This window comes from Brassica napus, chromosome C3 (assembly GCF_020379485.1).
Source record: "Brassica napus cultivar Da-Ae chromosome C3, Da-Ae, whole genome shotgun sequence".
Taxonomy (NCBI): Eukaryota; Viridiplantae; Streptophyta; class Magnoliopsida; order Brassicales; family Brassicaceae; genus Brassica; species Brassica napus.
In genome coordinates, this window is record NC_063446.1 from 69266283 (window position 1) to 69317384 (window position 51102).

General features: G+C 37.0%; 4 protein-coding genes and 1 non-coding gene across 6 annotated transcripts; 4 read left to right on the forward strand and 1 right to left on the reverse strand.

The window, feature by feature from the left end:
- The first annotated feature begins 7123 nt into the window (after positions 1 to 7123).
- On the forward strand, positions 7124 to 7230 carry LOC125584742. The gene has a single exon (XR_007321651.1). It is a non-coding gene; the product is annotated as a small nucleolar RNA R71 (small nucleolar RNA).
- Positions 7231 to 11280: 4050 nt separating this feature from the next.
- Positions 11281 to 11785, forward strand: LOC106386228. Its single transcript, XM_013826104.3, has one exon. The coding sequence runs from the start codon at positions 11337 to 11339 to the stop codon at positions 11637 to 11639; it is 303 nt and encodes a 100-aa protein (XP_013681558.2). The 5' UTR covers positions 11281 to 11336; the 3' UTR covers positions 11640 to 11785.
- Positions 11786 to 21265: 9480 nt separating this feature from the next.
- On the forward strand, positions 21266 to 24262 carry LOC106390014 (3-hydroxyisobutyryl-CoA hydrolase-like protein 2, mitochondrial). Its single transcript, XM_013830385.3, has 14 exons — positions 21266 to 21524; positions 21759 to 21839; positions 21911 to 21979; positions 22074 to 22137; positions 22263 to 22342; positions 22504 to 22587; positions 22674 to 22758; positions 22895 to 22980; positions 23063 to 23184; positions 23271 to 23331; positions 23407 to 23505; positions 23585 to 23686; positions 23769 to 23810; positions 23916 to 24262. The coding sequence occupies exons 1-14, from the start codon at positions 21396 to 21398 to the stop codon at positions 24042 to 24044; spliced, it is 1233 nt and encodes a 410-aa protein (XP_013685839.2). The 5' UTR covers positions 21266 to 21395; the 3' UTR covers positions 24045 to 24262.
- Positions 24263 to 25472: 1210 nt separating this feature from the next.
- On the reverse strand, positions 25473 to 27668 carry LOC106390015 (WRKY transcription factor 18-like). 2 transcript variants are annotated; one of them, XM_048750444.1, is made up of 5 exons: positions 27433 to 27668; positions 27273 to 27335; positions 26463 to 26831; positions 26345 to 26386; positions 25473 to 25975 (listed from the first exon to the last, which is right to left on the reverse strand). In XM_048750444.1, exons 1-5 carry the CDS (start codon positions 27511 to 27513, stop codon positions 25682 to 25684), a joined length of 849 nt encoding a protein of 282 aa, XP_048606401.1. In that variant the 5' UTR covers positions 27514 to 27668; the 3' UTR covers positions 25473 to 25681. The 2 variants fall into 2 exon arrangements, with proteins under 2 accessions (XP_048606401.1, XP_048606400.1); XM_048750443.1 differs by having other exon boundaries at positions 26270 to 26386; positions 27433 to 27658.
- A 16383-nt stretch (positions 27669 to 44051) lies between these two features.
- On the forward strand, positions 44052 to 46855 carry LOC125583301. The gene is made up of 4 exons (XM_048749952.1): positions 44052 to 44394; positions 44478 to 45070; positions 45359 to 46115; positions 46563 to 46855. The coding sequence occupies exons 1-4, from the start codon at positions 44052 to 44054 to the stop codon at positions 46853 to 46855; spliced, it is 1986 nt and encodes a 661-aa protein (XP_048605909.1).
- The last annotated feature ends 4247 nt before the right edge of the window (positions 46856 to 51102 follow it).

A 51102-nucleotide genomic window follows, 5' to 3' on the forward strand; every position in this document is an offset into this window, starting at 1 on the left:
GCGTGAGGTCGCTCTGGCTTCAGCGCGGGTACGCCACCTCGCTGCGTGAGGTCGCTCTGGTAAGGTACTCGCCCAATGATCACTTTTAACACTTCTTTTGGACTCCAATTGCACTCAAAATCCCACCAATGGTCCTCTAACTCATCCATGGTGCTCTCCAACACCTGATATGTACAAATGCAATGATATGCAACCTAAATGTGCCTAAATGATGCTCTAAATGACCAAACCATGCAAGAATAAGAAGTTAAAAACATGTAAATTCACAAGATATCAACTCCCCCACACTAGTCCTTTACTTGTCCTCAAGTAAACTTTCAAGTCCTAAGAAGGAAGAAGTTTGAAAAAGGGAGTTCATAGCCAAAAGACACACATCCTAGCTCTTCTACAACATTCCAAATGATCATAGCAAACAATCATTGGTCATTCTTTTATCAGTCTAGCTTCTCAATGCCTATCAACCTCTTTTTATTTCTTTATACAAAGTGCAATGCTCATCAATCAACAAGTAACTTCAACCAATTCTCACATTCACTCACACACACACACAAGGTGGATTCTCACAAATGGGCACATGATCTCAATCACTTGGCTTGGTAGATTAATGGTCTTTTATGAATAAAATGAAAGGTTCAAATACAATCTTTTTAATGGTGGCAATCACTCAAGAACAAGGAGCATGATCATTATGCAAAATTTATCTAAGACTAGGAGCAATTCATGCATACATAGCTCATTCTCATCATTCTAGTCTTCTTCCTAAGTGATTACAAATTCTACCCATCTTTTATATTTCAAAACCCAAGTATATACACTTCACTCACATTTCTCACCAAGTGAACTCTCTCCTTTTTTTTTTATTTACATGATCAACCAACTAAGAACTTGACACTCTTTTTCTTTCCCCATTATGATCTTTCATTCGTTTTTTTTTTTTTTACTTTGGGGAATTCTAATTGACACACTTAAGAGTTTTTATTCTTTTATTTTCTTGGTTCCTATTGGTTTTCTTTTCTTATTGACACTCTTTGATCTTTTTCTCTTCTCTCAAACCCAAGATATAACAACTTAAAAACACACAAACTCACTCACCATCCAAGATGCTAGTTCAAATGAGGATCTTATGCTAGCAATAGATGAGAACAAACATATGTCGCTCCCAATACTCTCAAGATTTTGCACATGACAAGCTATCAATAAGAGACCTCACTCAACAAATCAATATTGGTTTCAAAAAATGGCAAGGGTTCAAGGGTAGGGGAGTGCTATTTGGGTTAATGAAAGGATAAGACATGGAATAAGATAACCCAAATGTGTATGAAATCCATGATCAAGTATGCAAGTGCCCATATGCAAGAGAGATTAAATTCATTATGCTCAAGTTCAGTTTGTAATTGGTTTCAAGAACAATGTCAATATCATATAAGCAACATGTTTCAAAAAGGGTTTTCAAGGCTCAAGAGATGCTTGTAGATATGTTCTTTTCATGGCAATTTCAATCATGGCTCCCTATGCATAATTCAAAACTCACAACTCTTTTTAAATTTTTTTTTTATTATTATTTTTTTATTTTTTATTTTAGAAATCACAAGAAAATCCAAAATGCAAATCATTAAAATCCACACAGATGCAAAGTGCTAGATATGTCAAATGCAAATCATCCAAATAAAAACAAGCAAAATGATCAGTTTTTATAGTACCCCCACCACACTCGAATCACACAGTCTCTTGTGTGACTTTGAATTTGGAGTGGTTTACATGATAAGTAAAATAAAAATTACTAGAGATGTGGAGAGATTTTAAACCGGATTAGAGTACTTACCTTGTGACTGTAGCGACATGAGCATGTCACTATGGATATGTCGCGACGCACGTCGCTAAGGTTGTCCGTAAAGGGTTATAGCGACATGTGTGGGTCGCTATTCGCTTGTCTCCACAGCACTTGTGTTTCTTTCCTAGCCTCTTTTGAATCCTTTCCTTTTCCTGAGCACCTTCCAAACTGAAATCACACACAATTCACACAAACAAACACACAAACAAGGATAGTTCACACAATTTATTAAAAACATTCACACATATATACAAAGGATACTCTTGAGATTTCCTCCCAAGTGAGCTTGTTTTAAGTCTCTAGCTTGACTTTGCCTCCTTTAGGTTAGACTGTGGTTGGATCGGAAAGTGGAACTGAAGTTCCCAGGTCTTCCGATTTGGTTCCCAATTAAAGCTTCGCCCTTTGTCCATTGATGGTGAACTCTCTTCCATCAGAACTCCACAAAACTATTGCTCCATAAGGTTTAACCTCTTTAATCTTGAAAGGACCAGACCACCTTGACTTGAGCTTGCCTGGAAACAACTTTAGTCTGGAGTTGTAGAGAAGAACTTGATCTCCTTCTTTAAAGTCTTTTTTCAGGATATGTTTGTCATGGAGAGCCTTTGTTTTCTCTTTGTAGATCTTTGAACTTTCAAAAGCTTCAAGTCTTATCTCATCAAGTTCATTCAGCTGGATCAATCTCTTCTCCTTGGCACTCTTGATGTCAAAGTTCAGCAATTTGACTGCCCATAGTGCCTTGTACTCAAGCTCAACTGGTAGATGGCAAGATTTTCCATAGAGAAGGTTGAAAGGTGTAGTTCGCAAAGGTGTCTTGTAAGCTGTCCTATAAGCCCACAATGCATCATCAAGCTTGATGGACCAATCTTTCCTTGTAACCCCCACAATCTTCTCCAGAATGGACTTGATCTCCCTGTTGGAAATCTCAACTTGACCACTTGTTTGGGGGTGGTAAGGAGTTGCAACCTTGTGCTTCACACCATTCTTCTTAAGGAGGTTTGCAAACAGTTTGTTGATGAAGTGAGACCCTCCATCACTGATCACAACTCTTGGAATCCCAAACCTTGGAAAGATTATGCTCTTGAACATTTTTAGAACCACCTTTGCATCATTGGTTGGACTTGCAATTGCTTCCACCCACTTAGAGACATAATCTACAGCCACCAGTATGTACTTGTTGCTATAAGATGAAGGAAAAGGCCCCATGAAGTCAATACCCCAGACATCAAACACTTCAACTTCTAGGATGGGGTTTTGAGGCATTTCATTCCTCTTGGTGATGTTTCCTCTTCTTTGACAAGAGTCACACCTTGAGACAAAGTCTTGGGTGTCTTTAAACATGTGAGGCCACCAAAATCCAGCTTGTAGCACCTTTGCAACCGTCTTAAATGTAGCAAAGTGGCCTCAATAGGATGATCCATGACAATGTGTAAGGATCCCATCAATTTCTTCTTCAGCCACTGCCCTTCTATAGAGTTGATCTCTACAAAGTATGTAGAGGTAAGGCTCATCCCAATAATATCTCTTCACATCCTTATAGAACTTTTTCTTGGCATAACCTTCAAGGTTCAATGGTTCTTTTCCAGTAGCTAAGTAGTTGACTATATCAGCATACCAAGGACCCTTCTCATCAGCTGCCTTCACCTCTTCAAGTTTCTTTCCCGTCTCACAAACAGCTACCACTGCATGAATAGCCATCATTTGCTCTTCTGGAAGTCTGTCATCAATAGGGATTCCACACTCCACCTTCAACCTGGACAGGTGATCAGCTACTCCATTCTCAACTCCAGGCCTGTCCTTGATCTCAAGATCAAACTCTTGTAGCAGCAGAATCCATCTCAACAGTCTTGGTTTTGCATCTTTCTTGGCTAAGAGGTGTCTTAATGCAGCATGATCAGTGTAGACAGTCACCTTTGACCCAACCAAGTAGCTTCTGAACTTCTCAAATGCAAAGACAATGGCCAATAGCTCCTTTTCAGTTGTAGAGTATTTAGCTTGAGCTTCATCAAGTGTTCTACTTGCATAGTAGATCACATGTGACTTCTTGTCTCTCTTCTGGCCTAGGACTGCTCCTACAGCAAAGTCACTTGCATCACACATGATCTCAAAGGGGAGATCCCAATCTGGCGGTTGAACTATGGGTGCACTGATGAGTGCATTCTTCAGGTTTTTGAAAGCTTCCATACACTCCTCATCGAAGTGAAATGCAGCTTCTTTGCATAACAGCCTGGTCAATGGTCTAGCTATCTTTGAGAAATCCATAATGAATCTTCTATAGAAACCGGCATGACCCAGAAAGCTTCTTATATCCTTCACCGTTCTTGGTGGCGCTAGACCAACCATGACATCTATCTTGGCTTTGTCCACTTCAATTCCTTTCTCAGAAACTTTGTGTCCAAGAACAATCCCTTCCTTGACCATGAAGTGACACTTCTCCCAATTGAGCACCAGGTTAGTGTCCTCACATCTCCGTAATACCCTGCAAAGATTTGACAAACAAGTAGCAAACGAAGAACCATATACAGAAAAATCATCCATAAACACCTCCATTACATCCTCAATAAAATCAGAGAAGATTGACATCATTGCTCTTTGGAATGTTCTGGTGCATTGCACAGTCCAAATGGCATCCTTCGATATGCAAAGGTACCATAAGGACAAGTGAATGTCGTTTTCTCTTGGTCATTTGGGTGTATAGGGATTTGGAAAAATCCAGAGTATCCATCAAGGAAACAATAATAAGGATGGTTAGCTAGCCTCTCTAACATCTGATCAATGAATGGTAAAGGGAAATGATCCTTTCTAGAGGCTGCATTCAGTTTTCGATAGTCAATGCACATCCTATGTCCAGTTATTGTTCTTGTTGGTATTAACTCATCATTTTCGTTCTTAACAACTGTTATGCCACCTTTTTTAGGAACTACATGCACAGGTGAAACCCAATTGCTATCAGAGATAGGATAGATCACACCAGCATCTAACAATTTGATTATCTCTTTTTTAACAACATCTTTCAAATTAGGATTTAATCTTCTTTGGTGTTCAATTGAAGTTTTAGATTCATCCTCTAGATGTATCCTATGCATGCACAAAGATGGTGAGATTCCTTTAATGTCATCAAGTGAGTATCCTAGTGCTTTTCTATACTTTTTAAGTTCATTTAAAAGCATAGACAATTCATTCTCAGTCAGCTCACTACTCACAATGACAGGATATGTCTCATTAGGTCCAAGGAAAGCGTACCTTACACCATGGGGAAGAGGTTTAAGCTCCACTTTTGGTGCCTTGAGCTCACTCCAATCAGCTTCATGGAGGTTCTCTTGAATGTCTGCTGAGGCAGCATGTTGAGTCATTTGTGGCAACTCCATGAACTCATCTTCTCCATCCTCCTCAAGGTGAACATCTAGCCTTCTTACTAGCTCATCACTCTCTTTGTTTTCAATCATTTGGGTCTCTCTTTCAATGGTCAGGGCATGTTGAAGAGAGTCCTCAATCGCTAACTCCTCAAGGAAATTATCAGCCAAGGCATCCATCTCATCAATGTAGAATATTTCTCCTTGAGTTGTGGGCTTCTTCATCATCTCCTTGATATCAAAATGGAGAATGTGATCTTTTCCAAGGTGGAGATCAATTGTGCCATCTCTCACATTCACCATTGCTCCGGCAGTTGCCAAGAAAGGTCTTCCAAAGATCAAAGGATCTCTAGGCTCTTCATCCATCTCAAGCACTACAAAGTCAGTAGGCACTTCACAATTTCCTATCTTGACAGGAAGATCTTCTAGGATGCCAATGGGGAGCTTGACAGATCGATCAGCTAGCACCAAAGAGATCTTGCACTTTTTATATTGTGTAAACCCAAGCTTCTTGGCAATGGATAGTGGCATGAGGCTGACACTTGCTCCCAAATCACATAGACATTTCTCAAATGTCAAAGGTCCAATGGCGCATGGCAGGGTGAAACTACCAGGGTCTTCTAGCTTCCTTGGGACAGTCAGTCTCTGAATAATGGCACTGCACTCGTGAGTAAGAATCACCATCCCTTCCATCTTTTCTTCTTTTGTTCTACAGCATCTTTCAAGAACTTGCTGTATTGTGGAACCAGCATAAATGCATCAATTATGGGCATGGTGAGCTGAACTTCACTGATTGTTTGTCAAACAAGGCTTTGTACTTCTCTAGGAGTTGCTTCTTGAATCTTCCAGGAAAGGGAAGCTTTGGCTCATAGGGAGGAGGAGTGAACAATTTCTCCTTTGTTGATGTAGCCTCCTCATTTTTGTTCTCAACTTTCTCCTCTCCAATCTTTCTCTTGCCCTTAGCTTCAACTATCTTCTCCAATATTTCCTCATTAGTTTTCTCATCCACAATCACCACATCATCATCTACATTGATGACCACCTCCCCACCTTGTTTCTCATTATCCTTAATGAGGACTTTAGGAGGCAACTCTCTTCCACTCCTCAGGGTGATTGCCTTCATTGTCTCCTTTGGGTTTTGTTCAGCCTTTCCAGGTAGTGTACCTTGTTGGCGACTTGAACTGGCTGTCATAGAGACAAACTGGTTCTCCAAGTTTTTGAACTTGTTGTTTAGATCATGGTAATTCCCATCAATCTTGTTGTGGAGATTTTTCAGCTCATACCCTAATTGTTTCTCACTTCTTGCTTGTCCCTCCAATAATTGTTTCAGCATCGCTTCAGTACTACTCTCTTGTGGAGGTTGTGTTGATGATCCAGCTTGTTCTTGTGCAGGTTGATTTGGTTTTGGTGAGAATCCAGGAGGGAAGTTCTGTTTTGTTGGTAACCACCTTGGTTGTTGTTGTAGAATGGCTTAGGCTGATTGTTGTAGAATGGTTTTGGCTGGTAGTTGTTGAATGGCTTCTGTTGGTTGTTGTAGAAGGGTTTCTGTTGGTAGTTGTTCTGGTTTTGATAGTCATGTTCCTTCTTGTACCATGTACCCTGAGCGTTGACATAGTACATATCTTCTTGGCATTCTACTCCATCAGCTTCAGAAACCATATGTAACTCCTCCTTCTTGTTCTTTTCTGATAGTAGCATGTCAATCTTTTCTTGTATTGCTTTCAGTTCTCTTTTTGTGGTCATATCTTCTCCTCCCCCACTTCTGTCTCTTCTGTCATATTCGTCATTGTAGACAGAATCACTCTGTGCCATGTTCTCCAAGAGTTCTAATGCATCTTCGACAGTCCTCCCCAAGTAGTTTCCATTGCTTGCAGTGTCAAGCTGGCTTTTGAATTTAGGCAAGACTCCTCTGTAGAATGTGCTTAGCAAGCTCTCATTGTTGAAGCCATGGTGGGGACATTGAGACAAGTAGGTTCTGAATCTCTCCCATGCCTCTGAAAATCCTTCAAGTCCTTTTTGTTGAAAACAAGAGATCTGATTTCTAAGGTTTGCAGTCCTTGTAGCAGAGAAGAACTTGTTGAGGAAGGCCTTCTTGCATTCATCCCAAGTGGTGATAGTATCAGTTGAGATGTTTTTCTCCCACGTGTGAGCCTTGTCTCCCAAAGAGAAATGAAACAATCTGAGCTTGAAAGCATCTTCTGAAACTCCATTTTTTTTTGACAAGCCACAGTATTTATCAAATCTGTCAAGGTGATCTAGTGGGTCTTCCAAGGCAAGTCCATGGTACTTGTAGTTTTCAATCATGTTGATGAGGCTGGACTTGATCTCGAAATTGTTGTTGGCAACTGGCGGTCCCCTAATGCCCAACCTATTCCCATTTATGTTAGGTTGATCATATGTACCGATGGCCCTAGCTTGGCGTTGTGGTTGTCTAGGTCGAAGGTTGGCAGCTCCTTGACCATTGCCCTCTTGAGCAGCTTCAGGAGGAACTTCTTGGACATTTTCTCTATGATCATCCACTTCATAGACACCTTCCGGTTGATTCGGGTTTCTCTCCATCTCAAGCCCCAATCTATGTAAGTGTGCTTGCTTTTCTCTTTCTCTTCTCTGTTTTCCCAACTCTCTTTCTAAGGCTTTGATGTTGTCCACTCTTGGTGCAAGATTTGTTGATCCTTTGCTTCTCAAGTTCATGCACCTGTCATCCAAATATATATGAAGATAGATAATTAGTAACTTAAAAACAAAGTAAAACTCAGTCTCAAGCAAAGACTCAAACGCAATGTCACAATCAGACTAGGATTGGCAACGGCGCCAATTTGGTAATAGGTTTTTCTGCCTATTGCAAATGTTGTGGTATAGGGGGTGAATGTCGAACCAGTCCTAGTGATGTGAATCAGTGAGAATACAAGTCATTTCTTAAGCTAAGCAGATTCAATAGTTGTGAGTGTGTGACAAGTAACAATAGCAAACAGAGCAATACAACAAGGTTTTAATCAATTTAGACAAGTGAATCCATGGGTATTGGGAATTGACTTCAAGTAACTAAGATCCAATCTAGGTGACAAGCTTTCAATCAAAATAATCTCTTAAGTCTAAACACAATCTTAGACAAGTTCTATGTCTAGGTAAATACCCATTTGCTTAGAAATCATTAAACATCAAATGTCTTTGGCTTAATTCAATCAAGCAATCTTTAAGTTCAAGTTCAATAACTATCTAGCAATTTTAACATCAAGTGTCCTTGGCTAATCTCACTAGAGCTTAGTTGAGTTGATTCAAACACTTCATCTAATCATGTCTGATGAGAAGTGTTTAGAAATCAGGTTTAGAGTGATCAAGACTAAACAAGCATTAAAAATACTCAACAAGCAAGTTCATACAAGGATCTAATACAATAACACCATAGATCTTCACTAAGTTACTCTAATCTCCCTAACCCATGAATTCTTAAGGAAACTACTCACTAATCTTCATGAAAACACTTAATCTCATAACAGATTGAAGCATATTCAAGTAGATACAACAAAGAATAAAGATAAACAAGGATTAAATAAGCAAAACGAAATTAAAACTCAAGAACAGATGATGAACAATTGAAGAACAGCTCAAGAACACTAAGAACAATGATATTTCAAAGAGAGAGAGTTTTGACAAGTTAAATTATTACAAAGTTGGATAATGATGTTTCTTGCCCCCTCTTTTGATAAAAAGAAAGCAGATATTATACAGAAAAGTAGGAAAAATCGTGCAAAGGAAAGGTGGGTGGAAGAAAGTGGGAAGTTGGTTAATCCCATCAACTTTCCAGTGGTCCCCGGCAAGGGTTGATACACATATAGTAAATCGATTATAACTTATCCAATACAGCTCCAAATGACTTGAAACCACTTCTATTGGAAATCTAACTCAATTTCCAGTGTCTCCACAAATTTTGAGCTTCAGAAAAGATATTTAAGGCTTTCATCCGTGTTCATCTTTCACTCTCTGAAATTCCATGATTCGGGAGCGACCTCGCCACCTCGCTGCCAAACCCCGCTCCAAATGTTTTGCTTCGTTTCTTCATAACTCGCGCGAGCTACAGACCTTGCTCCACCAGGTCGCTCTACATATGGAGCGGGTTGCTCACACCGCTGCGTGAGGTCGCTCTGGCTTCAGCGAGGGTACGCCACCTCGCTGCGTGAGGTCGCTCTGGATTCGTCTCGTCTAGAGCGGGTGTCGCTCCCAGCTGGTCGCTCGCTGCGTGAGGTCGCTCTGGCTTCAGCGCGGGTACGCCACCTCGCTGCGTGAGGTCGCTCTGGTAAGGTACTCGCCCAATGATCACTTTTAACACTTCTTTTGGACTCCAATTGCACTCAAAATCCCACCAATGGTCCTCTAACTCATCCATGGTGCTCTCCAACACCTGATATGTACAAATGCAATGATATGCAACCTAAATGTGCCTAAATGATGCTCTAAATGACCAAACCATGCAAGAATAAGAAGTTAAAAACATGTAAATTCACAAGATATCAGTTTTACAATCAATTCAGACAATCAACATCTAGAAGATCGAAGGTAGAAGCTGTACCTGTATTGCAGTTGTAGTCCTCTCCTTTGAACAAGATTCATATGACTTGAACCGTCCATATAAAGAGACCTTCACATCTCTCTTGATCCGTTCATCTCACAAGAAAATACAAGAGACAAAATCAGCACATGAAAGATTCAGACGCGAGCAAGATTATCACTATAGATTCAAGCATTTCCCACTAATCTAATCAGATCACCATCAAAAGCATAAAGGTTTACACTAGACATTGGCAGAGAACAAGCATCAAGCTTTACCGCAGATATAAAAGATAAAACATCACTCAACTCAACATCTAAACTAATCTGATCAGTATCAAAATGATCGAACTCTACCAAGGACATACCAGAGATAACATCACCCAACTAAGCACCTCATCGGAACTAATCTGATCACTATCAAAAGGCATCAAGCTTCATCTCAGACATGACACATAAAACATTTGTGAACTCAACATCTAAAAGGCCTAAAGCTTTACCGTGAGATTTGATTTCCTCGAGGAGAGCTACGGGCCGGAGAGGAGAGCGAGAGAGTCACAGAGTCGCGGCGTCGCCGAGGAGAATAAGAGAGAGGCGGAGTCGTCGAGGAGACAGAGAGAGACTCGGAGTTGTCGAGGAGAGAGACGGAGACGGCGATTCCACCGAGACAGACGCCGGATGATTGCCTCGAAGAGAGATTCTTTGACGAGGTGAGCCATCGAGGAGAGCGACGGAGTCACAGAGTCGCGGAGTCGCCGAGGAGAATAAGAGAGCCGCGGAGTCGTCGAGGAGACAGAGAGAGACTCTTGCATGTCGAGGAGAGAGACAGAGACGGCGATTAAACCGACACAGACGCCGGATGATTGCCTCGAAGAGATCTCACCGATCGAATCTCGAGGAGAAGCCATGGTCCACGAGAGATCATCGATGGAAGACGGAGTCGTCGAGGAGTCACGGGAGAAGAGAGAAACGAACCGCTTCGAGAGAGAGAAAGAAACGCGAGGTTTTGACACGCGTCCCACAAGATACGTATGCTATGTTCCTAAAACAAGGGACATCCCTTGTTTAATTAGGTAATTTTTTTTAATTAAATCAAAAAATACTAAAAACGGGGGTTAAGATCCCCGGTTAATGCTGCTCTTAGACCATCTTTTTCCCAAGTTTTTAAAAAGGTTTTACAAAGAAAATATAGTGATGAACCCCACAATTAAGCTAAAGTCGGTAACAAAAGTAACCAAATAAGGACCGATTTTTGTTGGTTTCATGTACTGTTCACGGGCCCACTGACACGTGGCGACCCGTGATTGGTCCCCTTTTAATTTTTTTTTTTCGGACTATAAAACAAAAAAAAAAAAATTTAAGAAACTCTAAAACTTACTGTAGCGATGATCATGCTCTTACTATTCTTATGGCATGACACCTGCCTGATGCCGTGATACGTTTATTACAGGAAACAAACAGAATCAGCTAGGTGTCACTTAGCGAGACACATTATCAAACTCAACTATACTACGTGTCTTCATGACTCATACTATCTCCAAAACCGATTACTAAAACAAACCCATTTCTTCTTTGGTTACTACATTCCTACGAAGAACTTGTAGACACAAATGGCCGGAGAAAATGACTGGAGGAAAACGGCGGATACGACGAAGATGAGCTCGGAGGGAGTGAAAGCCGCAGGGGTTGAATCATCGAAGAGGCCCCCAGGGAGTAATCCTGGTGGTGTTCTCCACCAACGCCGTAATTTGCCATACAGTTACACCACCATGGCTCTAGCTGGATTAGCTATCTCAGGTGCTATCATGTACACTGTTATGTACGTTAAGAAGAAACCGGAAGCTAGTGCCACTGATGTAGCTAAAGCAGCGACAGGTACGGCTAAACCGGAGGATACCCATCCAAGAAAGTAAAAGCCTCTAAGAATCTTATTTTGTTTACCTTTGTATTTGTGTTCTAGATTCTGGTAATGTTCTTGTCCGAACTTTTATATTTTTGTGTAATCTAATGACATAACGAGTTCAACACTAAGTAGTAACCTATTGATTTTTATCTAGTACTTGTAGCTTTTACAATAAAATGTCACATATATGATGATTAATGAACAACTACAAAATTGTGGCAAGTTTAATATATGCGATTATATATTGGTGATTCACATGTTTGATACAAAGTCCAGGGGATAAGCATTAAATAAGATCGTAACATTAGAAGATGAAAAAAAAAAACATTAGAAGATGAAAATTAGGCGAGTCCACTTAATGTCCCCAAAAAAGAAAGTGTATAGAATAGGCTGTTACGTAGAAACAACTGTTGATTTACGAGCATAAAAACATGGACGACAATATAAATCTGATCCGAAAATCCAAACTAGTACTTGAAAAAACTCAAAATCATGATAATCCAATAAATCTGATCCGAAAAACTAATAAATATGATTTGTGTTGAAGTCGAAATCGGTTGCGACGAAGTTAACGTCCAAATCCCCGAAGAAGAAACGTAGAAACCTTCTTCGACAAATATTTTTTCGAAATAGATTCTTCTTCATGAAAAAACTTTGCGGAGGAAACGCGAATCATCGAACAAGAACTCGAAAAGGGTCGCTACGCAGCGACCGAACGCGTGTTCCGCTCGTTCGCTCGCGACCGAGCTTTTCCGAAACGTCGATACGACATTAGTCCATGCATTCTCGTCTACCCTTCGATGCTATCTCTCGAAGACTGTAGCGAACCCATTTCACGTTCCCCGCCATTCTAAGTTATCGATCAAACTTTACCGTAAAAACCGCAGAAAGTTCTTTCTTTATCGAAAGAGGCCGTAATATACGCTTCGAGTCAGAAGACGGCCCAAAGCGGCCTAAGACATGACTCGAGGCTCAACTTACGATTTCTTAACCAACAACCCGTAAGCCGTATGATGGTTTACGCTTGGTTCGCGATGAAAGATAAATGTCAAGTTTCCGCGGATAAATACGAAATTTTGAAGATAATTACGAAGATCGGAAAAAATGGAATATCTCCATTTTTATGCTATGGCGGCTTAAGGGCATAAGGGGAAAAGCGTAAACCGACCTAGGAGCCAATATATAAGGAGTTCTAGGCGAGAGGCATGAGGAGGACTTTTTCACAGCAAACTTAGCACTTAGAGCGATTTTAGGCAATTTTCTGTTTTTGTTATTCGAGTTGCGACTCAATTAGGTTTTTGCCGTCTTAGGGTTTTAGAACTAGGAATCTCCCCGACAGTTCTCGTAGCCCAGACACTTACCTTGTTGTAAACGCTCAAACGCAGATTCGGAATAAGAACTATCTTGCTCTCTCTTTCGATTTTCTTATTTTATTACCGTTCTCGTTTCGTATTCTGATTGCTTGGCGTGCGGTATTAGCAGATATCCGGAACCTCTGGGAAATTGGGGTTCTCCTACTTTCCTAATTTAAGGAAATCGACAGTGCGAATTTCGGTTCCCACAGTTTGACGCTAGAAAGAGGGGGGGGGGTACGGATCAATCTAACTCTCAACCACATCACGCTCAACCAAACATGTCAACTGACGACACGGATAACGTGCAGACTCCTTTTAAAGGAGGCAGTGGCACTGATCTCCATACTCCCGCAGCGGACGTATCCGCGGCCAACGCACTAGCCGACGCTGCGGTGCTCGAGGAGTTTAAAAAGATGTTCGCCACCTACGAAAAAAGGTCGGAAGAACAGGATAAGCTCGTGAGGACCTTGACCAAACAAGTTGAAATTTTAACAGCAAGGACTCGAGCAATCCGCCCCCGCGGAACCACTAAAGTCCGCGGGAAAAGACTCGACTTTGCAACCTCACTCAACAGGCCTGGAGCCGCGCAGGAACGACCTTCGGGTTAAAACCCTAGCGAGAAATCTCCCATTGAAAAGGGAAACTCTGAAACCCTCCGCCTCCCGCTAAGGCTTCGGAGGACAACGGAGTCGAGCAAGTCGACCAGGATCCTAGCGATGTCTCCAACGATACTGATGAGGACGTCGACAGCCATCCAAGGAGGACCAGAAGCCGATTTACTCGGGAAAGCTCTCCGTTCGACAAACCAATGACAAAAGAGGAGGAAATCCTCTATTGGAACAAACAAGAAGAGCTGGCTGAAAAGCAAACCGAGCTCACTCGCAGTAAATGCCGACAAGCACGGAAATCTACTGGCGAGACGTCGGATATACGCGATCTTCGCGACTATATCACCAAGACTGCGGCAGAAGTAAGAGCCGTAAAATCCCAAATCCATCACGCTACCAGCATGGCCCCCGAGATCGACAGGCTGCTGGAAGGGGCTCGGGAGACCCCTTTCACCACTCGCATCTCAGATACGAGGGTATCCGATCCAGGAAAAATCAAAGTACCGAAGTATGATGGCACAACCGATCCGAGAGCACACCTTCAGGCTTTCCACATCACGATGGGAAGAGCGAGGCTGAAGGACGGCGAAAGAGACACCAGCTACTGCTGCCTATTCGTCGAGAATCTAGAAGGAGCAGCCATCAAATGGTTCGCACGCCTCAAGCGAAACTCTATCGGAAGTTTCCGACAGCTCGCATCGGAATTTCTCAAGCAATACTCTATGTTCATAGATAGAGAAACTTCTTATGTCGACCTCTGGAGTCTGTGCCAGAGGGAAGACGAACCCCTCCGTGAGTTCATCAGCCGATTCAAGTTGGTAATGTCCAGGGTCAGCGGGATAAGCGACAAGGTGGTCATCGATGCGCTCAGAAAGGCGCTCTGGTACAAGTCGAGATTCAGAAAATAGATATCCCGCGACATGATGTAGTCTGTTGCCTTGTGGATATCCCTCCACAAAGCAACAGACTACATCATGATCGAGGAAGAAACAAATGTCTTATCGCAAAAACATAAGTCGGCGAGACAATCCTCGAAAGATGTAGATCCAAAATCAAAGAAGAAGAACCCTCGTAACGACAAGTATGTCCATCACGAGGGGGAAGATCTCCAAGGAGCGCATAATTACGCTATCGGCTCGGACCAGGGCCGAACCACGGGTAATAAGTGGACTCGCAATCAAGGATATGATGAAAACACCTTCTGCGAGTTCCACCAGTCCCGAGGACACTCCACGACTAACTGCAAAGTCTTGGGAACAAGGCTGGCCGCGAAGCTACTAGCCGGAGAGCTCTCGGAAGTGACCAGCGTGAAAGATCTCTTCCTCGAGACCGATCGCCCCCCGAAGCCGGACAGAAATCTTCCCGCGGAGAGATCTCCTCAAAGAAACCAATCTGGGATAAACGCGGCAGTAGGCCAGACGACAAAGGGAACAATAACAATCGTCGCAGAGTCAACATGATCATAGGAGGATCGCAATTCTGCAACGATACGGTTTCTGCCATCAAGGCTTACCAGCGGAAGGCGGAGTCAAGCGCAAACTGGTCTACATGGTCGCCTACCCGAGATGATCAGAACTGCTCAATCACCTTCACAAAGGAGGAAGCCGTCAGGATCGATCTAGAAGTAGGAAGAGTACTCATTGACACGGGAAGCACAGTCAATGTAATCTTCCGTGACACTCTCAATCGAATGAGCATCGAACTCGGAGAAGTAACTCCAACTCCGAAACCGCTCACAGGCTTTTCAGGCGAAGTATCGATGACCCTCGAGTCGATTCAGCTACCAGTCATGGCCAAAGAGATCACAAAAATCGTCGAATTCGCGGTAGTCGATCATCCTGCCACCTACAACATGATCATGGGAACCCCATGGCTCAACGCTATGCAAGCTGTTCCATCGACATACCACCTGGGTGTCAAATTCCCGACCCCAAACGGAGTCGCAGCTATCTGGGGATGTCAGAAACAGTCGCGACTGTGCTTCCTCGCGGAGCACAAGTTAAGGAAGATGACAACCTCTGCAATGGCAAATCACAAACGCACGAAGATTGATAAATCTTCGACCAAAAACGTTTCAAGAAAAGACGATTTAACATCGTCTGTTGACGCAAACGCTCCGGGTGTCGAAACTCAACATGAGTCCGAAGCCGACACTACAACTCAACCAGAGCATCCGGAAGAGAACACTGACCCAACCACGATCATCCCGATCAAGGCAGTCAGCACGGCGACAACCGCCAAGTGAAAACGCTCGCGGCATAAAACAGAACTACGAGATAGCCTGATCCTCGAAAGAGGTACATAGGCATCTCGTCGAAAGACGAGTTCAGCTATCCCCCTCTCTAAAAGGGGGGGGGGAGTGGGTGCGTATACTCGTATACTCCCACATAGTAAAATATGCGTTATTGTAATCGAGTTCTTTAGAGATTTCGAAAATTTTTACGATCAATATGCGTCGCTCCTTTTTAAGACACTTGCAAAAGTCTCAGAACACGCCTAGAAAATTTACAAACGTTAATACTCTTGCCAACAGCCTCGTACAGCCCAAAATTGCAAAACAATCTCACTTCAGCACCGAAAATATACGTATAGTCTTCAAAATAACTGCGAGACGTCGCCAAGTTAAAAATCGAGATGATACGAAGAAATTGTCCGAACGCGACCACTACAAATCTTAAACTCCGTTCGTCGATTGGCCCTGACGAACACATTAGCCGTCTTAAACAAACGCAACTTGATCACTTTTTTGATCTTCGAACGTGCAACACACGGACGAAAGCGCGCTACAAAAAAAAATCTGAAATTTTGGTCTACCACTTCCAGTTGGCTTAAAAATTATCTCTGGAAAGATGCTCGATTCGTACCATACAAGTCGTATAAGCCGAGAACCTATCGCGGACTTTAAATCGGTACGAATCAGGTAGAAATCGCAACAGAAAAACCAATAGCCGGCTAGTCACCGCACAAACCTTAAAACCGAGAGTAAACCTAGGTCTTGCCCCAAACTCATCGCATTGGTCTCAGACATCTTAAAGACATGATATCTAAACGATACGAGATCCTAAAACATGTCTCTCCGTTCATATCTCAACGTTCCCGAAAGATCGTAAATAATTTTTACGAAAACTCACGTCTCGAACAAACCAACAGATTGAACGCCTCAACGAAGTTAAATATGCGACGACAACTCATGTTTACTTCAAACCCACTCGAAACAAAGTAAATCAAATAAACATCCATTATATAAACCGCATAGCGGTAGGGGTTCAAAGCCACCAACGGCCAGTCCCGATAAAAACGGCCAAAACAGGCCCATACAAAGTTCGAAGGCCACACTTGGCCAAACATATATGAACAAAGGCCACACTCGGCCGCTAAATACTAGATAAGGGAAAAACTTCTTCCCTTCAAAACACTCACAGATCAAAGTTAAAATTCCCGCACAAGGAAGCTCCGAATGCATACGCGGGATAGTTCACTTCCTCATCGTCACCGGCAAAATCAGTCGTGGTTTTTACTATCAGGAGAAACCGGGATGGGATCCTAGAATCCCTGAATCTTCCATCGATCGGAGGAATGAGCGTCTCAGCGTGAGCATGATCCTTCATGCCACCCTTCATTAACTCCATCTCCCTCTCGAAAACGTAGTCATCCGCCTGCGTCTTCCAAAGGCTCCCGACAGAGCCGCGACACTCACGGAAGTCGCCCAGCGAGTTGAAAGCGTCCTTAAGATTCCCGTACTCAAACTGGAATTGAGAAGCGCGAGTCTTCATCACCTCGACAATTTCCCTTTTGCCCTTCCGTTCCGCCCTACGAACAGCTCTGGCATGATCACGAGCGAATTGAGCGTCTCGCGCCAACATCTCGTCTCGCATGCGAGCAAGATCCTTTTCCGCCTTCTCCGCTTTAAAGCGATAGATCATGGCCTCTCTATGGCTCGCCTCAATGGCCGATCCAAGCATGTTCAAGCCCTATAAAACCGATTGACAGGTTATACGCAAAAAAAAAGAGTAATAACGACCGTCAAAATTCTTAAAGTTTATACCCCGTTGATGATACGAGATCCTTCCGCGACGACTTTCGGCCTCCCCGACTCGCTCGTGGCCGGAGGAGCATCAAAGCCCGACGGAAGACCAGCGAAGAAATCATCAATGTCTAGAATAGGGACCTCGCTCGTACCGCTTCCATCGCCGAAAGCAAGGTCCAGATCCCATCCTGGAAGCATGCAATCGTCCACCGAAAACTCCAGCTCACCGAGGTCAATATCTTTCCCCTTCGAAGAGTTCAGCCCCGTCGCAATCGTGGGAGCGGCGTCGGGACCTTGGTCATCAGGCTCGAAATCACTCCTTGTTTCTCCGCCCAAAGCAGGACTAGGATGCACAAACCTCAGCGTCTTTTGAACTCTCTTCAGCGTAAAGGAAGTCCAGAAAAAAAGACCGTTCCTGAACAGATCTTTCACCACAATAATGTCTTCAGGAAATGGAGCGAGAGGATTGATGAAGGGACGATCGTTCAGCAACCTCCGGAACAATGGGATACAACTCTCCTCAACGGATGCGGCGTCTACACGAACGAAGATGAAAAACTTCTTCCACGAGTTGAAGTTAGAAGTAAACCCCTTTACCACTGACATGAAGTTCTGAGGAACCAGCCTGTACGTGTCCGTATCCTTGATGATCTGTAACCAAAGAAGCGCTTCGAAGTGATCAACGGTGAGGGAGAGACCATGCTCGTAGCTCAGGATCAGGACTTCAATGAGGTGCTGGATGCCAAGAGGATTCAGTTGGCTTATCGCCACCCCGAAACGATCCAACACACGGACGATAATCTCGGGGATCGGGAACCACAAACGGCAGCGCACTACGAATGCTTCGTAACAAGTAAAGTAACCCTCCGGGGGACTACTAGCGCATTCTCCTTGACGAGGAACCCTGAATTCCACCGCGTCCGAAATATGGTAGAACGACCGCATGACCTCGAGGAATTCACTAGTACTCCTACTTGGTGCACCTACCTCCACCGGGCGATGGTTCATGACCGGGAATGATTTTTCTTTGGGAGGCGTGATCGAACCGTAACACGCCACCCACCATGCCTCATTTTCGGCCGGGTCTACCGGATGAGGAACGAATTCCATCTTCGGCTCTCGGAGCTCTTCAGAAACGTTCGCGGGCAAGGACCCTTTCTTCGAACTCCTCTTCTTTCTCGACATCTCGTGTTTTTCCATTTTTTTTATCAAGAAGGAAATGATAGAGAGAAAGAGAAAGAAGAAAGAACTTTTCAAGAAACCTCTTTATGAGAATGAGTAAGTGTAAAGATTGTGAAGAAATTACCTCCCTTCTTATAGGCATGAGAAATTACTATTTACTTGCGGATTTTTGGACACGAACTTTGCCCAAATACACCAATCTCGTCCGAACTCGCCATACCGCGCATTGGGATCTCACTAGAAATCCACGCTCCCAACGAGCTGGGGGGCTAACTGTTGGGGTCGAAAATGGTTGCGACGAAGTTAACGTCCAAATCCCCAAAGAAGAAAACGTAGAAACCTTCTTCGACAAATATTTTTTCGAAATAGATTCTTCTTGACGAAAAGCTTTACGGAGGAAACGCGAGTCATCGGACAAGAACTCGAAATGGGTCGCTACGCAGCGACCGAACGCGTGTTCCGCTCGGTCACTACGTAGCGACCGAGCATTCGAACGGTCGCTACATAGCGACCGAGCTCGAGCCGAAGCTCGGTCGCTACGTAGCGACCGAGCTCTTCTGAAACGTCGATACAACATTAGTCCATGCATTCTCGTCTACCCTTCGATGCTATCTCCCGAAGACCATAGCGAACTCATTTCACGTTCCCCGCCATTCTAAGTTATCGATCAAACTTTACCGTAAAAAACACGGAAAGTTCGTTCTTTATCGAAAGAAGCCGTAATAAACGCTTCGAGTCAGAAGACGGCACAAAGGGACCTAAGACATGACTCAAGGCCCAACTTACGATTTCTTAACCAACAGCCCGTAAGCCGCATGACGGTTTACGCTTGGTTCGCGAGGAAAGATAAATGTCAAGTTTTCGCGGATAAATACGAAATTTTGAAGATAATTACGAAGATCGAAAAAAATGGAATATCTCCATTTTTATGCTATGACGGCTTAAGGGCATAAGGGGAAAAGCGTAGCCCGACCTAGGAGCCAGTATATAAGGAGTCCTAGGCGAGAGGCATGAGGATGACTTTTTCACAGCAAACTTAGCACTTAGAGCGATTTTAGGCAATTTTTCGTTTTTGTTATTCGAGCTGCGACTCAATTAGGTTTTTGCCGTCTTAGGGTTTTAGAACTAGGAATCTCGCCGACAGCTCACGTAGCCCAGACACTTACCTTGTTGTAAACGCTCAAACGCATATTCGGAATAAGAACTATCTTGCTCTCTTTCGATTTTTTATTTATTATTGTTCTCGTTTCGTGTTCTGATTGCTTGGCGTGTGGTATTAGCAGATATCCGGGACTTCTGGGAAATTAAGGTTCTCCTACTTTTCTAATTTAAACGGAAATCGAAAATGCGAATTTTGGTTCCCACAATTTGAAATGATAATTTAAACTAGAAATAAGTACTTCAAATATTTTATTTATGTTTATTTTGGTCAAAATATACGAATTAGAAATTTTGTTCACTGAAATTTTTAAATAAGTTCGAATAAAAAATGCTTTTAAACAGTTCATAATCTTTAAATATGTTCTAGTTATAAATATTATTAGTTGAATCCCATCTAAACATGTATAAAATCCGAATAAAGTTTACTAGGTTGAACTTTCAAAAATCCTAAAATTCAATCATGTAAAATATTTGAAGCAACTCGGGTACGAGATCTAAGGGCAACCACAATGGTGGGATTGTGTTTCAAGTCCCTTAGCATTTTTAATTAAACTTTTATCTTAAAGGACCTAAGCTAAGGGACTAAGTGGATTATTAGTGGGACTTTGATTGTCCTTTAGTTTATTATTTAATTAATTTTTTTATTTGAATAAGTGATAACATATGTAATGAAGTTTTAAATAAAACTTATATGATAGAAGTTTAACATTAAAATTGAAATATTAAGAAAATTACAAAAAAATTTTTAAAAAAATATCAATCGAACGGAAGTGGATTGAGATTTCGAAGCTGCAACCTCTCGATTGGAAGCTGCAAAGACACGCCGACGGAGATTCCAGTGGAAGAGAGAAGACGCAGGTGGCGTGAGGAGATCAGGTCGTCGCTTTCGTTTGGAGAGGATAGATCTTCGATTCGATGCTTCAGTTCGTCGCCATCGAGCTCTCCTTTTTCGATTTTCGATTTCAATTTTCCGAATGCAAATGAGCCGAAACCACCGCCCCTTCTTCGTTTCCATCGTCCAATAACGTGATGCCACGTCTCCTTCGGGACGAGCCCAATTGTCCCTTACTTACGGCCCGTCCCACCCATTTTAATTTCATTTTGAATTATTTTCGACCCAATAAAGAAGAGGGACGGGCCAAGGCACCCCCGATGCAGATGACCTAAGTACAAATTCAAAGATTACGTCTGTAATGAACGTGCCAAAGTGAGAGATTAGTGAGCTGTGAACTATTGGGCCTTGTGCGGGCTCAATATAGGGCCATAAACCGAATCCATAGTTTAGATTCATTTCATAGTGTCAAATGATCTGACGGCTAGGAATCGAATCACCGTCCGCCGCAACATCCCAACTTCAGAGCAAAAAAACCTCAAAACGCCAAAAAACCCTCCTCCTTCCGTAACCAGAGCCGTCTTCTCGACGGAAGACAAAGATGCAAACAGTGAGAGCTTTGAGGAGAGTCACTAAACCCTCACAATGGGTTCGGTCTGTTTCCCAAGGAAAAAGAAGCTTCTCCGCCCTACCAAACTACTCCGCTTCAGATGCCGATGTCCAAGACCAGGTTTTGTCTTCTACTTAGTCCTTAAATGTAATTGATCTGATGTTAAATTTTCATAAATGGGATCTCTCGTGGTTTCATTTTTGAGAAAGATGCTTACTTTATGTATTTTTTATTTTGGTTCTTTGAACATTGCTATGTGATTGGTTTGATGCTATAATGCTAGGTTGATCGTTAGTGTTTTGAGTATTTGTCTCTCTGAAATGAAAATCTACTTCCTTTCTGTATATGTTGAAGGTTTCGGTTGAAGGGAAAGCTAAATCAAGAGCCGCCCTTCTCGATAGACCCTCTTCACTCAATGCTCTTTCTGCTCCCATGGTATAGTTTTGGAGCAATATGGTGTCTTGAAGCTTATTTGTTTCTTTTAAAATGTTTGGTGTTTTTTCTAGGTTGGTCGGTTGAAGAGGCTATACGAGTCATGGGAAGAGAACCCTGCTATTTCGTTTGTTTTGATGAAGGTATGGATGGGTACTCTCTAGCTTCTCACTGGATCATGTGTCCTTTTGTATCCCTTGATTAAGCTACCGTTTTTTATTTTGTTTTTCCCTGAAGGCTAGCGGAAAAACGTTCTGTTCTGGTGCAGATGTCTTGCCTCTTTATCACTCGATCAATGAAGGTCCATCTCTTGTTTTAGTTCTCATTGTTAAATACTTGTAAAGGTTTTGTGAAGTTGACCAGAGTTAATCTTGTGATGTTAGTGTGAAGAGCTGCTGATGTGTATTGTCTCTTTCCTTTTTACAGGGAATACTGAAGAATGTAAACACTTTTTCGGGAGCTTGTACAATTTTGTATACCTCCAAGGAACATATTTGAAACCAAATGTGAGCCTCTTTTGACTTTCCCTCGATGCTCGTATGACCATGATTGACTAAAAAAAGGCTTGACTTGCTTAATTGGTTCAGCTACTCAATAATACATGAAGCTGATTTTGTAGATATGATGCAAATAGTGACATGATTTAAGCTTTATTGACGTAATGCAGATAGCTATAATGGATGGTGTAACAATGGGTTGTGGTGGTGGCATTTCAATTCCAGGGATGTTTCGTGTGGCAACAGATAAAACTGTATGTGGCCTTATACTTAAAAGCTCCCTTCTTGTGGTTTTTGACCCCATTTTTTTCTCTTTTATCTTAGATATTGTCTAATGCAGGTGTTGGCACATCCAGAGGTTCAAATTGGTTTTCATCCTGATGCTGGAGCTTCTTATTACCTTTCACGGCTTCCTGGCTATTTAGGTGAACTTCACCTTTAACTGATCTCTTCGCTAGATTCATACTCTTCATAGCTGTAAATTAAAGATAATTTCAAAAACTACATCTGATTGACATACAAATACTCTCAACTGCAATGTTTTTGTACTTTCTTGTTCAGGGGAATACTTGGCTCTAACAGGGCAGAAACTTGATGGAGTCGAAATGATAGCGTGTGGCCTTGCTACCCACTTTTGCCTACACTCGGTTTGTTGCATTTTCCTTACCTTGTCCCCATGTTTTGTTCTTTCCTCTTAAGCGCATTTTCTTATCTTGGCTGTTGTGGCAGAGACTTGGAATGGTCGAAGAGAGGATTGGTAAGCTGTTGACAGATGATCCAACTGTCATTGAGGCTTCTCTTGCTCAATACAGTGATCTAGTTTATCCTGACAATACCAGTGTACTTCACAAGTAAACCTTTTTAACTTGTCTCCATGTCTTAAAATCTATTTGAACTATATCACAGGAATGTGTAACCAGAAAATTCTTTTTCTCAGGATCGAGATGATTGATAGATACTTTGGGCTTGACACGGTTGAAGAAATCATTGAGGCTATGGTGAGAGATCTTTGTCTAAGATTAGATTTTTTTCTTTCTCATACTGTAAGCTTTAACGTCTATCTGTTGCTTCAGGAAAACGAGGTTGCTGATTCTGGCAATGAATGGTGCAAGAAAACTCTCAAACAAGTCAAAGAAGCTTCTCCTTTGAGCTTAAAGATTACTTTACAATCTGTGAGTCCTTTTCTTCCTTTGCTTTGTCAAAATGCATTTCATTTTTTTTCTGACTCTAGCGGTTACTTTCTCCTCTTAGATACGAGAAGGTAGATTTCAAACTCTTGATCAGTGTCTCACGCGTGAGTACCGTATCTCTCTCTGTGGAGTCTCAAAGACTGTCTCTGGTGACTTCTGCGAGGTAAATTCAGTCACTAACTTCTCAGTTCTCAGAACAAAGAATCATTATTCTTCATTTATTGAATTTTTACTGTTGTTGATAGGGTATTCGAGCCCGTTTGGTGGATAAAGACTTTGCTCCAAAGGTGCATAGACCATAACCTATCTACACTTGCATCTCCTTTTGGTAATGGATGTTTCATGTTTAACGTTATGAAAATGTATGGTTTGTTTCCCTCCAAAATATGCAGTGGGATCCTCCGCGCCTAGAAGATGTAAGCAAAGACATGGTGGACTGCTACTTCTCGCCAGCCACAGATGCCGATGATTCAGAATCTGAGCTGAAGCTTCCAACAGCTCAACGAGAGCCTTACTTCTGAGGAAACTACTGTTACTCATTGCCTGCAATAAAGTATTTCTACAGGTCTACAACACTCCAATGAGATCCCTGCAATGGCCTTTCTTTTGTTGTCGAACTCTCTTTTTTCTTCTCGCTGGAGCAAACAATGTATCTTCTTAATTAGAAGTGACAAGTTTGTAACTGTCTTGTGATAGTTTTTGTTCGTCTTTTGTGAGAGAGATCCATTTCAAGTCTCAAGCTTCAGTAACTCGACTTGTTTCCTTGTCTCTAGTCGCTCCTGCAGCTTTCTCACTAATTCTTACGGACACACTCCATATCTTTCATCTCTCACCACCATCTCTGGTTTATGAGGCAATCCTCTGGTATAGACCTTACATTCTGAGTTCTCCTCGTGAAGAACACTCGTTGATGACCCTTGAAAAATGTATAATGCCAAATTTGAAATGACTTGAGAAGAAAGGTAACCCACCACTTGGTTCTTCTCCATAGGTAACTCTTTCTTCTGCACTTTTTCTTTTGCATTTAGAAGAAACATCTCCATTTGAATTCGCAGGTTTTTGCCATTTTATCAAGTTCAGTTTTACTTGCAACAACAAGATACAACAAGAAAGAGCCAATGCCCACTTCCAAAGGTGCTTCTCTGCTTTGTGATTCTGCACAAAGATCAAGAAAAAACTTCATAAATTATATCACCAAGTATAAGTGTACAGCATAGCCCACCAAATACAAGCTCTCATGAAAAATCAAATCCTTTCAAGAACCTGGAGCACAGATTAGACAGAGTTTTCATGTTGATAGCAAAACTTTTTACCTTTATGAGAGAAAGTAAACACGTTTTTTAAGTGTTAAAGATGCAAACTTCTCGCCGAATCTATGAGTCTCCCGCTTTGCATACAACGGTCTACTCTCGTTGAGGGGCTTCGTTGAACTTAATTTTATGTTTATTTTGATATAATATTCAAAGATATCAGAATCCGAGTAGTGAATATTACTGTTATTTGAATCCGACCTGAACATATATAAAATCCATGAAATCGGAATGGAGTCTGTAGAGGTGAACCCGAAAAACCGACCTGAACCTAATTTCTAGGTCAAGATCGGGCTTCCAACTTAAAACCAATCGGTGATAAGTGGACTCATTCTAACCTTTTATATATGTCCCAGTTAAACTCCCGATGTTAGAGCTTATATTCTCAAAATATACCATATTTTCACAAATCTTTTACCTAAATTGAATTAAAATGAAACAACTTTCCTCTAACCATTTATAACGAGTGACATTCAACTTTTCTAATTTCTAGGTCAAGATCGGGTTTCCAACTTAAAACCAATCGGTGATAAGTGGACTCATTCTAACCTTTTATATATGTCCCAGTTAAACTCCCGATGTTAGGGCTTATATTCTCAAAATATATCATATTTTCACAAATCTTTTACCTAAATTGAATTAAAATGAAACAACTTTCCTCTAACCATTTATAACGAGTGACATTCAAATTTTCTTAAATGCTTATGATTTTTCATGCACTTGTAACATTTATATACACTTAAGTTTTCATCTTTTTGTCAAGTAACATCAACAATTCGAAAGAAAAAAAACGCTATCCTTATTTTTACAAGGATGAGAAACCAAATCAAAAACATTAACTGAAACCTTCATGTTCTAGACTGCTCCATCAACCTCCCCGTTATAGCAGCCGCAAGAGCAGCAGTGAAATTTGAATCATTCGTTAATGACGACGCCATTTGCTGAACCAGAACCTCTTGCATTGTTCCCCTTTCGTTCTTCTCCAAAGCTAATCTTTGTCCACCATGAACCATATCCAAAGTCACAGTGCTTGATCCACCTTGGCTTGTAGCATCTCCTTCAGAAGCGTTTGGACCTAAGTGGTTATGTGTCCCTTCGTATGTAGCAACCAGTATGGACGGATCCTCTGCGCTGCGTTGCACCTATACAACAACAACACGAGCCACATATCATCATTAGATAGCTGAAGAGACAGAAATAAACTATATTTCCAGAATATATCCTAAATTTTTAGGGGTTATAGACAATTTATAAAAAGATATAATAAAAACTTTTACATAATTTTTTTTAACAATTTGAGAACCTATATTAATGTACATAAAAAATGTACATTATCTTTTAAAATTTTGGAAGTCATTAACCAATGTTTAATTTGCTTATGCTCATGACAGACTTTGACGATTACGAAGGAAAATCAAATTCAACGTGTGGATTACCTTCTTTTTTACTGGACATGACGGCGCAAACGAGCATCTAAAGTAAGCTCTAGGCGACGGGTTATCTCTTGTAACCTTTTGTCCGTATTTCCTCCATTGATAGCCATCTTTTACTGTCTGCAAAGTAATCCCACAACATAGTACTGTTTACTTCTTATGCGTCCATAGCAAACATAAACAACAAAACACTTACCAAGCTTGTGTCGGAAGAATCAGCAGGAACATAGACTGTTGAAACCTTTGCTTCGTTGAAGCTATCAGTGATTGGTCTTTTGCATGAAAGAAGCTGATTTTTCTGCTCATATTGTTGATGGTGATGATCTTGGTTGCTTGAGCTATTCTCAGTTTTTCCATTAGGAAACCCTAAGAAGTCTGCCGGATCTTGTTTTCTTTTCTTCGTAGGTTGTTCGATATGATCTATCCCAGGGCTCTTTCGGCTTTGAAGCTTCTCCAAATGATGATGTAGTGCGTAGTACTTCTCACAGACTGTTTCTAGCGTCTCTTTTATCTTCTTGTTCTCTGAGTAGACTCTGTTTAGCTCCTCTCTTAACTCACTTGCACTCTGTTTCATTACCATTTAGATTTTTAAAAATCGCCATTACCATCAAAAACTCTTCTAGTTTGTTGCAAAAAAAGTCAAATTTAAGGGTATTATCCGTTTATGCATTTTAATTGATTTGGAAATTGATATAAGAATTACAAATCTCTACAATTTACGGATTTTCAAATTTTTGTATTTGTAAATTCGTATGTTTTAACTGTGATTTGTGTTTTTGTATTAAAAAAGTTCCATACAAATCCAAGAAAATCACTATAAAATCAAATTCATGAATAAATTTGTACGGTGAATAACACGTGGATTTAATTAGTATTTAGAAATCATAACACCTGATTTGAAATGTATTTACAAACCAATAACATTGGATTTCATTTAAATTTTTAAATCCACTAAACTACATTAACCAATAATAACCCTCACTAAGTATTCCACAAAGTAACTAACCTTATCTTTGACCAACCATTTCCTTTCGACACCAGCAGAAGTCGAAACTTTTACCTCCTCCTCCTGATGAAATGTCAAACATTTCAAACGAACCCATGTTCAAACAAACTCAGTCAACGGAAATCGAAGGGATATAGAATCATGTAAAATCAGGACTCACCGGAAGTTTTGCTGGGAAACTACGATCAAAAGCGTTGATGTTGAGATTCAGAGATATGTCGAGAGAAGAAGAACAGTCCATTATAAAATAAATATTAATAATTGTTATAATTAAAGACACAGACCAAAAGAAGTAGTTAGTGCTTAGAAACTAAAGTCTAGACTTGCTTTCTTTGGTCGCAAGTTGGTGGTCTGAGTGGATGGGTAATGGCTTCTTTTTATAATACAAAACTAGTAAGTGTCTGTGAGGTTTTGGATTTGTTAGGGAGGAAAGTCGTTGGAAAGTGACGATCAATCTTAAAAGCTGTCTTAGATAAAGTCCAGAAGACATTAAAGAATTTCGGGAAAAAAAGTCATACAGCTCACTGTCTTTAGAATTACAGTAATTGGCTAAATCAATGGGTTTACTACTATACAAAAATATTGTGTACTGAGTGATCAATCCTTGTTTCGTGTGTTCTACGTTTATGTATACAGTTTACTTTTTTTTTTTTGAGCAACTCCATTTACATTTCTATCCATTGTAATCTTTCTTTCATATAAAACCTTGGTTTTTGAACCCAAGTTATCTATAATCTTTGTTGATCCGAAGGCATCAAATTAAATTATAATGCATTATATATTATGCTTCGTTAATTACGAATTCTTTGGAATGTAGAATAAGAATCCTTTTAGTAAAATGTATTCCTTAAAGATTTTCACGTGGTTAAACTCGTAAGCTATAATAATCAGATCATAAAAATATATGCATAAATGATATATCCACATGAATATAAACAAAATATTTGATGGTAAGAGTGTGTAAATATCTAATAAAGAAGTGAACTCTTTGTAAATATTAAAATATAAATATTTAACAAATTAGTGAACCCTTTCTAGATATCAAAAGTTAAATATTTAACAAATATGTGAGTTATTTCTAAATATTAAAATTTAAGTTTATAGTTAGCAAAAAAAAAAAACAACAACTATGATAAAAAGGCGCAAATAACATAAATCGGTAAAATACCTGAGAAATCGAATTATAAGACATATCAAACATACCGTCCAAAGACTTATCAAGTATCAAGTCTCAATCCAAACCACCTCAAATAAATCAATGATAACAATTTGTTATAACTTATGAGAAAAATAACAAATAAAAACAAGCAAGTAAAGAAGAATCAACAATATCGGCGGTAGTGCCCCCATGCCGAAGAAAAATTTGTACGTCATACAAAAATTTCAATATGGTCAGATCCGTGTTTCCTCTAATTAATATTCTGTTCAGTTTGCTGAAAATTATTTAATATTGATCTCCCAGATCCTTAGTGGGCATATAAGAATAACCCCTGTTCTAAAAATCGGCCGCCTAGGCGGCCGCCTAGGCGCTACGCATCACTTTTCCGCCCCGATTTATGCCAAATCGGTTTAAAAAATCGGGTATCCGATTTTTTCCGCCTAGACCGCCTAAATGACCGCCTAGCCGCCTAAATGACCGCCTAGCCGCCTAGGCGGCCGCCTAATTTTTTTTTTTTTTTTTTTAATTTTTTTTTTAGTTTTAATAATATTTTTATTTGTTTATTTGATCTAAAATTTTCTAAATATCATTTATATTCATAATTTTGATTAAAATTACACTCTATTAAATTTATATATTCTATTTGTGTGTTTTATACAATCATAAACATGAAAATGTATTAATGTTATACACAATTAAAGATTAACATGTTTTATAACATAGTAAACCATTTAAAAATTCCGCCCCGCATAATTTCCGATTAATCCCCGATTTTTTCTTTAGGCGCTAGGCCCAACCCGACCGCCCGACTAGCGCCTACCGCGTTCCATAACAGGGAGAATAACGAACGCTCCCTTGACTTGCTTGACCTATTGACTCTGATTCGGAGGTGGTAATTCTTGAGTGCATTACCATTTTAGACACTTATTTCACTTTTTTTACAGTACAAGACACATGTTGCTGAGCGAGACGTTTCGTTCGGACGGAATTGTCCTTCGCTGAGTAATCTGAGGTTGGAAGCAAGATTGTGTCGATTTGTGTCTAGTTGGTGGATATCCCATTTAGTTACGTTTGTGTGTCGTAATATGAGTTATCAAGATTGGTTTATAGGTAAATGAAACACATTACAACCGTTGGATGTGATCTAATCCAATGGTGATGGGTTTTTGACCGATTTGAATTTCACAGAAATAGATTTTAAGCCATCTGATTGGAGAGGGGGGGGGGGGGGAGGGTGAAACTAGATCGTAGGATTGGATTTATTTGAATTTTTTGAAATTACTATTATCAATTTCCCTCTATTTTTTTATGTGATTTATTTGACATATTAAAGTATATCAATAAATAAATTAGACATAATAAATTATAACTTTTTGTTGTCAATATTTTAAGATCCATTTTAGTATATTTTAGAAATTTGAATATGAAAAACATATCATGACAAAAAAAAAATTTGTAGATCAAGTGTTCATGGACAAATAAAATGTGGATAGTGAAAAAAATGACCACAGACATAATAAATGTATAAACAATAATTCAGTATAGAAAATGGTCTTTTTAAGCTATTAGATGTGGCAACTTAAACTAGTTGTAGGATTAGAATTTTTTAATTTTTTAATATTACTATTATCAATTTTCCTATATTTCTTTATGTGATTATTTTAACATATTAAATATATAAATAAATAGATTAAATATAATAAATTGTAAATTTTTTCTTCTATATTTTAAAATCTATTTTAGTATATTTTATAAATTTGAATATAAAAAATCATATCCACAAAAAATGCCGATTAAATGTTTGTGAACAAATAAAATGTGGACATATTGTGGATAAAAAAAAATGTAGACGTCAAAACGATAAATGTATACAAAAAATATGGACATGGATTAATGTTGATTTGAGAAAGGTGGTTCCACATTAATTTAATTATTAGAAAATCTGACCAAACCGTAGAGCTATTTGTTTGTAGATTTTGAATAAAAAATTGTGGAGGAGGGAGATGTCGGTGGAAATGGTTGACGTCTTATGACTTTAAAATATTTAACCATCTTACTTAGACAAATAATTGTGGGAAAAAACATAAAAACATATTGTATTTAGGTTTTATTATGAGTTGAATTTGTAGCATTTGCATATATAGTGGGGTTTGGAGTGTAATCAAAAGATATTGGGCAAAATAGAAGATAAATAAGCATTATACAGAAGTTGTGGGGTCAAAGTCATAAATTTCTAAAGTCCAGTGACCCAACATGCAAAAAGCTCAAAATTGTGCAACAATGGTTCTGTCGACAAAACTAGATCGTATGATTGGATTTATTTGAATTTTTTGAAATTACTATTATCAATTTCCCTCTATTTCTTTATGTGATTTATTTGACATATTAAAGTATATCCATAAATAAATTAGGCATAATAAATTATAACTTTTTGTTGTCAACATTTTAAGATCCATTTTAGTATATTTTAGAAATTTGAATATGAAAAACATATCATGACAAAAAATGTTTTTGTACATTAAGTGTTCATGGACAAATAAAATGTGAATATATTGTGGATAGTGAAAAAAAATGACCACGTACACAATAAATGTATAAACAATAATTCAGTATAGAAAATGGTCTTTTTAAGCTATTAGATGTGGCAACTTAAACTAGTTGTAGGATTAGAATTTTTTAATTTTTTAATATTACTATTATCAATTTTCCTATATTTCTTTATGTGATTATTTTAACATATTAAATATATAAATAAATAGATTAAATATAATAAATTGTAAATTTTTTCTTCTATATTTTAAAATCTATTTTAGTATATTTTAGAAATTTGAATATAAAAAATCATATCCACAAAAAAATGCCGATTAAATGTTTGTGAACAAATAAAATGTGGACATATTGTGGATAAAAAAAAATGTAGACGTCAAAACGATAAATGTATACAAAAAATATGGACATGGATTAATGTTGATTTGAGAAAGGTGGTTCCACATTAATTTAATTATTAGAAAATCTGACCAAACCGTAGAGCTATTTGTTTGTAGATTTTGAATAAAAAATTGTGGAGGAGGGAGATGTCGGTGGAAATGGTTGACGTCTTATGACTTTAAAATATTTAACCATCTTACTTAGACAAATAATTGTGCGAAAAAACATAAAAACATATTGTATTTAGGTTTTATTATGAGTTGAATTTGTAGCATTTGCATATATAGTGGGGTTTGGAGTGTAATCAAAAGATATTGGGCAAAATAGAAGATAAATAAGCATTATACAGAAGTTGTGGGGTCAAAGTCATAAATTTCTAAAGTCCAGTGACCCAACATGCAAAAAGCTCAAAATTGTGCAACAATGGTTCCGTCGACAAAACTAGATTGTATGATTGGATTTATTTGAATTTTTTGAAATTACTATTATCAATTTCCCTCTATTTCTTTATGTGATTTATTTGACATATTAAAGTATATCCATAAATAAATTAGGCATAATAAATTATAACTTTTTGTTGTCAACATTTTAAGATCCATTTTAGTATATTTTAGAAATTTGAATATGAAAAACATATCATGACAAAAAATGTTTTTGTACATTAAGTGTTCATGGACAAATAAAATGTGAATATATTGTGGATAGTGAAAAAAAATGACCACGTACACAATAAATGTATAAACAATAATTCAGTATAGAAAATGGTCTTTTTAAGCTATTAGATGTGGCAACTTAAACTAGTTTGTAGGATTAGAATTTTTTAATTTTTTAATATTACTATTATCAATTTTCCTATATTTCTTTATGTGATTATTTTAACATATTAAATATATAAATAATAGATTAAATATAATAAATTATAATTTTTTTCTTCTATATTTTAAAATCTATTTTAGTATATTTTAGAAATTTGAATATAAAAAATCATATCCACAAAAAAAAATTGCCGATTAAATGTTTGTGAACAAATAAAATGTGGACATATATATTGTGGATAAAAAAAAATGTAGACGTAAACGATAAATGTATACAAAAAATATGGATATGGATTAATGTTGATTTGAGAAAGGTGGTTCCACATTAATTTAGTTATTAGAAAATCTGACCAAACCGTAGAGCTATAATTGTTTGTAGATTTTGAATAAAAAATTGTGGAGGAGGGAGATGTCGGTGGAAATGGTTGACGTCTTATGACTTTAAAATATTTAACCATCTTACTTAGACAAATAATTGTGGGAAAAAACATAAAAACATATTGTATTTAGGTTTTATTATGAGTTGAATTTGTAGCATTTGCATATATAGTGGGGTTTGGAGTGTAATCAAAAGATATTGGGCAAAATAGAAGATAAATAAGCATTATATAGAAGTTGTGGGGTCAAAGTCATAAATTTCTAAAGTCCAGTGACCCAACATGCAAAAAGCTCAAAATTGTGCAACAATGGTTCTGTCGACAAAACTAGATCGTATGATTGGATTTATTTGAATTTTTTGAAATTACTATTATCAATTTCCCTCTATTTCTTTATGTGATTTATTTGACATATTAAAGTATATCCATAAATAAATTAGGCATAATAAATTATAACTTTTTGTTGTCAATATTTTAAGATCCATTTTAGTATATTTTAGAAATTTGAATATGAAAAACATATCATGACAAAAAATGTTTTTGTAGATTAAGTGTTCATGGACAAATAAAATGTGAATATATTGTGGATAGTGAAAAAAAATGACCACATACACAATAAATGTATAAACAATAATTCAGTATAGAAAATGGTCTTTTTAAGCTATTAGATGTGGCAACTTAAACTAGTTTGTAGGATTAGAATTTTTTAATTTTTTAATATTACTATTATCAATTTTCCTATATTTCTTTATGTGATTATTTTAACATATTAAATATATAAATAAATAGATTAAATATAATAAATTATAACTTTTTTCTTCTATATTTTAAAATCTATTTTAGTATATTTTAGAAATTTGAATATAAAAAATCATATCCACAAAAAAAAATTGCCGATTAAATGTTTGTGAACAAATAAAATGTGGACATATATATTGTGGATAAAAAAAAATGTAGACGTAAACGATAAATGTATACAAAAAATATGGACATGGATTAATGTTGATTTGAGAAAGGTGGTTCCACATTAATTTAATTATTAGAAAATCTGACCAAATCTTAGAGCTATAGTTGTTTGTAGATTTTGAATAAAAAATTGTGGAGGAGGGATATGTGGATGGAAATGGTTGACGTCTTATGACTTTAAAATATTTAACCATCTTACTTAGACAAATAATTGTGGGAAAAAACATAAAAACATATTGTATTTAGGCTTTATTATGAGTTGAATTTGTAGCATTTGCATATATAGTGGGGTTTGGAGTGTAATCAAAAGATATTGGGCAAAATAGAAGAGAAATAAGCACTATACAGAAGTTGTGGGGTCAAAGTCATAGATTTCTAAAGTCCAGTGACCCAACATGCAAAAAGCTCAAAATTGTGCAACAATGGTTCTGTCGACAACGTGGAGGTCCAATCGATCGAGTTGTGAAGACCTAACCGACCGCTTGATTCGATTCTCTCGACCCAAGCTTGGATATGTGGTCGTAAATCGATCACTTGAAGAATAGTAGAAGACGACGGTGCTTCTATTCCGCACCATTGAAGCTATAGCGTCATTCACAGAGTTCCTCGCCAACTCGCTTCTCTTCTGCGCCACTGAAGCGGCGACGTCTATGACAGAGGTCCGTCCGGTGCAAAGCTTCATCAGCATCCATCTCCATCGCAAGATCCATCAGCGCCATTTCCATTGCAAAGTTGATTTCTTTATCTTGAAACCAAGCAATAACTAATCTTTAGAGGAAAGAAACAAAGAGAGAGGGGAAGAGAGCAAACCAGAGAGAGGAAGAAAACACAGAGAGAAAGGAAGAGAATGACTTCTGCAAAAGACATAAACTTTCTTCGCTGTTTGTTCTCCAACAAAAGATAAAATCTACAAATAATAATCAATAGGCTACATCTTAAGTCCTTACCAATAAAACCCAAGAAATATGGCTGAAATAAAATGATAAAGATGAAACTTTTGTGTGAGGAAATATAAACAATGGGATGCAAACAATATTTTGGAATTAGGTTTCGAGTTCTTGAGAACTAAAAATTAGAATTTTTAAAACATTATGCGTTCGGTGGAATATAAGGTTGAGTTGGAAAAGTGGATTTGAGATGAAAGAAAAAGATAAAGTTTAAAATTCTTTGAGTTGGGAAAGTGACAGTTTAGTTAGAGGACTTATAGTTAGAAGAGGATGTAAGTGAATAATATTTGAGGGCATGTAAGACATTGCAGAAGAAAATATAAGTGAATCTTATTTGAGGGCATGTAAGACATTGCACAAAGAGAAAGTATGCCTCCAGTAACAAGTGTCTCTATGTGCAATTTGTAAGTCATAATGTGTCATAAAGAGTAAAAAATTCGTAATTCTTTTATCAATTTTATGATTCTATCTTTCGTTTATTAACATATAAGTAAATAAACAAAAATAAGGAAAAATCTTGTAAGATGTATTTATTGCAATAATTTGTCCTAGTTGTAGAGATTATAATTAAGGCCTATATTTAATAAGTACATCATAGCGTAGTAGTAGTGAAAAGGGGTAATCCACTAGTTCATTCCGTTTTATATTAAGTGTTGTTGTATAGAATTTTTTCGTTACAAAATAAGTGTTATTTTCGATTTTCAGTACAAAATTTATTAATTTTAGCAATTTATTTTTCTATTGGTTAAAATATAGTTAGGTGTATAGGTAATTGTGTGTTTATATAGAAAATATAGAAAATTATTTTTTTTATTAATCCATGTGTACAAACTCAAAACGACACTTAATATGAAACAAATGGAGTACTTTATTTGTCGAGTATACACGTCAATAATTATATTAACATAGATGTTTGACATTAAAACATGGATATCTGAACCTTCTAATTCGGTCCTAATTAATACAAATGTTTATGACGGAAAATATGAGATTTTTCAAATTTAATTTAAATTTAGTTGAGTCATGGAATTTCATTTTAATTTAAACTGGCAATGAATAAATCAATATAAATATTGATATATTACTTTTTATTTATTTGTCTGAACCTTATTTATGCATTAATATTTTTTACGCTTGACTTGGAAAATTAAAATAATATTCATATATTTTCTCCGTTTTTAAGTATCAATTTGACACATTCTACCTGAATTAAAAAAACTATAAAATATATTAATATGTTAATGTATAATAACTGAATAAAAATAATTTAATAAAATTTAATTAATTATTCAGAAAGATTAATAGTTAAATATTGAATGGTTCTGATATTAATATTTAGACTAATCATAATTAAAAAACAATTAACAATAAATAGATTAATTATAACTTTCTATGTATTAGTCCATTGTTTTTATAACTACCATGTCAATTATTTATTTATTTATTCATTTTATTTATCAACAGCATTCATTATATATTTTCAAAAGACCATTATTATATACACTAGATTTTTTAACCGCGCTACGCGCGGATAAGATATTATATGTATTTCTCAATTCTAGAAAAATAATGTATAATATTGTATTATATTATTTGAAGAATATAAAATAAGACTACATAACATAAATATATTTTTTAAAATTTTCTTTGTGGAAATCATTATGTTGTTTGATTGTTGTACTTGATTAACATATTTGCATAGATATTTGTGATAGATGAATAATTATATTTTTATTATCAGCAAATAATATATATTTATTATATAATATAAGAAAAATGAAATTATTTACTTTTTAAACAAACTTGTCTCATGTTGGGGACTCGGTTATAGACATATCATATTCGAATGAGACATTTTTATAGTTATGAATCTTCTTAACAATCAAGAAACAAATCTGAATATCAAAACAATATCTCATACGATCTCTTTGTGGAATAACTGCTCTGAAGAAATTGAATTTATGCATCAAAAAAGACTGGAAATAGATGTGCAGATGTGTTATCTAAGTCAGCTTTACAAAGTACTATTCATAGTTAATATATCATTTATGTCCATCCTATTTTTTTGTCCATCCTTTCTTAGACATGTTGAAATAACTGATGCTAATTAATAATAAACTTTTGGCTGGCAAAATAAAATCAAATTTGTCTAATTATCGCTTAATTTGTCTAACTGATATATGTATTTCTCAATTCTAAAAAAATAATGTATAATATTGTATTACATTATTTAAAAAATATAAAATAAGACTACATAACATAAATATATTTTTTAAATTTTTTTTGTGGAATCATTATGTTGTTTGATTGTTGTACTTGATTCACATATTTGCATAGATATTTGTGATATATGAATAACTATATTTTTATTATCAGTAAATAATATATATTTATTATATAATATAAGAAAAATAAAATTAATATTTGTGATAGATGAATAACTATATTTTTATTATCAGTAAATAATATATATTTATTATATAATATAAGAAAAATGAAATTATTTACTTTTTAAACAAATTTGTTTCATGTTGGAGACTCGGTTATAGACATATCATATTCGAATGAGACATTTTTACAGTTATCAATCTTCTTAACAATCAAGAAACAAATCTGAATATCAAAACAATATCTCACACGATCTCTTTGTGGAATAACTGCTCTGAAAAAATTGAATTTATGCATCAAAAAGACTGGAAATTGATGTACAAATGTGTTATCTAAGTCTGCTTTACAAAGTACTATTCATAGTTCATATATCATTTATGTCCATCATATTTTTTTGTCCATCCTTTCTTAAACATTTTGAAATAACTGATGCTAATTAATAATAAACTTTTGGCTGGAAAAAAAATCAAATTTGTCTAATTATCGCTTAATTTGTCTAACTGATATATGTATTTCTCAATTCTAAAAAATAATGTATAATATTGTATTACATTATTTAAAGAATATAAAATAAGACTACATAACATACATATATTTTTTAAATTTTCTTTGGGGAAATTATTATGTTGTTTGAGTATTGTACTTGATTCATATATTTGCATAGATATTTGTGATTGATGAATAACTATATTTTTATTATCAGTAAATAATATATATTTATATATAATATAAGAAAAATAAAATTATTTACTTTTTAAACAAACTTGTCTCATGTTGGGGACTCGGTTATAGACATATCATATTCGAATGAAACATTTTTACAGTTATCAATCTTCTTAACAGTCAAGAAACAAATCTGAATATCAAAACAATATCTCATACGATCTCTTTGTAGAATACCTGATCTGAAGAATTTGAATTTAGGCATAAAAAAGGACTGGAAATGGATGTGCAAATGTGTTATCTAAGTCAATTTTACAAAGTACTATTCATAGTTCATATATCATTTATGTCCATCCTATTTTTTTGTCCATCCTTTCTTAAACATTTTGAAATAACTGATGCTAATTAATAATAAACTTTTGGCTGGAAAAAAAAAATCAAATTTGTCTAATTATCGCTTAATTGTCTAACTGATATATGTATTTCTCAATTCTAAAAAAATAATGTATAATATTGTATCACATTATTTAAAGAATATAAAATAAGACTACATAACATACATATATTTTTTAAATTTTCTTTGTGGAAATTATTATGTTGTTTGATTATTGTACTTGATTCATATATTTGCATAGATATTTGTGATTGATGAATTACTATATTTTTATTATCAGTAAATAATATTTATTTATATATAATATAAGAAAAATAAAATTATTTACTTTTTAAACAAACTTGTCACATGTTGGGGACTCGGTTATAGACATATCATATTCGAATGAAACATTTTTACAGTTATCAATCTTCTTAACAGTCAAGAAACAAATCTGAATATCAAAAAAATATCTCATACGATCTCTTTGTGGAATAACTGATCTGAAGAATTTGAATTTAGGCATAAAAAAGGACTGGAAATGGATGTACAAATGTGTTATCTAAGTCAACTTTACAAAGTACTATTCATAGTTCATATATCATTTATGTCCATCCTATTTTTTTGTCCACCCTTTCTTAAACTTCTTGAAATAACTGATGCTAATTAATAATAAACTTTTGGCAGGCAAACAAAATCAAATTTGTCTAATTATCGCTTAAATATTTTATTAATATTGTCTAAAAAGCTTTCAAGTGATATCATAGTGTAGTTTTTATTAGTTTTTTTGGTTAATTTTTAGAGCTTTTTGTATTTAAGATTTTTTTTTTTCATATTAAGCCTCTATTTCTTTCACAGAATTGATATATATATATATATATCATAAAAATTACCATCAAATCAGTTTTACTTATTTATTATTTTGTTTTTAACTAAAATACATTTTTTAAGAATTTAATTTAAAACAAAGTATCAAAGTCTTGAAAGTTGAATTCATATTATTGTAACTGTAGATAAGAGTTTCTGATTACATACTTAGTGATTCTTGTATATGTCTCCAAGAAAGTTTCAATGGCTTAGTGGTAACTGCCATATATTTGTCCGGAAAAAAAATGAGATGATGTGGTAACTTCGGACTTTTTGATTGTTGATTTTTTTATCCTATATGGACATTTTCTTCATCTATGGCTTATATTTGCCTTTTAATATTGTACTAGGATAAGATCCGCGCCTTGCACGGGATTAAGTTATTATTTTTATTATATTTTGGAGAATGAAACAATAGTTTGGCTTCATTTGGATTACGGGTGTTCAACCCGGATATCGAGTTAGTTTCGGTTCGGTTCGGTTTTTTTGGTATTTGGTTAGTAAAATATAACTACTATTTTAAATCAATATTTACTTTGACTTTAGTCTTTCACATACTTTTGAAAGATTTCAACTGGACTACTAAATTGATCAGCCAATCTTGTTGCTTTAAATCATTAGTGTTTATATATATATATTATTTAGTTTGAATATTTATTAAATAAAAATTCATATGCGTTATATTTTATGATCATTTGTAACTTATCATAACAAAAAAATAATCTATTGATCACAAAATTTCCAGACTGGGAATATTCAAATTTATAATAATATATAGACATTTTGAAAAATTCAAATATAACATATAAGAAAAAATATAAATGTTTTTATTATATATTTAATGTGATTTTTTAATATCTTTCAATAATATAAAATTAAAAAAAAGAACTAAGACACAAAAATTGTTATCAAATATTTATTATTCATAATAATTAATTTTCATATATACGTTAATCATATTAGGTAATTTCGTAGCTTCTAATTAAGGAAAGTGCAAAAAAAATTTTGGTAGATTATTTATCAATTAGATAGTTAGTTCAATAAAAAATATAATGTAAGTCAAGATGGACCAACCTATTTTTCTAAGAATATTATATTTTATATAGTTATTTATTAAATGAGAATTTATAATCATACAGTTCTATGATCATTCATATCATTTTATAACTGAATATTTAAATAATCGATAACAAAAATTTCAATGTGAAATCTTTAATAAGTTTATAATTTATAAATGTTTTTGAAAATTCATTGAAAGTTTTAATATTAAAATATTTATGTAATCTTATGGTATATAGTATAATCTATATATATATATAAATATATATGTTTTATTATTAAATGATATTTTTTACTCATATGGTTTTAAAATAATGTGTGTCTTCTTATAATATTAAATAAAAGTTCATATTAATACAATTTTATGATCATTTGTAACTTATTATGACAAAAACTAATCTATTGATCACAAAATTTTCAGAGTGGGGATATTCAAATTTCTAATAATTTATAGACGTTTTGAAAAATTCATAATATAACATATAAGAAAAATTATAAATGTTTTTATTATATATTTAATGTGATTTTTAAATATATTTTAATAATATAAAATTAAAAAAAGAACTAAGATACAAAAATTGTTATCAAATATTTATTATTCATTATAATTAATTTTCACATATACGTTAATCATATTAGGTAATTTCGTAGCTTTTATTTAAGGAAAGTGCAAAATATTTTTTGGTACGTTATTTATCAATTCGATAGTTAGTTTAATAAAAAGTGTAATATAAGTTAAGATGAACCAACCTATTTTTCTAGGAATAGTATATTTTGTATAGTTATTTATTAAATAAGAATTTATAATCATACAGTTCTATGATCGTTCATATCGTTTTATAACAAAATATTTAAATCATCGATAACAAAATTTTCAATCTGAAATCTTTAATAAATTTATAATTTATAAATGTTCTTGAAAATTCATTGAAAGTTTTAATATTAAAATATTTATGTAATCTTATGGTATATAGTGTTTAATATATATATATATATATTTTATTTATTTTATTATTAAATGATATTTTTTACTCATATGGTTTTAAAATCATGTGTATCTTCTTATAATAAAAATGTTAAACCAATTGATCATTAATTTTTAACATAATAATTTTAATAGTTTTAGTCATTTATTGTCGTTTTTAAAAATTCAAAATATAACGTATACGAAAAAATCTAAATTTTATTTTTATAGCTAATTTGATTGTTTAATTTATTTTAATAATATAAAATTAAACAAAAAATGATGGAGGAGATATACATTGTTATCAAATCTTTATTGTTAAACTCATTAATTGTCATATATATATTAGTCATTTATGGTAATTCCGTAGATTTTATTTAAGGAAAGAAAATATCATATCATATCATTATATCATATAGTTTGACCAACTTATGTATCTAACAACATATAAAAATCGAATGTGGACCTACTTATTTTTCAATTGAATGTAATTGACTACCTAATTGAGTGCCACCTATGCATTGGGGTCTTTTTTAATTAATACAAAATTGAGGTTACATCTTTTCAAATGTTCCTCAATTAATATATAAGGGATTGATAGTAGACAATAAACCAGAAAGGAAATTGAAAAATCAATCGGAGGAGGATGATACAGAAACGTGGAAATTTAGCAGGCGCAAGAGACAACGAGGAGGACCCACACGGGAGAAAGGGCAACAAAATCTTGACCGGACTCGACCGCGACTTCTAACTTAAGAAGGGTTTACTTATGGTGTGAACAACTGGCCATCTAGGGCGGCTCCGACACCGACCTGTTTTTTTTCTTTCTTTTCCTTACATTTTTTATTTCGTTCAAAAATCTTGTCGTTCATTTTTATCCAAGTTAATAATATAGTGTCATCTTAATCATCCCGTTTCTTTCAGACAGTAGGGTTGTTCCATAACATTATTGGAAACTGGTAATTATGAGTTTTGATTTTACTGCCCTAGCCTGACAAGACGGAAGGAATTTTACATTAGAACTATTAGGATAAGTATATTTCAGTTCTAGTGGTAAAAGGTTTACAGCCGTGAGTACCGCCACCTGGATTCGAATTTCGGCCACTGGAGAATTAACATTTCGGCATAGCCAGAGACAGAGGACCCACACGTGGTAACATGTAACTAGTCTAGATCACTTATGTGGGGTCAGGATACCTATGTATAATTCAAAAAAAAAAGAATAAGTATATTTCTCTTTTTGCTTCGACCGTTGTAAATTACTTTCTTCTCCGAATCGATGTGTATTCAGATGCATGATATGACCCAACGGTTCCAGGTAGAACCCAATAAGTTTATGGGTACATATGTTTGTTAACTGTTTTCGTGTTATAAGAATTCGATGCGTCATGCACGTCGATGAATAAACTCGATGCAATCTTTGATGAATTGAATAAATGTTTTTAGGAGCTATATATCGTGATTTCTTATTTTACAAAAGATTACTTGCATTGCAAAAAAACCACGTGTTTCAAGCTTATATAGAATCTACTACTTAGGTACACGCTCTTTTTGAATAATCATGGGTGTCGTTACTTTGGTACACAAAATGATGATTTTAGTATCGTTCCACGAGAGAAATAGTGGTATGTAGTTGAGAAGTTTGATAGCATAATGATGGGTAGAATGAATTAAAGTTCAATGTGAGATTTTACAAAGTATTATGAACAATTATCGAATATATAAGCCAGTTTTGGACACAACATATGAATATTTGTATTAGTTTCCAATTTTTTAAAAATTACAGTAAAAATTCTATAAATTAATAATGTTGGGACTATGGTATTTTTTTAATTTATAGAGTTATTAATTTACAAAAAAGTTTTTTTTAGATTTTTTATTTTCTCTATTTTTATTTATTACATAAAAAAATAATTGATTTTACCGTATATACATTAATTTAATTTTAGAAATTAGACTTTCATATTGTTTTATTATATTATTTGGTGTATATTTTTATGTTTCATAAAATTAAAATGTGGTCTTAGATATATTTTTATATTATTTGGTGTATTTTTAAAGAAAATAGATAATTTCATTGTGAATATAAAACCAACAATATAATGTTTAGTTTGTACTTATAAGAAAAATATATATATATAGATAGATTATTAATTTATAAATTTAGTGTGACCATGTATTTACATATGACTTTCTAAAAAAAATTATATTATTATTTTATCAATTTTGTGTTATTTTTTGAACCGACCCAACTCGAAACCGGATAAATTTATTAGTTTATAGTGTTTATTAGTTTATCAAATATTAATATATAGATTTTCTACTACTATACATATCACATAGGTTTTAAATTTTGGAATTATTTTTACCAAGATTGATTTGAATTTTTATGGCTCTTAAATTAAATTTCCAATCCGATTCTAGATATACGGCGGGACAGATCAAAACGGGGACAAACAAAAATTCTTTCATATCCGCAAGGATCCACATTTTAAAAAAATTGTTTAAAAAAATAATTTCTTTTACATTTTCAATGCACTGCTTAATAGTATATTGTAAACTTAAAAAAACATTTATTGAAATTATATTGATTAAAACTTATGGAAAATAGTTAATTACAATAGTAATCAGAGTTTTATATATTTTAATCGTGTTGAAATTCCATAACATACGTTTTTCTGAATCAGGGAGGGAGTATCAAACAAAAGTCACGCTGAATCGGTCAAATAATTATGTTCAAGGTTTGTATAATTTGATGCTGACAGTAGAGTTTGTATAGATTTAATGTTAATTTAGCGGATTCATAATTTTTGAAAATTCGACTAGTATAAAACAAGTGGATAATACTCACCATAAGTTAACTAATGGGTTAAAAAATGGGAGTCTTTTTTCAAAACCAGAAAAAATTCATGCCAGCGACTAAAACAACCTCTATGATATGCAAAATTCGGATTTTCTTATCACAAAATATCTATAGATAATGTCAAAAAATTACAATGAGAAGTTGTATATGGAATTATTGTTCACACTCTATCGTCATTAATTATTGAAATACGGACCATCTTTCTTTAGCAACTGAATTAATGTTACATCGAAATGCAAATTAAACGTCCAATTCGTAGAAATCCAAGTATTCGTACCATTTAAAACATCTAATGATTGAATGATCCGTTTTCTGGTATAAAGTATACACCTACTAGTATAAGAATCCTTACGAAAGCAAAACCTCTCGTCTTATGGAGCAAGCACAGGCGTGATATCTCGGTTTCAAAAATGGATGGAAATGCTTTTCTCTTTCGGGTCCCTTGTCCGAACGCTCGCCGACGCATTCTTGGTCAATGTCTTTGGCTGGTAGACGGCCAAACCATGTTTGTAGCAAAGTGGTCACCGGGAATTAAGCTTGAGAAGCCATCATTGGCATCTGTTCCTGTTGGGCTAGACTTTGTTGGGGTTCCTCTGCAATTCTTCAACAAAGATGCTTTAAAGGAAATTGCGGGTCTTGTCGGACACCCACTCTGTCTGCACCCTGCCACAGAAAATCTCACCAACTTAGAGGTTGCTAAGATCTACACTGTCATTGACCCAAAGAAGCCTCTTCCGGAAGCGGTCAACGCCCGTTTAATTTCGAGTCTGGTGAGGTGGTTCGTATAACGGTTTTATGTCCCTGGTTACCGTCTCTCTGCTCTCACTGTTCAAAAGTTGGCCATACAATCTCACGATGCCCTGCTGCTCTGCCAAGGTGCGAAATTTGCCGCTCAGTCAAGCATGCTACTGATGCTTGCACTAGGACCAACGCAAATATAGACCGCTCTAGGATTGTTGATGATAAACGCAAAGGAAAAGTCCCAATCAAGAACCAGCTTCCAATTGTAGAAAATGGGAATATGGATCCTAGGCGCTTTGAGAATGCACCCGAAACTGCTTCAAAAGCTAAAAAGGTGCCATCAAAGGAAAGGGTTCCCACAGATAGAAATCAGCAAGAGCATCCTCGCTCTAATGGCATGCCTGTAATTTCTCGAAGCTCCAGGGATCCCACTGCTACAGGATCTGATCCAACCTTGGAAAAAGCTTCAGGTCCCAGAAAAGAGCTAGCGCTTGGGGATTTTTTCGTAGACTTGCGTTGTGGTGATCCTGGAGGTCTAGCCGAGTTTCCTGCAGTTTCCGCTTCGGAGGAGGATGACCCGAGTTCAGAGGGCATGTCTAATGAGGATGATAACCCGGATGATGAAGGGGATCAATATATACGAGTGATCTCTCGCCGATCTCATAAAGGGAACAAAGGAACTGCTAGGGTCAGAGGCCCTTTAAACCTTTGAATTTTCTCTCTCTTTAATGGATATTTTTTGTTGGAATATAAGAGGTTTCAACGATAAAACAAAACGTTGCGGATTTAGAAAGTGTCTAAGGTTAAATAAGCCAATCTTCGGTGGTTTGTTGGAGACTCATGTTTGTCCATCTAAGGCAGCATCTCTCATCGCAGAGTTTTCCCCGGGTGGCATTACGAGTGTAATTATGAGTTTTCAGATTTAGGAAAGATTTGGCTTCTGTGGCATCCTTCAGTCTCTGTTACGGTGCTCCAGAAATCCCTTCAATGCATCACGTGTTCGGTTAAGCTTCCTTTTGTATCATCTGAGCTTGCTGTCACGTTTGTCTATGGTTCTAATGATAGGAAAATTCGTCGTGACCTATGGTCGGACTTGTGCTTCCTCTCTTCTTCTCCTAGTCTTGCCCATCTCCCTTGGACTGTCCTAGGAGACTTCAATCAGATTCTAGACCCATCTGATCATTCTAAAGCTGTGGTCATCTCTTCGACTCGTGGTATGCGTGATTTTCTCAACTGCATCATATCTACTGATCTGGCTGATCTCCCTTTCTGTGGTAATGATTTCACATGGTCTAACAACCAAGGTGAAAGCGTGATACCTAAAAAATTAGACAGAATTCTCGTAAATGATGATAGGTTGAGGCTGTTTCCAAACTCGCTTGGCGTCTTCGGAGATCCAGGAATCTCAGACCACAGCCCCTGCTGTGTCTATCTTGATACTAGCCGTCCCAAGCCTAAGGCGCCTTTCAAGTTCTTCTCTTTGCTCAATGATAACCCAGAGTTTGCGCCTCTTATTGCTGCATGTTGGTCCTCCCTGCCTTTCCATGGTTCGATGATGCTTAGAGTATCAAAAAAGCTCAAGGAACTCAAGAGCATAATTAGAACTTTCAGCCGTGAAAACTACTCGGGGATCGAGAAAAGAGCTTCTGAAACTTTTGATGAGCTCTCTCACTGCCAACGGATTGTTCTCTCCTCTCCAACGACAATGGCGAGTTTAAATGGGAGAATTGCTCGTGAGTCTTTCTTTTACCAGCGATCTCGCGTAACGTGGCTTAATAAAGGAGATACAAATACTACCTTTTACCACCGTCAGGTCAGAACTCGCTTATCTTAGAATCAGATTATCTTCCTGCGGGATGATCTCGGTAATGTACTTGACTCAAGGGAGGATATTATGAACCTAGTTGTTTCGTATTATGAGAATCTCTTGGGCAGCGTCTCTCCTTCCAATGCCGCTTCTCTGGAGAATTTGTCTCAGTTGATCTCATATAGATGCTCCCCTTTAGTCAAAGAATCATTGGAAGCTCTGTTCTCTAGCTTGGACATCCAAACAGCTTTTTTCTCCCTGCCGAAGAATAAAGCACCGGGTCCTGATGGTTACTCTGCTGAGTTCTTTACTCATAAATGGAAAGCAGTGGGGCCTGACATGATTTAAGTTATTCATGACTTCTTTTCTTCAGGTAAAATGTTACAGCAGTGGAATGCAACTATACTGACCCTTATCCCCAAGAAGCAAAACGCAGAGCTAGTCTCCGACTTTAGACCAATCTCTTTCTGCAACACGGTTTATAAAGTCATTTCCAAGCTGCTTGCAAATAGGCTGAAGGAGATCCTTCCATCAGTGATCTCGAACACACAATCTGCTTTTATCCCAGGTAGACTTCCTGTGGAAAATGTCCTAATGGCTACCGAGCTTATTCAGGGTTACAACTGGAAAATATCTCCAAGCGCTCTCTTCTCAAAGTTGATTTAAAAAAGGCTTTTGATTCTCTTAATTGGGATTTTATTTTGCTGCTTCTCAAGGCGCTCTGTTTCCCGGAATCTTTCATCAACCTGATTGCTCAGTGTATTACGACAACCATGTTCTCAGTTTCAGTAAATGGCGAGCTGGGGGGCTATTTTAAAGGGCCTCGTGGCTTGCGTCAAGGTGACCCCCTCTCCCGTATCTTTTTGTCCTAGCCATGGAAATTTTTGCGCAGCTAAACAAAAAAAATTCAAAATGGCGACATTGGATATCATCCATTAGCGAATGATCCGGCTACCTCTCACCTTGCTTTTGCAGATGACATAATGGTCTTCTTTGATGGCCAGCAGAGTTCTCTACAACAGATAGCAACAACTCTTGAAAGCTTTGCTTCTTGGTCTGGTTTACAAATGAATAGGGTTAAAACAGAACTGTATGTGGCCGGTATGAACCAGATAGAAACCTCAGATTTGGCAAGTCTTGGCTTCTCTCTTGGATCACTGCCTATTCGTTATCTTGGTCTCCCTCTGATGCATCACAAGCTTCGCATCCGTGACTACAGACCGCTTATGGAGCAGCTTAAAAGGCGTTTCTCCTCATGGACCTCTCGAGCTCTCTCCTTCGCAGGGAGGCGCCAATTTCTTAACACTGTCATTGCTGGTACATTAAACTTTTGGTTCTCGTCCTTTGTTCTGCCGACAGGTTGCATTAAGGCTGTGGAATCTTTATGTTCTCGGTTTCTCTGGAATGGTAACATTACTAGTAAAGCGGCAGCTAAAGTCTCATGGAATGTTGTCTGTCTCCCTCGTTCTGAAGGAGGTTTAGGACTGAGAAACCTCAGCATTTGGAATAAAACCTTGTCGCTGAAGCTGGTGTGGCTCCTCTACAGCGAACCTGAGTCACTTTGGGCCTCTTGGACCAAACACCACTGTCTTAAAGGCCTGAGCATTTGGAGCTTAGATGAAAAGAAGCAGGCTTCTTGGATCTGGAAATCTATATTAAAGCTAAGGCCCCTCGCTGAAAACTTTCTTAGATGTGAAGTTCGAAATGGAGAGCAAGCTAGTTTCTGGTTTGATTTTTGGTTACCGATAGGCCCTTTGATCAACTTGATTGGTTTGGATGGACCGCAGAAACTTGGTGTCCCTCTTCACGCCAAAGTAGCAGATTGTTGCTCTGGTTCTGGATGGATTCTGCGGCCAGCAAGGTCTCCGCAAGCAGAGCAGCTCCATATCGTTCTCTGCTCCGTCCAACCTCCTTTATCATCATCATCACGAGACTGTTATAAAAGGTACGTTGATGACCTTTACTTAGACTACTTCAACACTGCCAGAACTTGGGAATCTGTTAGAGTAGCTGATGTTGTTGATTGGGAATCTGTTGTTTGGTTTGGTGGTCATGTTCCGAGGCATGCTTTCCACATGTGGGTAAGTCACTTGGATAGGTTACCAACAAGATCTTGCATTGCAGTTTGGGACCAAAACGTTGAGAAATCTTGTCTCATGTGTAATGCGCTGGACGAAAACAGGGACCACTTATTCCTCCGTTGCAGGTATAGTGAGCGTCTTTGGAAACTGATCATTCAAAGGCTTGGTTATCAACCCTGTGGGAACCAGAATTCACACCGTCGAGATTTGTTAATCGGAGGAAAGCCAAGTTAACCTAGCCTTCCCTGAAGGTCCCGGTTATCTGCTGGGCCACGCATAACACAATCAATATGAAAGAGTCGAAAGTAATAAATCGTAAAAGAGCGAAAAGAGAACAAAGATGTCTTATTTCCGAATTCGCGTTTGAGCGTGAACAACACGTAAGATCCTAGGCCACGAGAGCTATCGGTACGTTCGCTAGTCTAGCCACCTAAGTTCTAACCTAGTCGAGTCGCAGATCGATAGTAAAAACGGAAAAATGCCTAAATTGCTCTAAGTATTAAATTTGCTCTGAGAAAATCTCCCCCTTGCTACTCGCCTTAAGCCATCCTTATATACTCTCTCTAGGTCGGTTTGCACCTTTTCCTGGGCCGGATTCATCGCGAGACGGGCTTTTCCATTTTTCGTCACCCTTCATGATTATCTTCGGAAACTTGACATTTATCTTTTCCTGCGAATAAAAAATAGACCGTCATATCAGCCTTAGGCTCAATCCTGTTCTAAATTCGTAAGTGGGCCGTTTAGCCGCGGTTCAGGCCCCTTTTGGGCCGTTTTGGGACTTAGACGTTTTTACGATTTTTCCTAAGAAACAGCCGTTGGTTTTTCCGAAAGGATTCCAATCCTCCGTATAGTTAAGGAAACTGGTGTTCAAGCTAACCATAGCCTGTTTTATACGGCAGGCAGGAATCCATTTCGACGACCAAGTTTTTTATAACTTTTCCCGAAGTCTTTCTTTGATAATCCTAAGCAAGACGAGACATGGGTATTGTGTCCAAGGGCCTGAGGATTGTATTACGGGAACTTAAACGAGGATGCACGGTTTCGGGACAGGAGGTCGGTCCTCGCCCACGGGCGAGGTGACCTCGGTGCGGGTCGTCCTCGTCCACGGGCGAGGTGACCTCGGTGCGGGTCGTCCTCGTCCACGGGGGAGGTGACCTTGGTGCGGGTCGTCCTCGTCCACGGGCGAGGTGACCTCGGCGTGGGTCGTTGTAACATCCCTGAACCATTCTAGGCATAGGTCGAACCATCGGCCAACAATCAAACAAGAACATGACCGACGGGCCGATCGTCTACCAAGGATCGGGAGCGCTACATGACGGGTTAATGGCCGATCCGGCCAAGGTCACGAAAGGTGCAATTCGTGATTAGGCCAGTCCGCCCGCTAACACGTCCCGTCAGACCAAAGCCTAAGGCTTCTTAACCCGTACTTCGATCTGACGTTGTGCTAGCTTGGACAAGCTAATATCAGAACAACAAGGCATTTACACAAAACATTCGCTTTATTTATTTTATATATTGTATGATTCAAAACACACAACATAATATACAAGCGGTGGCATGCCAAGAAAGCAAAAATACATACTTATAGTCTGAAATGCTTTAACCAAAAAGATGCAAATCTACACCAGCCAGCCTAGCCTCCCGCGACCTCTACAAGCTCGCTACTGGTCACCTGAAACAACAACGAGTGAGGAGTGAATAATCTAGCATTACTCAGAGAGTTACAATCCCCAACTAACAAATACAACCCCTCGCTATCCCACCCCAAACAATCTAAAGCGAGAGGTTCACCTAACAACACAATTCAATAACAATAAGCAATATCAGAAATACGCAGCGGTAAACGATAGCAAGATAACTAGCATTATGCTAATTACAAGCTCATCACCAAACTCAAACTCGACTTAAACCAGGGTTTAACAACCCGAAACACGAAATAATATATATAACAAACTCTGGCCCTGGTGACGTTATGTTATTCCTTCACTATCGGCAATATCCTATCTTCCTACCACAAAGGCCAGAAGAAGGAACTTTCAACCGACCGCGGCCCACAGTCCTTCGGGTCACCGTGCGACAGCCCACAGTCCTTCGGGTCACTGCCACATTACACCGTCGTGTAATCACTCAGCCATAGGCCATGACCCCGTCTATCTGAGTCTTCCCGATCCAGCGAATAAGGGGTTTCCTTGAACCCGCCGGGTACGAGGTCTGAAGGAACACTAACTCACCCCAATATGCCTAGCATTGTGGGTTACACAAATGTTGTCGGCCAATATATGATTAATACTAAACCCAGTAAAAATAACACAAGGTTCCTAGTATTAATCTCCACACAATCAACACATTTCACCTCAAACATGCCTAGCAGTGTGGGTTACACAAATGCTATATGGCCAAAATATGATTAATACTAAACCCGGTAAAAATAACACAAGGTTCCTAGTATTAATCGCAAATTAACACAACCAATCATATTCCAGAATACCTAACTATCCACAACTTAGCGACATCATCTAAGCATTCCGCATTAGCTAACTAACCAATCAACCTAACCATTAGCATGCTACTACGGTTCTCAAACAATAACAAGCATGCCATCAACTCAATCAACATAACCTCAATTATTCAAACCGTTACTCAGTTAAACCCGACCTCCTGCCATGATCCAACTTCCAAGTAACGGGACCCTGCATGAAAACAACTCAGCAATCAATCGATTATAACTCACAGTTTTTGGTTGACCGTGGCCTTGACCCCAAACCCTACTTCTGCGATCCGAACCCTTTCTCGACCTTCTCAAGTAGACCCACGTCCAGACTGGTCTTGAAC

What these genes read in the sequence shown, in the direction of transcription:
- LOC106390015 (XM_048750443.1), bottom strand. Translation starts at nt 27,513, where the DNA reads ATGGACTGTTCTTCTTCTCTCGACATATCTCTGAATCTCAACATCAAC. An exon ending in GTTTCCCAGCAAAACTTCCG is followed by an intron (nt 27,336 to 27,432) that starts GTGAGTCCTGAT and finishes ACATTTCATCAG; the next exon opens with GAGGAGGAGGTAAAAGTTTC. An exon ending in ATTCTTCCGACACAAGCTTG is followed by an intron (nt 26,387 to 26,462) that starts GTAAGTGTTTTG and finishes ATTACTTTGCAG; the next exon opens with ACAGTAAAAGATGGCTATCA.
- LOC106386228 (XM_013826104.3), top strand. Translation starts at nt 11,337, where the DNA reads ATGGCCGGAGAAAATGACTGGAGGAAAACGGCGGATACGACGAAGATG.
- LOC106390014 (XM_013830385.3), top strand. Translation starts at nt 21,396, where the DNA reads ATGCAAACAGTGAGAGCTTTGAGGAGAGTCACTAAACCCTCACAATGG. An exon ending in ATGCCGATGTCCAAGACCAG is followed by an intron (nt 21,525 to 21,758) that starts GTTTTGTCTTCT and finishes TATATGTTGAAG; the next exon opens with GTTTCGGTTGAAGGGAAAGC. An exon ending in TCTCTGGTGACTTCTGCGAG is followed by an intron (nt 23,687 to 23,768) that starts GTAAATTCAGTC and finishes TGTTGTTGATAG; the next exon opens with GGTATTCGAGCCCGTTTGGT.
- LOC125583301 (XM_048749952.1), top strand. Translation starts at nt 44,052, where the DNA reads ATGGATGGAAATGCTTTTCTCTTTCGGGTCCCTTGTCCGAACGCTCGC. An exon ending in TCCGGAAGCGGTCAACGCCC is followed by an intron (nt 44,395 to 44,477) that starts GTTTAATTTCGA and finishes ACTGTTCAAAAG; the next exon opens with TTGGCCATACAATCTCACGA. An exon ending in TTTAAATGGGAGAATTGCTC is followed by an intron (nt 46,116 to 46,562) that starts GTGAGTCTTTCT and finishes TCTTTTCTTCAG; the next exon opens with GTAAAATGTTACAGCAGTGG.